General features: G+C 42.7%; 2 protein-coding genes across 3 annotated transcripts in view; both read right to left on the bottom strand.

Moving 5' to 3' along the window:
- LOC307019691 (chromodomain-helicase-DNA-binding protein 7-like) overlaps positions 1 to 1,594 on the bottom strand; it is a 105,793-nt gene extending 104,199 nt beyond the window's left edge. Inside the window, 1 exon segment of the mRNA XM_079650738.1 lies at positions 1,288 to 1,594. The gene's annotated coding sequence lies outside the window, so the exon portion shown is untranslated.
- Positions 1,595 to 27,783: 26,189 nt separating this feature from the next.
- On the bottom strand, positions 27,784 to 70,243 carry rab2a (RAB2A, member RAS oncogene family). 2 transcript variants are annotated; one of them, XM_079649134.1, is made up of 9 exons: positions 70,009 to 70,243; positions 48,078 to 48,149; positions 46,689 to 46,756; positions 44,094 to 44,176; positions 42,455 to 42,547; positions 40,933 to 41,044; positions 36,623 to 36,691; positions 30,274 to 30,352; positions 27,784 to 30,203 (listed from the first exon to the last, which is right to left on the bottom strand). In XM_079649134.1, the coding sequence occupies exons 1-8, from the start codon at positions 70,052 to 70,054 to the stop codon at positions 30,302 to 30,304; spliced, it is 594 nt and encodes a 197-aa protein (XP_079505260.1). In that variant the 5' UTR covers positions 70,055 to 70,243; the 3' UTR covers positions 27,784 to 30,203; positions 30,274 to 30,301. The 2 variants fall into 2 exon arrangements, with proteins under 2 accessions (XP_079505260.1, XP_079505259.1); XM_079649133.1 differs by lacking the exon at positions 30,274 to 30,352 and having other exon boundaries at positions 70,009 to 70,240.
- Between the last annotated feature and the right edge of the window lie 1,846 nt (positions 70,244 to 72,089).

Here is a 72,089-nt window from a genome sequence, read left to right as displayed (position 1 = left end):
AGCCAAAACGCGGAAAGCGTAGCGTTACTTTGTATTCTTTAAACCTCGACAAAAAGTGAAGCGAACGATGCGGAAAGTTAACATTTTCTTGCCCACGAGCCACACTTTGACTGATAACCGCCCCGAGCAGGTTTCTAGCTAGCTTGGGGGGCTAATAAGTGGTGTTCGCCCGTACACAATGGGGATGAGGGCTGGCTAGCAGAACTTCGGTGTCTTAGCGCTGAGCTAACCTACAGCTGCTAGCACGGCTAATTAGCCTATCAGCAGTATTTCGCACGTCGTTCCGGACCAGGGAAAGCTCCTCTCATCTCGGTTTTTATAGCAGTCAAACACTCTCCATTCTTTTTAAACGCTGTTCAATCGGACTCAAGTCTTTACCGTATGTGCACATTGTTTTTTGTAAGGTAAAACGTGGTAAAAACAACGTGAAAACACGGTTGTATGGAATGACCGCCTGGCCTCACTGCCCCCACCCCCCTCTCCTCCACTGCTCTGTCCCTTCCGTCCAATAAAACTAGCGACTACTACGGACACTTCTCGCTGTCCCCTATCAGTAAAAACATAGTCGTTCAGTTTAAATAAAAACACCAATTAAAGTTTGAAGTATAGAAACATGTTCATTTATGCATGGCGAAGCGTTCAGGCCGATATTTGCCAAGTATTCTCCGTAGGGAGTCTCACTCAGCTCCTCTAATTCAGGCGGCCAGTGACTCACCTCTACGCTCGAGCCACCTCGTGTCTCCTGAAAGCTTCAACACAATTAGCTAACAGGGCTAACACTTTAAAACTAAATTCAGTCAATTTTTCATTTTACCAAAAACAACAAGTTATCGTGGCACCAGACTACACACTGGAGAGGCTGTGGGTCTTGTATGGATGCTTTCCTTTCCACTTTTCAACTATCTATGGGACTGTTGTACGTGTGTGTGACCGATGCAGCGGGTGGCAAAGCTAAACTTGCTATTGTTAGCATGTCGGCATGGTAGCTCCATAGACCTTCAATGACTTTATGCTGAAAAGAGAATACAAAACAGAGGCTTAATGAAACAATAGCCCTGAACGTAAGATTTCCAATGAGTGAGCTTTGAATGAAATGCAAACCCAACTCGCACCGCACATTAAAGAGTGCGATATCGTTGGAAAAGTATGGAAAACTTACTAATACGACAGAATATAAACGCTAATGAATCAGTATCAGTGGATACAATCAAACACTCACACTCTAACTGAATTCTGCTCGACAAAAATTAAACTGCACTCATTCAAAAGGGTTACTTGTTAGCTTACCCAACAAGCTCGGTCACTTCGGGCTTTTTATCAAATCAACTCCTCGTTAGTAGAGTATCTCCGCTGGCTTGAAAAAAATCCACCGTGGTCTTTCTTCGTTCGAAATATAAATAAACAGAGGAAAAAAGTTCAAGTTTTGTTACTCATCAAATATTTCTCCGGCGTGTCTCGCATCCTCGACCTCGCCGACAAGTGTGCGTTGCTCTTCTCTCCTTTGTGTTAATTTCACTCAAATCGAGTTTAATCCGATCGATCCCTCGGCTGGTCGCGCTCCCGAGTCCTCCCCTCCAGACACTCGCTCACCTTCCTCGGCCAGGGGGTGCGCGCTCCCGAGAATCTCTCATATAGATAAACAGGCGGCGTGCGCGGTCACTGACCCCGCCGTGCCCGTGTGACGCTCTCAGTGTGGGGATGGTAAAGGAACATACATGCTGGTGAATTGGGCTATGATTTGGAGTTTGAGGCTGTTAGTTCAAATTACACGGTTTGGTTTAATTTAAAAACAAATATAGTTTTTTTTTACCATTAAAGAAGCAAATAGCTATTTGGAGTCAAGACATGTTGTCTAAAAATGTGGATGTAGGTGTGGATACAATATACGGCCAGTACATTTATATGTTTTTATACTCGTGTTACGAAAGGATCTTTTTTTTACAACCTATGACTTGTATAGGATTCGTCTGTCCCGTTACTGACTTAGGGTTAAGATATGTTATACTAAGACTGTTTCATTAGTTTAAACCTTATCAAATCCAAATATACAGTATCATCCGAGACGTCCAAGCATTCTTTCAATTGTGCGAAAACTTAACTTTGTGTCCCGTCTCCAACTTAGTCCACAACAAATGTCTCTCGAAGAAGATTTGTAAACCTCTTTCCAGTCTGTTACATGCAGGGGACCCAAACCAATTATGGAACATTAAATATTGCAGGTTTCTGGGTGTAGGCTACTTAATTGTTTGTATATTTATATTTCTTGAAAAATATGTATTTATTTATAATGGTGTAATAGTTTTTAAATAGTTTGTTACAATATTTCTATATTTGCTCCTGTTGCAACGTAGTTCCTCTAATTGTGTTAATGTATGCATGTGTAAACCCATTCAGACATGAACCTGTTTCTGATTCTGAATGATCGCAGGGATTCAATATGAATTATTTGTAGTTTTACACTTTTTTGGACTTTTTCATTTTTATGGAGGACTCCTTCAGCAACCCAGGGTGTCTTTACATAAAAGGAGACTGCATCTGAATGTCCTGAATATTACCAGTGGTGGAAAAAGTATTCAGATTATTTACTTGAGTAAAAGGACTACATTTCAAGTAAAAGTACTGCATCAAGTATCATACTTAAGATTCAAAGATTCAAAGGCTTTTATGTCATATGCACATAAGTTTTGGTGTAGAAATGGCAATACACATCTTATGTCCCGAGCTCCTCCAACCATGCAACATAGTTCAATAAGAGTAAGACATAAACAATAAAATAAATAAATAGTGCAAGAAGTCTATATACACGTTAATATAATGATATATAAAAGAAGAGAATGTATATTTCAATATTGTACAGTAAGATGAAATTAAATAATTACAGTGATAACTACTTAGATAAATAAGTAAACATATTTAAGTATGAAAAATACTACCTGAAGTATAAGATGTAAACATACTCATTGTGGGAAAAGCTAAAAAAGACATTACAATATTTTAAAAGCATTAGCTGCCAATCTTCACATTTAAGAGTATAGACTGTGAGATATTTTTGAATAGAAACTTCTTAGCATCATTTCTGCCAATTTTCTTTCTCTGAACACACTCATAGTTTTAGTCAGTTAAATATAATGCTGGATGGTTTCATCTATACCAAATAATCCTATTTTACGTTTTTCGTAGGTACTGTGTATCAAAAAACTGAATTTAGTAAGTAACTAGTTAATACATCTGTGATATAACAGTAGTCGATTAAAAACCACAATCACTCGTTTCCATCACTCGTTAGTACCAATGAGAATTCACGATCTGTAGTGGAAAATTAGTAGTGATAGTACTTTTACCTTTTATCTGAATATCATCATTGCACAGTTTAAAAAGACTCAACATGAGCTGCATGCAGGCTGCCGGAGGAGGAGGCCTGCTGCAGGAAAAGGAGACCTGCTGCAGCTGCAAGCAGGCTGCAGGAGGAGAAGGCCTGCTGCAGGAGGAGGAAGCCTGCTGCAGGAGAAGGAGACCTGCTGCAGCTGCAAGCAGGCTGCAGGAGGAGAAGGCCTGCTGCAGGAGGAGGAGGCCTGCTGCAGGAGGAGGAGGCCTGCTGCAGGAGGAGGAGACCTGCTGCAGCTGCAAGCAGGCTGCAGGAGGAGAAAGCCTGCTGCAGGAGGAGGAGGCCTGCTGCAGGAGGAGGAGGCCTGCTGCAGCTGTATGCTGGCTGCAGGAGAAGGAGGCCTGCTGCAGGAGGAGGAGGAGGCCTGCTGCAGCTGTATGCTGGCTGCAGGAGAAGGAGGAGGCCTGCTGCAGGAGGAGGAGGAGGCCTGCTGCAGGAAAAGGAGGCCTGCTGCAGGAGGAGGAGGAGGCCTGCTGCAGGAGGAGGAGGAGGCCTGCTGCAGGAGGAGGAGGAGACCTGCTGCAGCTGCAAGCAGGCTGCAGGAGGAGAAGGCCTGCTGCAGGAGAAGGAGGCCTGCTGCAGGAGGAGGAGGCCTGCTGCAGGAGGAGGAGGCCTGCTGCAGGAGGAGGAGGCCTGCTGCAGCTGTATGCTGGCTGCAGGAGAAGGAGGCCTGCTGCAGGAGGAGGAGGAGGCCTGCTGCGGCTGCATGTTGGCTGCAGGAAGAGGAGACCTGCTGCAGGAGGAGGAGGCCTGCTGCAGCTGCATGTTGGCTGCAGGAAGAGGAGGCCTGCAGGAGGAGGAGGAGGCCTGCTGCAGGAGAAGGATGCCTGCTGCAGGAGAAGGAGGCCTGCTGCAGGAGAAAGAGGCCTGCTGCAGGAGGAAAAGGCCTGCTGCAGGAGGAGGAGGCCTGCTGCAGCTGCATGTTGGCTGCAGGAGAAGGAGGCCTGTTGCAGGAGGAGGAGGCCTGCTGCAGCTGCATGCTGGCTGCAGGAAGAGGAGGCCTGCTGCAGGAGGAGCACTTGGAGTGGAGGGTTTTGTTGTTATGCCAACAAAAGTGAATGAAAGGACAGGGTGACCTTATTGTTTAAGGGTTGTCTTACAGGTGTGGAGTGAGAAACACCCTGATCTGTATAAATGAATTCAGTCTAGTTGCATTGTGGGCAGCTGTGTAAAGTAACTGTACATTTACCCAAGTACTGTACTTAAGTACAATTTTGAGGTACTTGTACTCTACATGAGTATCTCCATTCTATGCTACTTTGTAATTCTACTCCACTACAGTTCACAGGTACATGGTGTACTTCTACTCCACTACATGTATTTAATACCTTTAGTTACTTCACAGATGTGGATGAATGATGTGAAATCTAATCAAGTGTTAAATCAGACTTTATTTCCACCTGGAGTAAATTCACAAGCTACCCTGCAGTATACAAAGTCATTCAAACTAGCTGCACCTTTACCAGCTTTGAGAACGCTTTAATGATCAATCATTATAAAACATATCATATCTATTATTCTGAAATGGACCAATCTGCACAATGAATACTTTTACTGTGGCTACTTTCACTATATTTTGATGAGAATACTTTTCTACTTTTACTTGAGTAACATTTTGATTGCAGGACTTTTACTGTAACATATTCCTACACTCTGGTTCTTCGACTTTTATTCAAGTACAAGATATGTGTACTTTTCCCTCTGATTGTGGATAATATGGTTTCATCTAGTATAAGCCCTGCTTGAATTTGGTGATGAATTGTTCTTCAATCACTTTGGCCCTGAAAGAATGAAGGGAGGATGATGATTCATGAAACCAGCAGTTACTTGCTTATCATGACAATCTGGCCCATGTGCTGCAGACAACAACCTACATCTCACTTTGTCCGCTAGAAAAATAGTTTTCTTTTAAGTATTATTAGTTCTGCACAACCCTCCAAATATTTTGAGTCATAGAGAGTCATACACCTCTAAAAAAACAGAATACATTTTTTTTTAAATGATAAAAAAAGCTTAAAGATTACTGTTGTTATTTTTAAAAATACCGTAAATTCAAGATTCAAGGCGTTATTGTCATAAGCCGCGTTCACACCGCAGTACTTTTCCCACTTAAGTTCCGATATAGTTTCGAAATGTCGCGTTCACACCAAAAAGAGCCGGAACTCAAATTAGTTCATCAGAACTGTCAGGGTTTGAGTTTTGTTGTGTCTAGTTGTGGGGTTATCTTTGCTGTTCTGTTCTCCCTGTCATATGTTTTCCTCCTTGTGTATTGTCTGGTCCTTCTCCCTGTGTTTTCCTCCCTGTCGTTAGTTTCCCTGGTGTGTCTTATTGTCTGATTGTGTTCACCTGTTGCCCTTGTGTTTCTCCTCCCCTGCCCGGCTGTTTCTCGTCTCGTGATTACCCCTCCCTGTATTTAGTCTTGTCTCTTCCTGTGTTCGGTGTCGGTCCATTGTTTGTTTGTCTTTCCCTTCATGTCACGCTCCATGTTTGTCCTTGAAGATTTGATCCTGGATTATTTATTCATGCTCCCCTGTTTTGGTAATGCTAAATTTGTCTCTTGTTTTCTTTTGTGATTGACTTTTTTTGTAAATTAAAGCTGTTTTTTTGTTAATTCTGCATTTGGGTCCTACCTTTCACAAACCTTAACAAGAACCTTTTTTACCCCCTTTTCCGTCCCTGCTAGAGAGCCAACCCAGTCTCACGGCATTTCGTGTTATAGTCACAACATTTAATCTATTGATTCGTGTTCACCAACACGATTTCCCCCTTTTTTTCGTGTCACACAGAACGATTTTAAAAGCAATGTATTTATATTGGTAGTATGTTTCATGCCTGCAGCACGTCTTTTTGTCCGGTCGGGTCTGGAAGACCGGAAGCTGTGGGGTTGATAAAAACATCTCCTTACTCAATATCAAGCCACGATTATTGTTTTTATTTTAAATCGTAAAATGTCTGACTTTTTTTGTTGTCTGTGAGGAAAAGAAATGGGGCTCAGAGCCTCAGAATACTGAAATCTGTATTTTTTAAAAATCTTTTATTCCTTCTAATTTGTTATTCTTTTCTAAATAACACACAATTATCCTTGTTTTTATTTGTTTGATTCCATAATTTCTGGCTTTTTTGGGCGTCCGTCAGGAACTGAATTTCAAAATAAAAATAACCGGAAACAGACGTAGGCCTATAAGGGACATTTCGAGCATCATTGCGATACACAGCCACTGAACTGATTACCCAAGATTCTCAGCTATGGTTTAAGCTCGCTGATTGGATGTTTTAGCCGCAATGCACGTTGGGATATGGTGTTAATGTGATATGGAGTTTAGGATGGCCGAAGACACCATAATCCCCAGCTATCGTTTAGGACTACTGTCCCCATGATTAATCTTCAAACTCTGGGATTGGATGTTGGAGTGGCAGTGCGCCAAGGTTACGCCGAGCGTCAAACAGCTGTTTGAAATGGAACGAAACCACGGCAGACTATCCAAAACTGGACTCGAATCGAACGCCTTGGTGCTTGAGAAGACAAAACATTTATTTGTAATTGACATGAATGGAAACGAGTAATAAAGTATATTCATTACTCGTTATTCTCTACTAATAATTAATTAAAGACTGTATAATGGCTATTTTGCACATCCCATTCAAGATTTCAAGATTTCCTAAGGTTTATTGACATTGACAAGCTTGGGTCGCAGGTTCCTCAACAGTGCATTACAAGACATCTATCAATATGTGTGTATACCTCCACCATTAAACTGTCATATTCTGCACATTTCTTATACTATCTACATACATAAGAGTATAATTCATATGTATAATATCAGTTAAAATAAGTGTTTCAACATAGTTAACATTGCAGGAAAGCAATATATTAGACGTTAAGTACTTTGTCAGGCTTAATATTTATCTGTTGATACCCCCAATGCTTTTTTCTTATTTAAAAGAAGACCTTAATCTAAAGTATTATACAATGCTTGACTAAAGGTTAATTCCTTTTTCTGTTCTGCACCTCCTCCTATTAATATCTTTGTACATCCAGCACTAAACTGTTTTATTGTAGAGATCACTTACAGTATCTTCTTGATTTTTTATATTCTATATTTCTATCATTGACCTTCTACTTTCTCCCTATGAAAGTATGTACTCTTAATATGTTTTTCATCAAATATAACACATAAAAACAATAATTCAATAATGTGCTTTAATCACTAGGCAGTGCACACAAGGTACACACAGCTTTAATAACTTTGTATTATTAGTGTAGGACACTTATGTATGTATAACATCTGAAGATGTGTAGTTTTATTCATGCTTTCACATAATTTTACAGCATATTGCTATACTATTTCAGACTCAGTATTTACATTCTTATATTCAAAGAAAATCAGTCATATCTTTAAAAACTACAAGTCCTTTTATATCAGCTGTGCACCGTTATGTTGTAAATATAACCTATCTACGAATTAGATCAAATGTGAAGTCAGCCGAATTAGTGTTGATACTGCAAGGAGACGTATTGTGTGAAGAAAATTGAAGATGTTGTTGAATTGCTGATATATTTATGATCCACGTCAATTATTCAGTTTCGGCGGCATTTCTTCCAGTTTGTCCAAAAGTCTTCTCATCAGGGCTCTATAAATAAAGAACTACGGCAGATCTGTAATATGTAATGCAGCCGAACCGTGTATTACAATGCCGTTATGTGATGACTTTCAAAGAGAAAAGCAAGAACACTTGGAATATAGTATTATTTTCTTTTTCGGATTTCATATCGCATAAACACCATATCCCTACGTGCATTGCGGCTAAACAATCCAATCAGCGATCTTAAACCATAGCTGAGGATCTTGGGTAATCAGTGCAGTGGCTGTGTAACCTTTTTACCCCCTTTTCCGTCCCTGCCAGAGAGCAGGTACTTTCGTGGGAGAAAAGGTTCCTATGTCTAATTGGCTGGGCGGAATGCAAACCACGCCCCGTAAAACTCCCAAAACGTTTTGTGAGGCCGCCATTTTATTATCCTCGCATTAGCATGATTAGCATTAGCATTAGCCCAGCGTACAAACGCAGAGAGACTAACTTAAGGCAACACAAAATAAAACATGGGAGCGGTGGAGATGAGGAGGTATCGGCGTTCTGGCGATTTACTCGGAAGGCTTCAGTAGAAGCTGCTGGCAGTCCCAGTTCCTTTGTGGGAAAAGTGCTGCGGTGTGAATGTGCCTATTTGTACAAAACACCAAAATAGAAAGATATGGACACAAGATGTGTGCAAATGGTGCAAATGTATTTAGTTTCCTATCCATGTGGATATGATTTAAGTGGGGGGGGGGACCTAACCTCCTCTAGGGGGGTCTGGGGGGCATGCTCCCCCGGGAAGATTTTTTTTTAAATGTTGAAGTTAAAAGCATCAATCTGGTGCACTTTGAGAGCAACTTTAGGAGATCTATGGATACATCTCTCAACACCCATATGAAACAGAACTGTAAGCATATTTATTTTTCTTTATGGATATTTTACAAACCACTCCCCTTTCAAACTGTATTCTTGTTTATTAATAACAACTTTTTTTTACTGTCATATAGTATTTTATACCAGTTTACTTTATTCTTTTATAACTATAATTATCATATAAAGATGTGCCTTTACCTCACTGGTTGTAGAAAAAGCTTATTATATTCGTTAGCATAGCTAACTAACCAGATGCTAATAACAACAAAGTTATTGACTGTATGATCAGTATGACAGATCGCCACTGGGCTTACAACTAAAGACACAGCCACGCAAAAACAGCGGCATGTGTACGGCTCCTTATGGGTACTGCAATTTTTGGAAGTGCCGGAGCGACGTTCTGCTGCTCTCCCTCAGAACAGCACCCCTATCAGCCGAGACACATACCACGTGATGTCACGTTAGGCTCGTGTTGTGTTCAAGGACCCTGACCTTGGCTAGGAACAACAGGCACTCGCTTGTTTCATTTTTTTGCGGTCTAGATTTCTCTAATTTTTTTCTTTTTTGTGTGTGTTTATAAATTACTTCGAGGGCCGTACCAAATTGTCTCGCGGGCCATATACGGCCCGGGGGCCGGAGGTTCCCCTCCCCTGCTTTAGAGCGTTTACCGCGATCCATCTTTGGTGTTATGAAGTGACTGAGCATGTGAACAGACTACGGGAGGGAGGGGGGAGCCTCGCTGCGGGGCAACTGTGGATCTCTGTCGCCTGTCACATTGAACATGTGCTTTTATTAAATAAATACAAATATCCCAATGCCAACCCCCCAGGCAGCACCCCCCGAAAGCAGTAAACCTAGGGGAAACACTGCAAGTACAAGATTCTAATTATACTTGTGATTCTCTGTAAAAAATAGTCGTATTACAAGTTTTATTTAGCCGAGCCGGCTAAAATGATTGGTCGTGCTTTTTACAGTACTACGGCTTCCACAGATGACATTTTTACATGGATTTTTTGTCAAAGCACTTAAGATATTCATTGCTATCGGGATGTTAAGAGCATTCCATGGAATATAACAAAAAGTGTATCTCGAGCCGGTTTCTCAAACTTACATACCCCACCTTTAAGTGTTTCCTAATGTTAACAGTGTAGAAAATGTCACATCATAAAGGGATAGTTTTGGTGTTTAAAGTGGGGTTGTATAAGGTACTTATCCATAGTCAGTGTATTACCTAGAGTAGATGATGGCCGGTATGCCCCGAGCTTGGAGATGCAGACAGGAGCAACCACCTGGAAGCAAAGCAATGTAGGCTACTGCTCTGGACAGGGTCAGCAGAAAAACAGATTTTAGCCACCTCTTGATGATTTACATATCCTTTCACTGTTTGCATAGCAATACCCATGGGCGTAATTTCCACTGGGGACAGGGGGGACATGTCCCCCCCACTTTTCAAAATCCCATTTGTGTCCCCCCCACTTTTTAAATGTGTTTATTATTATTTTTTTACGCAAGCGGTCATCGTCACGGAGGAGCGTCTGTGTGTGTGTGGCACAAGCGTATCTTGTGAGAGAGAGATAGAAAGACAAAGAGACAGAGAGAGACATGGGCCCTTTTTCATTTCATCAAATCCCCCTCCTCGACTCCTCGGTCCTCCGGTAGTGACCCGGAAATGAATTTCAGCGCGCCATGTTGAAGGACATCTCATTTCTCTAAATGCACTTCGAGGACCGAGGATCGAGCGTCGAGGAGGCTCTCTGGAGGAGCTATAACCGAGGATACACTGATGGGTCCTCCACGGCTCCTTTGTGGATGCATTTCCGGGAACAGAGATGTTTCAAAGAGTCATGACGCACGGCCGGACTTATCTCAGCCAATGACAGCTCTGCATGCATCCCCTGGATATTATTTTATTAACTGCTCTCATCGCGACGCGATGTTTACAGTGAGAACAGCTGTGAGGTCCGTGCAGAAAGCAGAGCAGTGTGTAAAACATATATCACTCAGTATAAAAGGCATACTCTCTTTATTTGCTTTAGTTTAGTAGATATATACAAACAAGGAGTCGATATTTTAAAAAACCATTTAGTGCTTCACATAATAAAATACACAACGGCTGTAGCCTGATGATATGCTTTAGGAGCTGTAGGTGCGTGTGTGTGGTACAGTTTGTAGGTGTGTGTTGTGCAGTGTGTAGGTGTGTGTTGTACAGTGTGTAGGTGTGTGTGTTGTACAGTGTGTAGGTAGGTGTGTGTGTGTGTGTGTGTGTGTGTGTGTGCGTGCGTGCGTGTGTGTCTGTGTCTGTGTGTGTGTTGTACAGTGCGTAGATGCAGCGGACAGACAGGTCTCAGTTGGTTTGGTGTCCTCTGCTTACTTTTAATAGGCCTACTTGTAAATACAACTTTTGGCCTGTAATTTATTTTTCTCTTTGTAGCGACCAGAGAGGGGGGGGGGATATATCCAGTCTCTGATAGTGTTACGTTATTATGAGAGTGCTCTGTTTGATTCTGAAATTGTATATATTTATATAAATGTGTGTGGGTGTGTGTTCGCATCTGTAGCCTGTTATTGTCCCATTATACCGCACTGTGAATGAATCAAAGTAAATATATAAGTCGTCATGAACACATCTGTCCATCAGACAGAGGGCTGCTGTGCCTCATGTCATCATTAATGGACATCTCTTTAAAATGACCGCTCAGAGGAGAGTTCTCATTTCTCTAACCGCCTGCTGCTTCCCCTCCTCTCTCCTCGGCTCCCCTCCTCGGCTCCTCGGCTCGCATCTCCTGTGGGCAGGACTAGGTCTTGAGGATAGGAGTCGAGGAGGGGAGTTAGAGAAATGAGAAAGGGCCATAGAGAGTTACGGGGGTTGTTGTTAGCATTTGGTGCTAGCTCGGAGCTAACTGAGATTAGTAGCTGTTTCAACAATAAGGAGAGGGAGAGCTCTTTCCTGTCGTACTTCGAGAGACTGAGAGAGAGAGAGACAGTTACGGGGGTTGTTGTTAGCATTTGGTGCTAGCTCAGAGCTAACGGAGATTAGAAGCTGTTTCAACAATAAGGAGAGGGAGAGTCCTCTCCTGTCGGATTGAGAGAGGTAACGTCAGCTCAGGGAGGTAAAGGACTCAGAGTGATTAGATTGTAAACTTTAGTCTAAGTTATCTCAGTGGGTCTCAAACGGTTTTGTCATCTATGTAAACAAATATTTCCATCTATGAAATATTAGTTGTATATCAAATAAATTAAGAAATCCTTCCAATGTGTACTATAGGTCAGTACAAAAATTTAAAAAATACAGTTTGAAAGGGGAGTAAGTCAAATATGCATAAATAAAAAGAAAGAATGCAGACTATAGGCAAGATAAATATAGGAGAGAGGAGTGTATCAATGATTTGTTATTGGTTGAGCATATTCGAATGTTTTTTTGATTATTGAAATATATACAGTTCTGTTTCATATGAGTGTTGAGAACTGTATCCATAAATCTCTTAATGTTGCCCTCAAAGTGCACCAGATTGATGCATTCAACTTCAGTTTATAGAAAAAAATCTTCCTGGGGGTGCATGCCCCCGGACCCCCCTAGAGGATGTGAGGTCGTCACAAATAAAACAGGCTCACATGGAGAGGATACTAGATAAGTGTGAACACTCATTATATAAACTACACATTTTTCTTGGATTTGTTAATCCAAGAAAAATAGTATAGTAGTAGTACTAGTATATTTGTAGAAAGGAAGGAAATGGAATTCAATTGAGAAAATGTTTCATTGCGGAGGACCCCCTGTTTTGTGTCCCCCCCACTTCTCAAACCAAAGTTACACCCTTGGCAATACCACACATAAAACTTGTAATATGGCAATAAATCTTACTTGAGGATCTCTGGCTGCTGTTTATTCCTAGTAGCCAACATTGCAATTGCTGGTACTGCAGCTAACAGCTGAGGGAAAAAAAGACACAAATTTGAACATGCTTGGGTAAAAATAACTTAAATAACACAGCACCAGCTTTAAGTACAGTAATACCACTTTAACTGTGATTTTATACCAGGGATGCAAACACACGTATGGTGAAAAAAGAGAGAACTATTCGAAGCAGAAAAAAAACAGCGTAATATACCATCTGACAAAGGCCTGCGCTATAATGCTTCAATTAACTGGCTATTCTTTATAATATACTCTGATCAATAGGAGACAGAGATGTTAAGTTATAAATCAAGGGTTTTTATTATTATTTACAGCAGGGGTGGGGAACCTTTTTCCTTTCAATTTTTACAACATCCTCCGAGGGCCGTACCAATTATTGAACTGCTTAAAAAAACAAAAATCACAGCCCATTAATTTGGCCTTTCTTTCATGCTGTGCAAAGAAAAAGCAACCTCTTAATCCAGATATCTTGCCATGACTCGCGCATGCACGCACGCACGTGCATGGTTGTGGCAGAAAGATATGGACACAAGATGTGTGCAAATGTATTTAGTATCCTATCCATGTGAACATGATTTAAGTGGGGGGGACCTAACCTCCTCTAGTGGGGTCTCGGGAAGATTTTTTTTTAAATATTGAAGTTAAAAGCATCAATCTGGTGCACTTTGAGAGCAACATGAAGAGATCTATGGATACATCTCAACACCCATTTGAAACAGAACTGTAAGCAGATTTTTTTTTGGGGATATTTTACAAATCACTCCCCTTTTAAACTCTATTCTTGTTATTTTTAACAACTTTTTTGTTACTGTCATATTGCATTTTATACCTGTTTTTCATTTAGACTAATGTCTCATTAATAATTATAATGATCATATCAAGGTGTGCCTAACCTCACTGAGCTGAGGTTATTTGAGCCTCTCAGGAGAGAGCTCTTTTCCACCTGGTTGTAGAAAAGCTCTTTAAATTCGTTAGCATAGCTAGCTAACCAGATGCTAATAACAACAGATCGCCACTGTGCTTACAACTAAAGAAAGCCACGCAAACACCGCGGTGTGTACGGCTCCTTATGGGTACTGCAATATTTGAAGAGCTGGAGCGGCGTTCCGGTGCACTCCGTCAGCACTCTAGTCTACACTCCTTTCCGACGAGACGTATACCACGTGAAGACACGTTACGCTCGTGTTGTGTTCAAGGAACCTGCCCTTGGCCAGGAAAAACAGGCACTCGCTTGTTTAATTATTTTGCGGTCTAGATTTCTTCTTCTTTTTTGAAGTGAAAAGTTGTCCGTTAGTCGGACTGACGGACGGACGGACCCCCCCCCACCCCCAAAACGAAAACTCTTCGGTTCTCCGCGAATTACACAAGTCACCCAAATCAGCGTTAAAAAAGCGGGAGGCGCCGAAAAGCGACTAATTTGCATCACTGTTATACACACAGATTATCGGCTTTAAAATGAGGAATAACAGATGATTTTAGCAGTCAGAAGAATATCAATAAAAAGCACTAAAGAAGCAGTGGTAATAATAACAACATGAAAGAGTCACATCTAATATAAATATATTGACGCATTTATTTTAAATGTGAAAAAGTCAGTTTACAATTTTAGCAGCACTGTTGAGCATTTTGAAAATGTCCTTTCAAGCCTCTTTGCAAGGCTTTGTCTTTCTATCTTTATAGCCAGAGGTGTTTAGTAACTAAGCACATTTACTCAAGTACTGTACTTAGTTACACTTTTGAGGTACTTGTTGTAGAAGTTGTCGATACTTCTTAATACATGCATGTGTGTATGTACAAGGAATACACAATGCATAGGCAAGTGGTGGCTTTATTTATGACCACAGCATGAACAGTGAACATGTACGTTGCATGCCGACTAACAACTGAATGCCTATTATCTTAACACGTCACCGGGTGGCGCACCATCTACGGTGGCCTGCAAAGGACAAACTTAATCATATGAGAATGATCTACATCTCTTCTCTTTAGCTGATGTTTCTATCTGAAAGTAAATAACATTTAAGGCAGAGGATATTGAACATTCCTTTAGCATTTGGTGACACAAACAATAAACCATTACTAAATACCTTACCAGGTAACAGGAAAAGGAAATGACTAAACATATCACTTTTACAAGATTGTCCAACAGTGTTACTGCATATATATAGGGTTTCGTTTGCATGTGCGACCTGATCGTGTTATGTATGGTGTGTCACTGTTGTTGCAAGGGAAATGTGATGTGTGTCTTGGTAGTGAAGGGGAACTGTTCTGTGTCAGCCTGCTGTTTCTCTCAGGTGTTTGTGGTGTGTGGGGTACACAGTCCATCATAGAGGGGTCAGTGTTTTGAGGGTCGAAATCTTGAGGCTGCTGTTGCTGGAGCAACGGCTCGAGAACAGGAATGATGTGACGACGATTCCGTCTGTATGAAGTCCCGTTGGCTTGGATTATGTAAGAGCGTGGTTTCTCGCTCACGTCCTTGACAACGCCAAGCCGATCGTATCCTTTTGGGGTCTGCATCCTGATCACTTGTCCCTCTGCCAGGGGTTTTAGAGGAGAACTTGAGATGTCATAGTGGCGCTTTAAGATGAGCTGCTTGTTGAGGAGTTGTGTTCTGATTAGTTGTGCATCTTTTGGGTTTGGCTGTAACAGTTTGGTACTCACAGGGATGGTTGCACGTGTTTGTCGCGACATCAGGCGTTCAGCAGGAGAGCCTAACGTCAGATCACGGGGAATGTTTCTGAGATTTACCAGGTTGAGGAAGACATCTGTGCCATCTCTGTGTGAACGTTCCATCAGCTGCTTTGCACTGCGAACTGCTCTCTCTGCTAGTCCGTTTGACTGTGGGTATTCAGGACTGCTGGTGATGTGAACAAAGTCCCACTGTTTTGCAAAGTCCTTGAAATGCTGACTGGCGTACTGTCCAGCATTATCAGAGATGAGTGTGTGTGGTGTGCCGAAAACAGAGAAATGTCTCTTCAATTTAGTTATCACAGTTGATGAGGTCACATCCCGGAGAAGGTCGATTTCAAACCAGCCAGAGTATGAGTCAACCAGCACCTGATACCGTTTTCCATGCCACTCAAAGATGTCTGTTGCCACTGTGGACCATGGGAGATCTGGCACAGGATGAAGCTGGAGGGGCTCCTTTTGCTGATGGGATCTGGTGCTGTTGCACACCGCACATGAAAGCAACTCCTCAGTGATGTCTCTAGACATTTCTGGCCAAAAGATGATGCTTCTTGCTCTGCGTTTGGTTGCTTCAATGCCGGGGTGCCCTCTGTGCACTATTTTGATGTACTCTCTGTGCAGGGATTGAGGAATGACAGTTTTGTGGCCTTTCATGACAATTCCCTCTTCTACTGTCATTTCATCTCTGTAGGGAAAGAAGAGACGGACAGCAGGTTGGAGCTGATTCTGTCGGATGGGCCATCCTCTATTAATGACTGCACTGAGGGCTTGCAGATCTTCGTCCTCTGCTGTGTGCTTTCTGAGTTCTTCCAAGCGGGCTGTGGAGATGTAGCTCACAGACATAACTTCATAAGCATCATTTTCAGCAGGGCTTTGAGATGTTTGTGTGGTTGGGGCACGTGAAAGTGTGTCTGCTACATACATATACTTGCCCTTTTTGTACACCAAACTGATGTCGTTGCTCTGCAGCCGGAGCAACATTCTCTGCAGACGGGCAGGGGCTGTGTGGATGGGCTTCTTTAAGATAGTCACTAAAGGTTGGTGGTCAGTCTCCACCACTACAGGCTTTCCATACACATGGACTTTGAATTTTGTACAGGCAAACACAACAGCTAGCAGTTCTTTTTCAATTTGTGCATACCTTGTCTCTGTGTCAGTGAGGGTGCGTGATGCAAACGCTACTGGGCTGCCATCTTGCATGCAGGCTGCTCCAAGTCCATAGCATGGCGCATCACAGGTGAGCGTGACTGGTCTTCTGACATCATAGTATGACAGGACAGGTGGACTTGATAAGCATGATCTAAGAAGGTCAAATGCATCCTGATGCTGCTGGAACCAACACCATGCAGTGTCCTTGTGGATGAGTTTTCTCAGTGGTGCTGCGATGTCGCTGAAGTTCGGGATGAACTTGCAGAGGTAGTTAACCATACCGAGGAAACGCTGTAGTGAGACAACGTCTGTGGGGACTGGCATGTTAGTGATTGCATCTGTCTTAGAAGGGTCTGCCTTTAGGCCTTCACTTGTGAAAATGTGACCTACATATCCTACATGATCCAGGCAAAACTTGCACTTGGCTGGATTCAGCTTTAGGTTGACTTCTCTCACTCGTTCCAGCACCTTCTTGAGGTTGGCATCATGCTCAGCAACTCCGCGGCCACCAATGATGATGTCGTCAACGATGACAGAACATGGGTAACCTGCAAATAGCTGTTCCATCGAGCGTTGAAATACCTCACTAGCAGAGCTAATGCCGAAGGGCATCCTTAGGAATCTCTACCGCCCAAATGGAGTACTGAAGGTTGTCAACATGGAGGATTTCTTGTCGAGACGTATCTGCCAGAAGGAGCTTTTAGCATCTAGCACAGAAAACACTTTTGCTCCTGACATCTGTGCTGCAACTTCTTCTACTGTTCTCATAGGGTGATGTGGTCTTTTCAGCACTGTGTTGAGGTCTTGTGGATTGATACACAGTCTTATTTCCTGCTTGTCTTTTTTTGTGTGCTGCCACCATAGATGAGACCCAGTCTGTGGGCTCAGTAACTGGTATAATGACACCTATGTTTTGCATGCGGTTAAGTTCAGCTTTAACTCTGTCTTGCATTGCAATAGGAATGCGGTGGGCAGGTCTAACCACAGGTTGTACACTAGGATCAACTGTCATGGAGTAAGTGATTGTTAGTTCTCCAAGTTCATCATCAAACAGGTCTTTGTACTGCATGAGTGTCTGTGTGGTGAAATCCGTGTTGCTTTCCGTAGTGATCTGGTGGACATCTTTGCTCAATGTGACAATTCCCATGTCCACGCATGCCCGAAATCCCAGTAGTGGCTGCACATCTTTGTTCACTATGAAGAAAGGCAACGAATGGTGCTGCTCCTTTAAGCAGCAAGGCAGTGTGGCCAGGCCTTTGGTCTCAATCCTGCTTCCTCCATAAGCAACAAGGTTTATAGCAGTCTCTTGCTTCACAAGTTGCTCGCCATTGGTCACTTGTGTGAACGTTTCTTGAGACAACACATTGCATTTAGCTCCTGTGTCAACTTTTATTTCAGTTGGTATGCCATTAATGTGAATTGTAACAAATCCTTCTTCTTTGTCTTTAGCTTGAGGATTAACACTATCAACATGTCTTTCGATATCTACGCCATCCACGTAGAACGTGTCTTCTCTGTGTGTTGTGGGCTCTTCCACTGTTACTTCATGTACAGACTGGTTACAATTATTTCTATTTGAATGACTGTAGCTGCGTAGTTTAGACTTGCAGCATTTTTTGTAGTGATTCACTTTTTCACAGTTGTGGCACTTTTGCCCGAAAGCTGGACACTTTTCTCGCATAGCTGCATGGCTGCCTCCGCAATTATTACAGTTAGAGATGCTCTGGGAGTGAGCGAGTGACTGTGGCTTTGGCTGATATCTTCTGCTAGAAACAGGTCTCACTGCATCAACACTGGTAGCTTGAACGGCTAACGTCCTGCTGCTTTCCTGTGTCATTTCGTGTATACGGCAGACTGAAACAGCTTTAGCAAGTGTCAGTTCACTGTCTCTCAACAGAGTTTTTCTTAAAGAGTCATTGATTATGCCACATACTATTCTGTCACAGATTAGTTCCTCAGCTAAGTCTCCAAAATGGCAACTTTTAGCTTTTATCTTCAGATCACTGATGAATGACTCAATGCTCTCACCTTGCTTCTGATTTCTTGAATGAAACCTGTGCCTTTCCATTATTTTGTTATGTTGAGGGTTGCATATTTCTCTGAATTTCCGTATCAAACAGTCCGGGTCCTCCCTTGATTCAGCTGGGGAGATCACTGCACCGTCGGGGCCTGGCGCGCGCACTTCAGCTGCATACATAAAGGATCGTTCACGTTCAATGGCTTCTGGTCCAGCAAGATTGAGGAGGATGTAAGCCTTAGTCCTGGCAGCCTTGTCTGGGTGCGCTGCGGCGATGAAGATTTCATATTCCCTCTCAAAGATCCGCCAGCTCTCCACGACGTTTCCTTCAAACATAACAGGGTACGGACGGCGAAATCCATCCGCCATTGTAGCTGGGGCTAGCTTCAGCCAGCTAGTTAGCGTTAGCACGGTCCGTGGAAAAGAAATTCTCCAGACGAGGAGAGGCTCGTGCCGTCTTCTGACACCATGTAGAAGTTGTCGATACTTCTTAATACATACATGCATGTGTGTATGTACAAGGAATACACAATGCATAGGCAAGTGGTGGCTTTATTTATGACCACAGCGTGAACATGTACGTTGCATGCCGACTAACAACTGAATGCCTATTATCTTAACACGTCACCGGGTGGCGCACCATCTACGGTGGCCTGCAAAGGACAAACTTAATCATATGAGAATGATCTACACTTGTTCTGTACTTTACTTGAGTATTAATAATGTTTTTCAACTTAGTACTTCTGCACAATGACTACTTTTACTTTTGGTACTTTAACTATATGTTGATGATAAAACTTGTCTACTTTAACTTGAGTAACATTTAGAATGCAGGACTTTGACTTGCAAGTCAACATAGTATTCCTACACTCTGGTACTCCTACTAATACTCAAGTATAAGACCTGAGTACTTCTACTCTTATTCAAGTACAAGATCTGAGTACTTCTTCCACCTCTGTGTATAGCCTTAATATAGGAACTAAAATATATGGATAATGTGAAGGTGTGTAACATTATGCCCACGAACAAATCTATTATAAAGCTAAGGATTGAGCTAACATTAGGAGTTAGTGACAATGTATGCTAGTTAGCTAGCTAAACAATTTATTAAATAATATTGCGAAAAAGTAACTCTGAAACATTCACGCTCAGCCACTCGAGTACACATCTTGCGCACCATTTAAAAAAAAACACCCTGCACGTAATGATGGCATAGAACAGCTCACTTTCACAGCAAAAATGTAATTGAAATGCTGTTATTTTTACTGTCCCCCAAAAGCACGTCGGCAGCCTCCAGTAATGCTTCTTTCACAACTTCGCCGTCTTTGAAAGACTTCATGTGTTTCGCAAGAACGTGACTGACACGATAAGATGCTATGGTAGCAGCCTTGCTCTCAACGATCGACCGGTCGATCGTGATTGGCTGGTTGGGCACCCATGGCATAGACCAGGGGTACTCAAATACAAATGTTAAAGGTCCAAAAAAATGTTTTTAATAAGACAAAGGTCCGATGATTACGGTCATTCAACATTTTAAACAATTGCAACAAGATTCTTAACACGAGGTTGCAAAAACAAAAATAATCTGTATGCAGCAGTTTTCATTGTTATTACGTCTGTGCTTGATCCCTCAGAGTCGCAGAGCTGCACAGTTATGAATAAAGTCAGCCGCACCCTCTTTCATTCAGCATTCCCATTATTGCTTTATAAATGTCTTGCCCCCTTGTGTGTCCACTGAGGTTCGTCAGGCCCAACACATCTTCAACAAACTCCCCCTTTGCCTCATCATAAAAACTCACAAACACCAGCAACTGAGCATTGTCAGTGGTGCCAGTGGACTCATCCACAGCTAAGGAAATGCACTGTGCATTTTGTATTCCATCACAAAGCTGATTAATCAAATCACCAGCCAGTATGTATGTTCTTCTGGTTGCTGTGGAATCTGAGAGGGGGATTTGCTTTATTTGACCTGTCATTTCCTCTTTTTGTTTGCCTTCAAACATGGTCTCCATCACTTCAGTCATGCATTATTTTATACTTCAGTTATTATCCAGTGGAAAGTCCTTACCTACTGGCCTAGTGGTCACTTTTTTTTGACTGGGCAGTGTAGTTTTACACACCGTCTTATTTGACTTTCTCAGGACTTAGAACAGTTTTTTGGGGGCAGACCCCCACAAAGAAAAAACACGTAAGGTCATCATCTTAACAGTTTTGTATGCTCATCCCGTGAACAGAGCATCATGTCTATTACAGCTGAATGCGGCGATTACCATTTTGTTCAGCAAAACGCCTCACAAAATTAGTAAGATCCAAAGCTTTAGTGCGTTTTGATTCAATGCTGAGTACAGCCAAACTTGACAGTCTCTTCTCTGTCATTGTAGACCGCAAATAACTAATTCCTTCAGTACTTGGGTCCGAATCAGTCTATGGTCCGAATGCTTCTCGTTTTGCGCCGTACCGTTCAAATGAAATCGCCGCCAATCATATTTCAACGCTCGCGCCATGGGTTGACGTGCGTTACAAGACGTGTGTCTTGTGCTGCATTCACTTGCACTCGGACATTAGAGATGTTCTCTCATAAATGTCTGATGAGCCGCAACTTTTCTTTCAAAACAAAGCTGCCAACTGGGGTGGCAGCTGGGGTGGCAAGGCCTATTTTTAGGGTGGCAGTTGCCACGCCATGCCGCCCCGGGGTCCCAGGTAGGTGAAACTAGGCTGCTAGCTACAGTACAGATGCAACTAGATGAGCTGTTAACTCTCGCTCTGACTTATTTTTTTTTAAACACACATTTTTCCCACCCGCATTCCGTGAAGACCCGCCCTACTGTGCCTCTGATTCGCAGACTGTTGGTGGGGGGGGAAAAACGCTGATGGGATGCTGAATGTGATTGGACCAATGCGTTGACAGACACACACAGACACACACAGACAGACAGACAGATAGAGCGCTGTTTGTACACAACGGAGAATTTTGACTCGTTGCGTTGTCTCAAAAATAACACAGATAATACATATGAAAAGTATATTTTCGCTCAGAGTCCAGAGACAGTTGTCGTTCGGTCCGGATCCGGACCGGAGTCCGGACTTTGAGGATGCCTGGCATAGACAAATGTCTCCTATATAACCCACAGTCTATGGATGTTACTTGTGGGTTATAGCATCATTTTATATCTGTGTTGTGCTCTGGTAGGAATTTGCACCCAACATGTTAATAACAGTCAATTTTATTTTATTTACTCATATATTTTCTTGCAAATATAATATTTTTAAATGAGTATTAACAGTTTTTTTAATGTATTTGACAGTGATATATAGCCATAACAAAAGTTTTTTTTTTTAAATTACAGAAAATGCAGCTAATTTTGCCAACAGAAAATCATTTATTTTTACGGTTAGTTTTGTTGTTGTTGATTTCCTGTAATTATGATTTCCTGTAATTATGATGAACCTGGGGGCTGTGTTGTCTGGAACCTTGTGTTCCTGGTAGGGGCTTGCCACGGAGCCTGGCCGGGCACAGCCTGAAAAGAAGCTGGCTTTGGGGATGTGGAACGTCACCTCTCTGGGCTTACCAGTTGGATCTGGTTGGGCTCACCTCTACGCTCAGCGTCGGCTCTGGAATCTTACTTCTGGATAGGGGTTGGACTCTATTCTTCTCCGGAGTTGCCCAAGGTGTGAGGCGCCGGGCGGGTGTGGGGATACTCACAAGCCCCCGGTTGGGTGCTTGCGGGTTATGGGGGGGAAAACTCTGACTGTTGCGTGTGCTTATGCACCAAATGGCAGTTCAGAGTATACGGCCTTCTTGGAGACCCTGGAAAGAGTCCTGTATGGGGCTCCTGAAGGGGACTCTTTAATCTTGCTGGGAGACTTCAACGCACATGTGGGCAATGATGGAGACACTTGGAGGGATGTGATTGGGAGGAATGGCCCCCCCTGATCTGAACCGGAGTGGTGGTTTGTTACTGGACTTCTGTGCTAATCATGGATTGGCCATAACAAACACCATGTTCGAACATAAGGATGCTCATAAGTGTACGTGGTACCAGAGCACCCTAGGCAGAAGGTCCATGATCGATTTCGTTATCGTATCATCGGACCTGAGGCCGTATGTTTTGGACACTCGGGTAAAGAGAGGGGTGGAGTTGTCAACTGATCACCATCTGGTGGTGAGTTACATTCTGGATGAGCTGCAGAGGTCGGATGGCACATGCAGGTAGACCAGCCAGGAGGGAGTTGCAGTAGTCTTGGCGTGAGATGACGAGAGCCTGGGCCAGAACCTGCGTCATTTTTTGTGTCAGGAGGTGACGTATCCTCCTTATGTTGTAAAGCGTGTATCTGCAGCAGCAGGTTGTTGCAGCGATGTTTGCAGTGAAGGACAGTTTGTTATCTAGGGTCACACCCAGATTCCTTGCAGTCTGAGAAACAACAGAGGTGCCGATGTTGATTATTAGGTCAAGAGTGGGAAAATATTTTCCCGGAAGGAAAAGCAGTTCAGTCTTGTCAAGGTTGAGCTTGAGGTGGTGAGCAGACATCCACTGAGAGATGTCTGCTAGGCAAGCAGAGATGCGTGCGACGACCTGGGTCTTAAATGACTTTTTAACACATCTGTTTCAGAAATTATAATCATTGCCTATTTACTACTCCAACACTGTTGGGATCACATTTACAAAGAGTATTACTGTGTTTGAAACAGATTTTTTCAAAAAGTGTCAAAACCTTCCTCACAAGATTCCTTTTAATCATACTCAATAAATAATAATTAAAAAATTAAATACACATTTAGAGAGATAGAAACATTTCCCTTTGCTGTGGAGAGCCAGCAGCTGAGATCTGAAGCTGCTCTCTTCATACCTACAAAGCAGAAAGTGACAAATGAGTCATGTGTATTTTACCTGCGGTATAGGGAGGCATTAAATATGATGTACTCAGATGGTATTTTGGATAGTCATGACATAATGTAATTATAAAGGTGTGGTCTGTATTGTTTTCTTTCTGATCTGAGGTCTGCAGTCCTTTATGTTTCACAGTACTTTTATAGGGACAATTCTTAGTCACATGACCTTACCTTTGATCCCATTTTACCTGATGAGTCTTGGAAGAAAATATTCTGGCTGTTTATAGTTATTTTTACTTCATTTTTTGCACATTTTTATGAATAACACTATTCTAGTTGGCTTTACTACACTGAACAAAAATATAAATGCAACACTTTTGTTTTTGCTCCCATTTTTCATGAGATGAACTCAAAGATCTAAAACATTTTCTACATACACAAAATAACCATTTCTCTCAAATATTGTTCACAAATCTGAAAAAATCTGTGATAGTGAGCACTTCTCCTTTGCCGAGATAATCCATCCCACCTCACAGGTGTGGCATATCAAGATGCTGATTAGACAGCATGATTATTGCACAGGTGTGCCTTAGGCTGGCCACAATAAAAGGCCACTCTGAAACGTGCAGTTTTGCTTTATTGGTGGGGTCCGAAAACCCTAGGGTTAAACCCTAACCCTAACATGTCACCCATTGAGTATGTTTGGGATGCTCTGGATCGGCGTATACGACATCGTGTTCCAGTTCCTGCCAATATCCAGCAACTTCGCACAGCCTCAGGGTCTGGGGGGGTCCGAAAACCAGTCAGTATATGGTGTGACCACCATTTGCCTCACGCAGTGCAACACATCTCCTTCGCATAGAGTTGATCAGGTTGTTGATTGTGGCCTGTGGAATGTTGGTCCACTCCTCTTCAATGGCTGTGCGAAGTTGCTGGATATTGGCAGGAACTGGAACACGCTGTCGTATACGCCGATCCAGAGCATCCCAAACATGCTCAATGGGTGACATGTTAGGGTTAGGGTTTAACCCTAGGGTTTTCGGACCCCCCCAATAAAGCAAAACTGCACGTTTCAGAGTGGCCTTTTATTGTGGCCAGCCTAAGGCACACCTATGCAATAACCATGCTGTCTAATCAGCATCTTGATATGCCAAACCTCTGAGGTGGGATGGATTATTTCGGCAAAGGAGAAGTGCTCACTATCACAGATTTTTTCAGATTTGTGAACAATATTTGAGAGAAATGGTTATTTTGTGTATGTAGAAAATGTTTTAGATCTTTGAGTTCATCTCATGAAAAATGGGAGCAAAAACAAAAGTGTTGCATTTATATTTTTGTTCAGTGTAGTTTCAGGACCCTGCCACTTTGTACTGTAAACTGGCTTACTGGCACACTTAACTGTAACATCTTTAGAAGTGTAAATTAGCTGTGCTTCCTGCTATGACTAGTCAAAATGTCATGGTGAGATAACACTAGAGGAATGTGTGAAAATACATATTGAGTAATTTGGGTAAAATAACAATTTAACTCTAAAGGTACAGATGGCCTTCAGGTGACCGAGTTGGTCCTAAAATATTCACCTCCAAAATATCTATTAGTACCTGCAAACACTCATATCAGCCTCAGCTGTAATTAGCAAATGTTAGCATGCTCAAAGGCTGATCTAAATATGAACACCTGGTGAACATTAGCATGTTAGCAGTGTGATTGTGCAACCCAGTGTCACAGCATTTCGTGTTATAGTCACGACATTTAATCTATTGATTTGTGTTCACCAACACGATTTTCCCAATTTTTTCGTGTCACACAGAACGATTTTAAAAGCAATGTATTTTTATTGGTAGTATGTTTCGTGCTTGCACGTCTTTTTGTCCGGTCGGGTCTTGGAAGACCGGAAGCTGTGTGGTTCATAAAAACATGTTCTTATTACCATAGACAGTGGGTGTTTCTCAATGTCGAGGAAGGCTGCTCCAGAGCCACTATTTCAAGCATAGTACGTCATCGAGTGCCGCCGAAGGACTGTTCCAATGTCAAGCATACTTGGAATTCTACCGAGGCTGGCGTATTTCGTAGCGGGACATTTCGAGGCTCCACATGTGTAGACTCCGCGGTCTTAAAATCCCCACAATGCTTTGCGCACGGAACAATTTCCAAATCTTTGGCGGAAATCGCGCTCCATTCAAGGCGGGGCGTTGCATATGACGAACACCTGCACACCTGTTAGCCTGTTCCACGATTCTTCGTTTTCCGAGGCTTGGAAGGATTCTTGCCTCGCTTCTGAAGCAAGTGACTCGGAAGACATGTGCTACCAAGCAAGCTTCCTCGACATTGAGAAACACCCTGGGTGTTACAGGTGTGCGTCATATGCGAGGCCCCGCCTTAAATGTTGCACGATTTCCACCAAAGATTTGGAAATTGTTCCGTGCGTAGAGCATTGTGGGGATTTTAAGACCGCGGAGTCTACACATGTGCAGCCTCGAAATTTCTCGCTACGAAGTACGCCGGCCTCGGTAAAATTCCAAGTATGCTAGACATTGGAACAGTCCTTCGGCGGCACTCGATGACGTAGTATGCTTGAAATATTCGCTCTGGAGCAGCCTTCCTCGACATTGAGAAACACTGAGGTAGAAGTAAAACATGTGAAATAGTATAGCAATATCCTGTAGAATTATGTGAAAACATAAATAAAACTACACATCTTCAGATGTTATACATAAATAAGTGTCCTACACTAATGATACAAAGTTATTATGGCATTGTATGCTGTGTGTACCTTATTTGTAACATCTTCAGACCTTTCCAACTCCTGAACAGTTGACTGTTGCAGGTGTAGGTTTGAGTCCAGTTTTGGATAGTCTGCCGTGGTTTCATTCCATTTCAAAGTGCTGTCTGTATGGGGGTTATTCTATGGGTTATTCCCCATCTTTATTCAAGAGTGTGGTCTTTAAATTTGAGAGCATATTTTATTGATTTCACGTTCAGAATATGTATTTATTTCCCTCAAACCCTGTCCTCACACTCAAATAGTGCCTGCTTGCACTTAGATTTGCTCTGCTGTTGCTCAAACTGTACGCTTGCACTCAGATATATTGCTGCTTACAGATTTCCTGTGTTCCAGTTTAAAACCTTTTCCTCGCACTCGGGGTGTTTCTGTGCGCTCGTGAAATGTCTGCTCTCAGATGTCTTCTGTGCGCGCTCGAATCTTTTGTGCAACAACCCTCTCAAAATCCCTCGACCAATAGGAGGCCTGGTGTCCTTGCGGGTGCGTTTGGCAATGGTGCTCGAAATGTCCCATACAGGCCTACGTCTGTTTCCTGTTACTTTATTTTGAAATTCAGTTCCTGACAGACGGCCAAAAAGCCCGAGATTATAGAATTAAACAAATAAATAAAAACAAGGATAATTGTGTGTTATTGTTGAGTAAATAACAGTGTGTTATTTAGAAAATAATTACAAATTAGAAGGAATAAAAGATTACAAAAATACAGATTTCAGTATTCTGCCCCTTTAGAGCATCCACATGCAAGCAGTGAGCTCCTGCTTCTTTACACATATTATTCTCTCCAGTACAGTCAGCTCTGAGTGTTAGCGATGCTTGCTAATGTAAACACAGACCATATTACTTCCAATCGCGCATTGTTTCTGATAGGGCCGGGTGTGTAAAGCCAGCCCACATTTTAGTAATGTCATCATGACCACAGCAAATCTGGATCAGCTCCATTGTTAGAGATGTGGGTACGGAGGAAAGAGAGAGGATTTGTATTACAAGAGGATGGTAAACTCTTAAGTTATTAACCATTAAGTAAGCCAGCCATAAGTTTGGATTTATTAACCCCTTGTTAAGTTTGTCTAATAAGGAAAGGTAATACAAATGACCCTGTAGTTCACTGGCTCCAGCTCTCATGCTAGCATGATGTTACACCCACAGTAGCCTCCCAGCTAACACATTTAGATCTAGTGATGTCCCAAAAACATTGCATGTTCCTTCCAATGCATTTCATGTTGGGCAGTGATATGAAGCTCATGCACACACAGAGCATGAAACCGTCCATGACTACATATGAGTTAAAAAAATGTTTCATTCATTAAGTTAAGCAGGCTCTGGGTGGCTGACCTTCTTCAGGGAATACAATCTGCATGACTGCTGAAGGTCGAAATGGCATGGATCCAACAGCACACAAGTCCCCCCGCTCTCATTTTAATGGATAAATCAGATCCAGTAAAACAGCAAGTGGGCCCATTATGATAGATTCATTCATACACTGAACGCCAGCATGGGCAACAGAAAAGACAACACATTCAAATGATATATATATTTTTTTCCATCTCCACATAACCATCCAAATGACATGTTTAGAGTTTAGAATGTTTTATTATAGTTTGTTGTGATAGCATTTTCATTTTTTATTATTTTTAAGTTTTATTTTTCCAAAGAACAAACACAGCAAATAACGTTGAGTGGGGAGAGGCAGGAAGAGCGAGGAGCAGGGCCACATAGATAAGATAGCCAGATCAATCCATAGATAGATAGAGATAGATGCATCAGGTTTGGCTTGATCCTCCCCCTGTAACCCCTTGGGTCCACACACGCACACACACTACATTTTGCTTTACAAAGAATCATCAGAATAAGATTAATCACGGTCCGAATATATCTTGGAATAAAAAGAAAGGACACTGCTGAGGAAAACAGATCCACTCGCACTGCTGTGAAACCCAACAGTCCCTACAGTTATAGATAGCAAACAGCTAGGTGAGAGAAACAGAAATATATGTATGCATCGTCTGCGTATACATACATGCATATGCTTGATGCAGGCTGGGTGTGTGTGCGCATGGAGGCGATGGCAAGAAAATGTTAACACGTGGGTTTAGATTCATTTCAAATGCCCTAATTTAAACTAGGCCTGTTATATGAATTAACATATCTCTAAGTGTGCACCTTTGCATGTGTAATGCATCGTCAACTAGCTAGTTAGTGGTAAAAATGCAGAAAAAAGGTCAGTCGGATTTGTTTCTAGCAGCTGTCCAAATCTCTCAGGGGGTGGAGTTAAGGCAGGCAGCTGATTTCAGGACAGATTAGAGTGGCTTAGTTAATTCTTTCCCATTTTTTTTTACTGACAAACACAGGTAAACAATAATTTGGCATTTAAAATCGATACAGAGCTACCACACAGTCTGAGGAAGAGAGAGAAGAAGAGGTGGGGATGGGAGGATGAACATTAAGTAACTCAAGAAGTAAAATATGATCAGAATAATTAAATGGTGCCTATTATGTCGAGGATCTCGAAGCAAAAAAAACCATTGCAGCAGCCATCGACCAAGCTCTAAACAGTATACATGATATATCTACCAGCTAATTCATGGTGGAAATCTCTGCCTGCTTTAAAAGGAGACACATGACATTTTCAGTTGGAGTCTGTTCTCCACCAGGGACTGAATGCCTCTACAGGCCCGTTAACAGCCTCTTATCACTCACTTGTCATTCAAAAGAAAGGGCACCAGCAACCCTAACGTTTCAGGGCGGTGTGGCACCTTTGGGTTTAAATGAGAGTTGTTAAAGATGTTTAAAAAACTGCTTCAAGGTCTTTTTTTCCAGCCCTGGTAAAGAAACAACTAGACACAACGACACGCCAAGCTTCACCTCAAACAGCCAGAAAATCTACAGAAAACTAAAGAGCCATATATACACAATAATGTGCCCGATAAATATAGTTACCAAAAAAATTCCAATCTACTATCCTCTTTTACTTCATAACTTCATAATGGCGGCCGCTGCTTTCAGTGCCCCTTAACGTTTCTTTAACCTTTCTGCTTTCCTTTCCGTAGTTCCTACAAGGATCCATTGTCACACTCAACAGTTTGGTCTTTTATTCTCTCTCCAGACAAATTTAAACACTTTTTTAAGCCACAACCAGTTTGTAGTGTTCATTAAATACAAAGCAAGTCAACAAAATTGACAAAAAGACAGAAGAACCAGGAAAGGAAACACAAAATAAGATGATCATTTGCACTTTTATGGACAGAAGATACAGGGTGACTTCTCTTGAATGTCTCTTACAGCTCACATACTGGAGCACCTATATGGCCCCTACACACATCCTGCACAGCACCATCACTGACTAAGCATGTGCTAACATGTCCTGCTATCAACGTGCTGCGTCATCTTCAGAAAACATGTACAGATGTGTGTATAGACACAACATGGCGCTTTACTCCATACTGTCAGATGTTTTTATCTCTACCCTCAGCCTCATCGTTTCTGGAGATTTCTTTTAGCATTCTGAGGTGCTGTAATATCCCAACACCTTCCTCGCTAATCAAGAGGAGTGTGCAAATTAAACTGCTGGAACACAAGTCTTCACATTCCAGCATGTTCTTTTTTTAAATAAAAAGACACAAATCCGTTGTAACCCCACCAAAAACTGCAAACCTTTAGCATGTTTAGGCTAAACCTGCAGGAAGTCAGGCTGCACACAGACCCTTAGGTATGGTTGAGGGACAAAGGATGGCAGAGAGAGAAAGAGAGGGGGGGGGGGGTAAGATGAAGGAATGGAGCAATAGAGAGAGAGGTTAACAGACTGTTAAGTGAGCCTGGACAGTTCTGTAGAACCGCAAGGGAGAGTCAGAGCGGGCGAGGAGGGGGGTTTGAAGGAGGAGGAGGTGTGTTGGGGCTTCAGCAGCAGCCCCCCCCAGCCTGTTGGCCTCCCTGGTTACCGGACAGTGTGGAGTTGGTGGTGGGATGCTGGGGTCCGATCTTAATACCGTTAGCCTGTGGAGACAGAGAACATCAGACCAGGAGAACAAACTTTTTTTATATGGAAAAGCATCAGCGGACTTACAGTTTTTTTTGGCTTGTTATGTTTCTCTCTAGTGGGAACACAGACTTTGTAGACCATTTACAAACACCTTTAGAACACACTACAGGAGACGGGAACGGGAAAGCAGAAAAGGGCCTCTAAAACTCAAGAGTGCATTTATCAGAACATAACAGAGCAGAACATAACAGAGCAGAGCAGAGCAGAACAGAACAGAGCAGAACAGAACCGAGCAGAGCAGAACAAAACAGAAAAGAGCAGAACAGAGCAGACCAGAACAGAGCAGAACAGAACAGAGCAGAACAGAACAGAGCAGAACAGAGCAGAGCAGAACAGAGCAGACCAGAACAGAGCAGACCAGAACAGAGCAGAGCAGAGCAGAGCAGAACAGAGCAGAACAGAACAAATCAGAGCAGAGCAGAACAAAACCGAAAAGAGCAGAACAGAGCAGAGCAGACCAGAACAGAACAGAGCAGAACAGAACAGAGCAGAACAGAACAGAACAGAGCAGAGCAGAACAGAGCAGAGCAGAACAGAGCAGAGCAGAACAGAGCAGAACAGAACAGAACAGAGCAGAGCAGAACAAAACAGAAAAGAGCAGAACAGAACAGAGCAGAGCAGAACAGAGCAGAGCAGAACAGAGCAGAGCAGAACAGAGCAGAACAGAACAGAACAGAGCAGAGCAGAACAAAACAGAAAAGAGCAGAACAGAGCAGAGCAGACCAGAACAGAACAGAACAGAGCAGAACAGAGCAGAGCAGAGCAGAACAGAGCAGAACAGAGCAGAGCAGAGCAGAGCAGAACAGAGCAGAGCAGAACAGAACAGAGCAGAACAGAACAGAGCAGAGCAGAGCAGAGCAGAACAGAGCAGAACAGAGCAGAACAGAGCAGAACAGAGCAGAGCAGAACAGAGCAGAGCAGAGCAGAACAGAGCAGAGCAGAGCAGAGCAGAGCAGAACAGAACAGAACAGAGCAGAGCAGAACAGAACAGAGCAGAACCGAACAGAACAGAGCAGAGCAGAGCAGAGCAGAGCAGAACAGAGCAGAACAGAGCAGAGCAGAACAGAACAGAGCAGAACAGAACAGAGCAGAGCAGAGCAGAGCAGAGCAGAGCAGAACAGAGCAGAGCAGAACAGAGCAGAACAGAACAGAGCAGAACAGAGCAGAGCAGAACAGAACAGAACAGAACAGAGCAGAACCGAACAGAACAGAGCAGAGCAGACCAGAACAGAGCAGAACCGAACAGAGCAGAGCAGAACAGAACAACAGGTGCTCTGCAGGAATACCAGGAAAAAAGAAAACACTTATAAAGAAGAGGGGAGAGAGGGAGCCAGAGAGACAGCGCTCTTTCATCTCTCCCCCTTCAACTGGAGCTCCCTCCCTGCGTTTCATCTCTCTCCCTCTGTATATACTCATCTCCCTCCCTCTCACTGGAACCCCCCCTCCTCCACTCAGTAGCAGTAGTGCCTCTGGGAAACACTGTATGCCTTTAAATCACATTTATTGAGCTATGGCCGTGTGTGTGTATGAGCGTAAGTGTGTGTGAGTGTTTTCTCATAGTGGCTGCCAACATTTCTGGTGGGGCTTCCCTTTCTCAGTCAGCTGATGTGGTTTGGCCTGCTCCGTCTGACTGTTGCTAATAACACAAACACTGGCTGGCTGTGTGAAGGGCCATGTGCTCCAGAGCAGTGTTTAGATGGGGCACTAGCTCTGCATTCACACACACTGTGACAGGCTGCAGGTGGGCGCTGTGAGGCCAGAGTGCATGGGTGGTTCTGGGGGTGCAGTGTAAAAGCCACCCATAAACTCAGCTGACTCAACAAAACCTTAAAACAACATTCTGTCTTTAACAAAAGTGACAAACATGAACTGTACTGCTCTTCAGAACAGCTCAGAAGTATTCCTGCAGACAAATAGCTCTCTTTCTCCTGATCAAGAGTGGTGCAGGGATGGCATGGGCTGGTAGGCAATCCCGGAAGATAGCGCAAGAAGAGCTCCCTCGACAACATGCAATGGGATTTTCTACTGGATTTTGGAATATTGCAGGAAAGATGATCATGAGCAAACAACGTTAATGATACATTTTGTTCAGCAAGATAATCTCCACGTATTAACATTGCTTTTATAATATTTGAAGCATAAGTGCAATTGCCAAAACGATAAAGTTAACGTTAAGCTATAATGGAACTACATCACAAGAGAAACGGGAGTGCTAACATGCTGACTAATTTCCGGGTGTTAGGACTCTTTCCCGCACCATTCTATGAGGGCAAAAGGATCAAAAGAAACGGAGTACCATTATGAAAAAGTCAGGTAACGTGAACGAAGTGCAGGTAAAGCTGTCAACCCAGGCTGAATATCAGGCTTACATCGGCATGTCATTCAACAATATCGACTGTTTCAACATTATTATTGGTAAACGTACACAGCCACACACTCAATGTTTGGCCTGAGTCTAGAGGAACTGGAGGGATTTAGGCTTAGACTCAAACGGCAGATAGGAGACACACTTCATAATATATGGGGTGTCTGCGTATGGACGTGTTGCATGTGGACATGTTCACACTGACATGGGAACATGTTAAAATGGATGTCACCCTAACATTCATGGACACTCAAGTATCATTTTCCACTAGCTACGTTAAAACATCTTCTTTTTTAGTTGCTTCATAAAGGAAAATGTGTTTAATGAGAACAGATTCAACCAGATGTTATCTGATAAACAATACGACTAAGAAGACATTCAGCCTTTTTCTTATTGTTTCTGTATAGAAGGAGATCATAAGCACGGCTACAATCAGGTTTCCACTGTACAATGGAGACCTATATGCAATGAAAAAAAGAACACCACACCTTGTTAATTGTACATGGTGTTCTTTTTTATTTGATTGTATTTATCTCCTGGAAAGCACAGGAACAATTATCTTGTGAAGGGAAAACCAGTTTTTATAATGTGCATATAAATGCTTTGACTTTATGAAACTGACTTGAAAACACCAATGTGGATGCTCTAACGTTTAAACTGCTTTTTAGGAATTTGCTATTTGAATGCGGAACAAGTATGACTAACATTTGCTGGCAAGAGCATACTTGCTGAGAAGCTTGGTGTCTTGTCTCGATAACTGTTCCACTGAGAAGATAACCATCTGGGTGAATGGATACAAAGAGGAAGCTAGAAGCTAACTAGCTGGCTGGAGAGAAAGCTAACTGACTGTCTCAATAGAACGTTAACTAGCTGGCTGGATAAGAAACTGACTGACTGGCTGGAGAGGAAGCTAACTGACTGACTGTCTGGAGAGGAAGCTAACCGACTGACTGCGTGTTTCTCAATCTCGAGTACGCTTGCTTGGTAGCACATGTCTTCCGAGCGTCTTGCTTCAGAAGCGAGGCAAGAATACTTCCTGGCATTCGGAAAACGAAGAGTGGAACAGGCGAGCAAGTGTGCAGGTGTGCGTCATATGAGAGGCCCCACCTTACATTTTCCGCCAACATTTTTGGAAATTGGTCCGTGCGCAAAGCATTGTGGGGATTTTGAGACCGCGGAGTCTACACATGTGCAGCCTCGAAATTTCCCGCAACGAAGTACGCCGGGCTCGGTAGAATTCCAAAAATCCTGGGCCTTGGAACAGTACTTCGGCGGCACTCGATGACGTAGTATGCTTGAAATAGTGGCTCTGGAGCAGCTTTACTCGACATTGAGAAACACCCACTGACTGGCTGGAGAGGAAGCCAACTGACTGGCTGGCTGGAGAAGAAGCTGACTGACTGACTGGCTGGAGAGGAAGCTGACCGACTGACTGGCTGGAGAGGAAGCTGACCGACTGACTGGCTGGAGAGGAAGCTAACCGACTGACTGGCTGGAGAGGAAGCTAACCGACTGACTGGCTGGAGAGGAAGCTAACCGACTGACTGGCTGGAGAGGAAGCTAACCGACTGACTGGCTGGAGAGGAAGCTAACCGACTGACTGGCTGGAGAGGAAGCTGACTGACTGACTGGCTGGAGAGGAAGCTGACTGACTGACTGACTTGCTGGAGAGGAAGCTAACTGACTGACTGGCTGGAGAGGAAGCTAACTGACTGACTGGCTGGAGAGGAAGCTAACTGACTGACTGGCTGGCTGGAGAGGAAGCTAACCGACTGACTGACTGGCTGGAGAGGAAGCTAACCGACTGACTGGCTGGAGAGGAAGCTAACCGACTGACTGGCTGGAGAGGAAGCTAACCGACTGACTGGCTGGAGAGGAAGCTAACCGACTGACTGGCTGGAGAGGAAGCTAACCGACTGACTGGCTGGAGAGGAAGCTAACTGACTGACTGGCTGGAGAGGAAGCTGACCGACTGACTGACTGGCTGGAGAGGAAGCTGACTGACTGACTGGCTGGAGAGGAAGCTGACTGACTGACTGGCTGGAGAGGAAGCTGACCGACTGACTGGCTGGAGAGGAAGCTGACCGACTGACTGGCTGGAGAGGAAGCTGACTGACTAACTGACTGGCTGGAGAGGAAGCTGACCGACTGACTGGCTGGAGAGGAAGCTGACTGACTGACTGGCTGGAGAGGAAGCTGACTGACTAACCGACTGACTTGCTGGAGAGGAAGCTGACTGACTAACTGACTGACTGGCTGGAGAGGAAGCTGACTGGCTGGAGAGGAAGCTGACCGACTGACTGGCTGGAGAGGAAGCTGACCGACTGACTGGCTGGAGAGGAAGCTGACCGACTGACTGGCTGGAGAGGAAGCTGACCGACTGACTGGCTGGAGAGGAAGCTGACTGACTAACTGACTGGCTGGAGAGGAAGCTGACCGACTGACTGGCTGGAGAGGAAGCTGACTGACTGGAGAGGAAGCTGACTGACTGACTGGCTGGAGAGGAAGCTGACTGACTGACTGACTGACTGACTGGAGAGGAAGCTGACCAACTGACTGGCTGGAGAGGAAGCTGACCGACTGGAGAGGAAGCTGACTGACTAACTGACTGGCTGGAGAGGAAGCTGACCGACTGACTGACTTGCTGGAGAGGAAGCTAACCGACTGACTGGCTGGAGAGGAAGCTGACTGACTGGCTGGAGAGGAAGCTGACTGACTGACTGGCTGGAGAGGAAGCTAACCGACTGACTGGCTGGAGAGGAAGCTAACCGACTGACTGGCTGGAGAGGAAGCTGACTGACTGGCTGGAGAGGAAGCTGACTGACTGACTGGCTGGAGAGGAAGCTGACTGACTGACTGGCTGACTGGAGAGGAAGCTGACTGACTGACTGACTGACTGACTGACTGGCTGGAGAGGAAGCTGACCGACTGACTGGCTGGAGAGGAAGCTGACTGACTAACTGACTGGCTGGAGAGGAAGCTGACCGACTGACTGACTGACTGGCTGGAGAGGAAGCTGACTGGCTGGAGAGGAAGCTGACCGACTGACTGGCTGGAGAGGAAGCTGACCGACTGACTGGCTGGAGAGGAAGCTGACCGACTGACTGGCTGGAGAGGAAGCTGACTGACTAACTGACTGGCTGGAGAGGAAGCTGACCGACTGACTGGCTGGAGAGGAAGCTGACCGACTGACTGGCTGGCTGGAGAGGAAGCTGACTGACTGACTGGAGAGGAAGCTGACTGACTGACTGGCTGGAGAGGAAGCTGATTGACTGACTGACTGACTGACTGGCTGGAGAGGAAGCTGACCGACTGACTGGCTGGAGAGGAAGCTGACCGACTGGAGAGGAAGCTGACTGACTAACTGACTGGCTGGAGAGGAAGCTGACCGACTGACTGACTGGCTGGAGAGGAAGCTGACCGACTGACTGGCTGGAGAGGAAGCTGACCGACTGACTGACTGGAGAGGAAGCTGACTGACTGACTGGCTTTTTATTATTATTATTATTATGAATATTGATAAATACTGTATTCTAACAATATGGTATTCTGTTTTTCACATTTATTATTTGTTCTTTGAAATCTGTTCGAAATAAAGATGGAAATGAAATGAGAGGAAGCTAACCGACTGACTGGCTGGCTGTTTGTTTTCTAGCCGAATGACTGAGACCTTGTGAGATGTGAGGAATTTATGAGCTGGCAAGACGCCAGGAGAGAGAGAGAGAGAGCGAGAGAGAGAGAGAGAAAAGGGAAGAGTGAAGAAGATTGAGTGGAAGATAGAGCAGGGAGAGGAGGAACGCAGGGAGTTTTGCTTGGCTGGAGTCAAAGGAAGCAGAGCAGAGGGTTTTCCCCCCTCTTTTTTTAGGAGAGAGGGAGCGTGGCAAACCACACACACTGCTGGAAAACTACACTGAGGAGAAAGAGAGGAAAGAATAAAACAAAGACTGGAACAGAGGAAGAATGGAGAGGTTTGAGGCGGAAGGAAAAGCAGAGTGAAGTGTGTCTCACCTCATTGTTGATATCAAACACTCCCTCCTGGATCTTCTCATAGATCTCCTTGGCTGTGTTGATGAAAGCCTGATACAGAGACAGGATGTGAGCAAGACAGAGAGAGAAGACAAGTTAGTTCTAGTTAATTTGTGGATTTGGAATCAACTGAGATCTTATACAAATGTTTTTACTAGGATTAACACATATAGGCTTGGGTTGCTAAAGATTCTCTTAAAAACACTTTTATTTGCATTATTTTTCATCTGAAATGTTTAATAGATCACAGTTAACTATCATCCTCTTTCCGCAAATAGTTTGAATTGATTTGCTCAATATTCTATAGTGAGTGCAATGAGAAGAACGGTATGAATCTTATGTTAAAGCATCTAGTAAAGAGCTGTAGACTGACAGGATGTAGCTAGCTTAGCTTACCCAAGCTTAGTAAGACTGGAATCAGGTCGTAAATGCTAGCCTGGCCCAAGTGCAAAGTGTAACTTTGACAATGGGGTCTCTTATTAATGTCAAACCTAGTATGGTATATAACTATTCTGATATGACTGGCTGGTGAATCTGTCTAGCTCTAATTAGTGCATTTCATAAGATGTAGAGCAATACCCTTCATATTTGTTATGTTTTAAGGTAGACCTTTTAAACATGAAATGCAATTTTATATTTTGACAAGCCTGAAACAGAAATAAGTTATATCCACTTCTTAGAAATGTGACCTTCACATCTGTATGTTAACATTCTTTCAAATAACACCACTGCTGACTTTTGTATGGTCTGTACAAATCAGTACTCAAGATCAACAAGCTTCTGGAAAGAAAAATGCTTTGAAAATGCAGTATTGTCTGCACTTAAAGAGATGAAGATGTAGATTATTTGGAGAAATAAAACCCCTCAGTGAACTTTCAAAGCTTCACAGGACCTTGTTAGGAGGTGTAGAAACTCTTTAGAGCAGATTTGCTTCTTCTTGTCAGCAGCTGCTATAACCATTTGATCTGAGCGGAACACAAAAAGACTACATGCAATCTGTTTCCTTTCTACACACACCACTGACATCACTGCGAGGTGACTATGATAGAATAGTGGAATGAAGCTCCCCGAGTGACTATCCTACAGTATGAATGTCTCTAGGGACAGTCTGTTTGTCTCAAGAGACCACCCTGGAGAGAAGCTAGGAGACTCTGATGGAGGAACCCTGAAACCCCACTTCTAACTGTGTCAGGCGAAGAAGAAGTGTTTCTTACGCAGAGTAATTAAAGAACTGAAAATATATCTGAACTTCCATCTGACACCCAGTCTGAAAATAGACCACGGGTGCTCTCTGTCCTGCTCACTCCTTTGATCAGCTCATCACTGTGTTCCTTCACAGCACAAATCAGTCTAATGACACACACTAGGATTAAGTGTGCAAGTCAACTAAATAAATGACTCAATGACCATACCATGCAATATGGCTGATGCAACAAAAGGAAGGGACTAAAAATCTAAAATCTCGTTTTTTCAGTGTAAAAGAGTCGACTAAGTATTGTGGATTTATTGTCGAGTGTCATATCAAAACTAGAGCAGCATACAATGATCAGTCAGGATCAATTGTAGTTACTTTCTCATTAAAGTGAACAGAGGCAACACCGGTGCTGAAAATAAGTGGAAATAAATCAGACTAGATTGACTTATATTTTCAATATATTGTGATGACTAAAAGAGGATTTCATTGATTAAATACAAAAACAGGTGCTTTTTCTCTTTGAGATAAGTTTCAGACCTGAATGGCCAGGTGACAAAACCAGACTTAAGAACAACATCAAAATAGTAAGGATAGCAAAAGTTCAAAAGATGAAGGCTAATAAAAACAGAAGAGATAAAAAATATATGAGGAAATGGGAAGAGGGCTGAGGAAGAGTCTGAAGATGTGAGGAAAGAAGAAAGGATCGGGAGATAAAAAGATACCAACAGGAATCTCTCTCTAAAGGGCCACCCATCAACCCTGTGTCCACCCACAGACCCTGGCTGCTGGGTGTTGCTAAGGAGGAGGCGGGGTGGAGGTTATGAATATGTATTAACTATAACTGGTTGATATACTGCCGGAGAGAGGAACGGGAGATGATGGAGATGAGGGAGGAGGAGGAGGGGAGGAAGACATGTTGGAGGAGGGGGGAGGAGGAGGACATGGATGGAGAGTGGGAGGGGGAGGTGAGAGAGGATTGGAGGGAGGTAAAGAGCAAATGATGGACGTCGAGGGATGAGGAGGGATGGAGCGAGGAGAGATGAAGGGATGAGAGGAGAGGAGCGGTATCAGGAGGATTCAGAGGACACTAATGAGACAAATTAATCATACCACACACATACACACAAATGCACACACACCTCCCTCCCCCCTCATCTTAACCCCAGAGAGCTTTACTCAACAGTTTGGGTGTGTGTGTGTTTGCATGATATAGGCCAGGCAAGCGAGGGTAGAAAATAATCAATGTAAACAAACACACACACACTCTGTGCAGCGCCCCTGGCTGGCATGCTGTGCGGTGTAGGATGGGATTATTTATGTGATTGGATAAGTGAGAACGGGGTCCCAGAGGATAAAGGCGTGCATCCATTACACACAACAACACCCGGGGTGTGGCTCTGCGAGGGGCGGAGCTAGTTGAGCTTCATGATGCTAATATGAAGCTGGCTCCAGCACAGTGAACAAGCCCCCAGGAAGTGAGCTGGCCACTTTTTTTATTTAGAATGTTTTAGCTAGATCAACTAGCCATTACGAACACCTGAAGTTTAACCATCCTAATTTGACCCTTAAATGGGTTCTGTATACTGGAGGATACAGTCATTTAACAGGCTGTTTCCATGTGTAAAATAAGTGTAAATATGGAGTTATATGGGTGTGATAACAGAGTAATATGGGTTTAATTACCGAGTAATATGGGTTTAATTACCGAGTAATATGGGTTTAATTACTGAATAATATGGGTTTAATACCGGAGTAATACAGGTTTAATAACGAGGTAATGTGGATATCATGTAGAACATAGCAAACAATTATTTAGCCAAAATACTTATATGTGAATGCCCAGAGTTATTTTCCCTCTGCATTTGACGGCGCAGAGACAGGCTGTGACGCTACGGATTGGGAAAAGGCGAATGCGTATGCTCTATGGACCGAGATCCCCAGATGATCTGGGTATTTTTGTACAAAGTCAGGGCGTTTGGGCTTTATGTGCTACTGAGCAACTTTCATAGGAATGAACAGGGCCATGCCTCCAATGCTGTATCCAGTTCTTTTTATACAAACTACCTTGCTGAAATAGAGTCCAGAGCCTCTTTCAAGAAGAGATTGAAGGGCCATCTACTAATGACCATGCACCCTTGTGAGCTGTGAACCCTAATTTAATTGAATTTGATCGCATGTTGTTGATGATATTGGTGATGTTTTTAATGTTGTTTATGATGTCAGGACTTATGTCCTAAATGTTGCTGTATTATTGTTGTATTGTTTTAAGTGTCGGCTTGGTCGGACCCCAGGAAGAGTAGCTTTTGTCGAGAGCAAAAGCTAATGGGGATCCTTAATACACAAACAAACATAAACATACATCCATGACAGTGACACATGATTCTACAGGTATCACACAAGGAGAAGTGTGCTCCATGAGTGTATTCCATTCCCTCATTCATACAAAGCATTACTAAACTGAAGTAAGTAAAAGCTAACAAATAAGGTCATTCAAATCTGTTTGTATTGTTTAGTAAACTATGATAGAAAAATATAAATCATTCTGATAATACTCCTCTTCCTTTCACTAATTCTAATCACAACCAACAATGTACTCATTGACGAAACATCATTGTTGCCTAATAACAGCTTGATGATAGTGTAGAGATCTTGTGAATACAGAGAATAACGGATCATCAGTTAGGGTTGTGTCTGCTTGCATTGTGTTCCTAACAAATAGAGGACTAACTTTTAGCAGCACTAATATCTGTGAAATAGCAGATAATATGTGTGAAATTCTGCTGTGACCCTTCTTTCAAGGAGTGATTTATGTGTGAGGACAAAGCTGTTAGCATTGGATGACCTGCAAGGAGTAGTACATTGTAAGACAGGTGGAGTTTATAGGAGTTTGGAACTCAGGCAGGTTCAGGTAAGCTTTCAATTATATTTCACTTGCCATTCTATATGTCCATTTAACACCGAACAACCTGTCCATTTCCAAATATATCTTGAACGAAGGTATATGTGTGCACAGGTATATCTGTGTGTGTGTGTGTGTGTGTGTGTGTGTGTGTGTGTGTGTGTGTGTGTGTGTGTGTGTGTGTGTGTGAATTATTACCTCCTCTACATTAGAGGCAGTCTTGGCTGAAGTCTCCATGAATATGAGGCCATGTTCTCTTGCAAATGCTTCACCTTCCTCTTTTTTCACCTCTCTCCTCGACTCCAGGTCACTAAACACAAACACAAAAACATGAATACTATGTATTTTCCATGGTCATCCAAAGGTAGAAGATAGTAAAGCATCTTTGGGTTCAAGAAAAGCGCTATAGAAATACAATTTATTATTATTATTATTATTATTATTATTAAAGTAGTATATTAGTACACCTCATGAACAGTGATGCATTTCCTTTACTGTGAAGGAAGCTAGGATCACTTTCATTGTGTGATATCAATGACCACTTTTCTCTAATGAAATGAACCGTCATTTGAACTCCTGTTCATGATGACTCGTTGCTGATAAGAGCAGGTAAAGATGAGTCAGGCTTTGTTGTTCTGACTGAAAATAATACGTTGTCATTGAGCTATGCACTGGGCTACAGGGTAGCTAACAGCTCTGTGTAACATCAGTGCCAATACCTGCATTCTACCATTCTACCTCCTCTGTTAAACCTTAAAACTGATAAGTGTATGACTCGGTAAGGCAGGTTTAGTAGACAGTTGTCAAAAAGAGTTTCAGGTTGTTCGTAATCAACAAAAGGACATTTGTAAACTCATAATTTTTACATAACAGTTATGTAACATTGAGTACATGAGCCTGAGTTGAACTTTGTTGTAGAGGTGAACCTCCTCGAATCGATTTAACAGAATTAATTCATCATCATATATATATTTTTTAAATATTTTATGTATGCACCATGACATCAAGTCAAATTCCTCGTACGTGTGAACCTACCGGGCAATAAATCCATTTCTGATTCTGATCATCATAATTAGCTTCAAGGTGCAGTTCTATCTAGCAGCTGTTTGTTGGGTCGATTTAGACATTGTAGAGGAAGCTGGGTCAGATATTACACTAAGGACACGGCCAGGCACAATGTTAACAAACAATTTGGATAATAATAATAATGAATGTTAACGCTCGAGTGGCAGCCTGTTACAGCAGCTCCTACTCACCGCTGAGTTTTCTATATATTTCTTTAATTAACGTACTTTACTATAATTTATTGTACTTACATTTAAATCTTGTATTTACATTTTGTTTTGATCTTATAGTGTTTTATTTTGTTTTTCTCCATCTTCCCTTTTGCTGTAACAATGTAAATGTTTCCTCTGTGGGCAAAAAAAGGTATTCTGATATTTATTTGAGTGCTTTTCCGATAGCTCAAAGCATTACATTAGTTTACATACATTAGACATTCCATACTGTGGACAATCCCCACAGGAGCAGTTTGGGGTGAGGTGTCTTGCCCAAGGACACAACGGCATGCTGACTGCAGTGGGGGTCAAGGTGGGATTGAACCTGTTCAGAGGATCAGCGCACTTATCCACTGCGCCACATCCGCCCTCAAAAATAAAAAAAACACAATGCTCATAAGCCTGCGTGGTTGCAGTACAGTGTCATATGTTCAGGATATTACCTCTTGTTGCCAATGAGCATGATGACCATGTTGGAGTTGGAATGTTGGCGAGCGTCCTCTAACCAGGTCGTCAAGTGGTTGAAGGTGTCCCTTCTGTTAAACAGGAACAGAATCTGGCTTTAATCTACTTTTACATTGATAACACAGCTGTTACGCTATCAGATCTTATAAAGTCCTTGTCCCTTACTCTTGCAGCGTTTCCAACCATTCAATCTTACAAGAAGACTTCATCCCAGCTGTTCCTGTTCCCGATGCATGCCCTATGACTATCTGAAAAGAACACTGGTATTTGCTCTAGTTTACTGTCCTCAAGGTGAACCATAATGTCTTAAGTCCCTCTAGTGGCCCCTACAGGTTGTAATGTTCACTGTAACCAACTATATTCAAATAAACTCCATACCAGCAACTCAACTAACTAGGTCAGTGGTAGGAAACCCAAGGTTTCCACATCTGGGGAGCATGAAGGCTGATTTATTTTAGACTTTAACCCCCTTTCATACACATGTGCCAGCTCAGCTTGGCACTGTGCTCGAGCTAAGCACAGCAGGGATTTGCATCTCCATTCCAAAAGAGCTAAAAGTGTGTCTCCATCTAACATCTCTCTCTTCTACTTTTCATCCTTTCAGTATTAGTAGAGGTCTCAGTTAGGCCGCACTCTGTAAGATGCCACTGTAACTCCATTGGAGGCGGGTTGGATGCAATTTGGCCCAACTCCGGAGACGGCCCATCATCACAATTTGGCTTTACTGTAAGTATATTGGTTTTAGGCAGTTGTGATTGACAGACCATTGATTTTTGAGAAAGAGGCAGGTAAAATAAAACTTTCTCCTCTTCTTTCCATCAAGTGCTACAAAAAAAAAAGCTTAAGTGTACACGAGTGGAATAAACTAATACAAAATTAAATACTATATCTTATAGGAAATGCAGATCAACTTCTGCTTCTCGGATACATTGTTTGACTTGACCAAAAGTGGGAATGGAAAAACCCAGGTAGAGAAAGATGGTGGGGGGGGGGGGATTTTGACCCCATGTTAGAGCTGCACAAAAGGTTACGGGGTCATGACAAATCATTGGGAATCAACCTCTGGGGAGTATAAAGATCAATAACAGATTTCATGTCAATCTTGCCAGTAGTCGTCAATATATTTTGCTCTGCACCATAGTGTGGAATTGATGGGAAGACTGACGTGCTGCTCACGCTTGAGAAGAGCTAACACCCAATTTACTCTTGGTCACTTCATGTTTCTTAGGCGGATCTGAGGGCTTTCCCATCTCAAAACACTGTAAATGTTCCTGAGACCCAATCAGGAGGTGGCATTTCCTTGTGCCATCAGCATGTCTAAATTTCACATATCTTGCAAACATTTCAAAATGCCCTAAATGGATTACACAAAGATGTTTCAGACATTCAGAGTTCCAAGAGGATTAACCCTTAGGACTTTGGTGATATTAGAACCTTACCTAGAAGCAGTATTTTAATCTGTTTTTGATTTATTATAAACTCACGCTAATCTGCAGTCCTTTCAAAAATATATGCACAACTTGCTACCACGATGAGGAAATGCAAACAACTTCGAAGTGTTTCCGACCACAGCTTTGCTACAGATTATGTTTGGGTCTGTGTGATTGGTTGTGTTACCTTGTGATGTCATAGACTAGCAGAGCTCCTGCTGCTCCTCTGTAGTAAGACCTGGTGATGGAGCGGAATGACTCCTGACCAGCCTGGAGAAACACATACATATATTAATAAACAGAAATTGAAATGTGAATAATTGAAACGGCCACAGACAAGTGCTGATCCTTTGGTTTTCTAACAGCCCTGATCCTGCTGGGGTCTGACTGACCTCATCTTTCAATCCTACAGGTCACAGTTAAACCAGTCCAGCTTATCTGCAAGTCTTGTTTCTATGTGGTCTAGGGCCACTAATGCTCTGCACCAGCCCAGATTCTCTAGCAGGCTCCGGCTCCAGGTTCCAGCTGGCAGAGGAACGGACAGAGCCGAGCCTGTCATTGGATACAATAACATTCTTTTTTCTGTCTCCATCTATCTGTCAACATCCCTTTCTTTCTCCAGTGTGTATAACCTCCTATTTATGAACAACAATTTCATATCAACAGTGCCCACCTCGTTTGAAACTCCCCCTTCCATTATTACCCCTCATTGTCTCGACTCCACTGTCTGTTCCTTGCATCACTCATCTTTTCATTCTTTCCCCATAAACCCCTGGGCCTCCATTATTTCCACCACTATTCTCACTGTGTATCACTCTTACCCCCCCTCCCTCTCATGTCTATTCAGGCTCTGTCCCTATCCCATATACATTAACAATGTTGTCTGTGTTTCGACCGGGCAGGAGTAGAAAACAAAACAGCACTATCCTAGCAGCTGCGGCTCTGACTTCATGTGAAAAACTAGATAGCCAGTAAGAAACACAAGCAGTCAGTGAATCATGGAGCAACTCAGAGGAGCAGTTTGTCACCCAGCAACACCAGCTCCCGGGCAGTGAAGAGTCAGAGAACTAGAGTTTCAGTCAGTGAGCAGGTTATCTAGACGGCTAGTTAGCTACCCTGACTGCTCCTCCAGCTAACAGCCAGCAGTCAGTCAGGAAGCGGTCAGTCAGTCAATAATGCTATTAGGGCATAAATGATAAATAAGGGTGAAAGCGAGGGAACGCTGCATCTGTCTGCCATCTGGTCATGTGCGGAGGAACACACATACATGCACAAACACTTTATTCATATGGCATGTGCAGCCTACACACTGGTTTCTCTAGACATTTGGTGGTGGTGGGAGTTCTGTACCAGTCAGTATCAGTGGGCCCTTCTGGTTTGTTTTTGACCCTCTCATCTGGGACTATACGACACCTTTTAAACCAGGGGAGCCAAATCGCTACCTGATAGGACAGACAGTAGTGTGAGAAGCAGGGCTGACATCATGCCTAGTTCAGACCCTCAAGCTTGGGGAGGTGCCTGCCTTTCCATGGAGCTCTATCTCCCCCTGCTGGTCAAACGCCTAACTGCATGGGCAGGAAACCATAGTGGAAGTGACACAATGTTTGGACAGTGATGGAAGAATTACTTAGAACTTAAACTGAAGAAAAAGTAGCAATACCACAGTGTGAGAATACTCACTTACAAGTAAAAGTGCTTCATTTAAAATTGTACTTAAATAAAAGCATAAAAAAGTATAAGCTTCAAAATATACTTCAAGTACAAAAGTGAAAGTACTCATTCTGCAGTATGGCCAATTTCAAAATCATATATATATTACGTTATAATTATGGAGCAATAATTATTGCTCCATTAATGTCAATATTGCACTTGTTTTAATTTTGTATTATTTGTATATAATGTTGGGTAGCTTAACATATACTAAACAAGTAGGTCTGATTTATATGTTGTATTAACAATCTAAATCTGCAAACTAACTTGTTACTAAAGTTGTACAATACATGTAGTCGAGTAAAAAGTAAAATAATTGCCTACAAAATGTAGTGGAGTAAAAAAGTGAAAATACTCAAGTTAAGTAAAAATACCTAAAAATGGTACTTTATTACAGTAATGAAGGTACTTAAGTAAATGTATTTAGTTACATTCCACCTGTGTGTGGAACATCACATCCTTTATTTGATAGTCTGGAGCAAAGGTTTTGATGAAAGTTGGTAACAACTTGAATTTGGTCTGAACTACCACTTGTCTGCACTGTATACATAGGTGCTTCTCGATGAAATATTTTCTTAATGTTCTCTCTTCAACTGTGTCTCCTTTAGTTTTCATTCCTTTTGAGGAATTTCTCTCTCATTGGAATGTCTCTGATAAGTCAGGGAGACAACATGAAAGATGTTGCCACAATGAGAACAACATTTATGAGCCTTCTTGTCATTCAAAACAACTAAATGCATATCTTGTTGATTTGTTTATCTCTGTCATTCTTTTTCAGATACATTATTTATCAAATCATGTAATAATACATGAATTATGTATAAGATACAGTATTCAAACCAAAATGTTCTTTCTGAAGACTTTTTTTCAGATTCATACTTACACCAACATCTATTACTATTTAGGAAATGTGTCATTACAGAAATAGCAGTCAACTCAAGTTTAACGTCTGCATTCCAGAGACATCCATATATTTATAGGCTTGCTTTTATGTCATTCATTCAATATGTTATCAGGTGTTTTTAGAGTCTTTAATACGCCGTCAAAATAAATGAAAAGCTAGATATATTACCGTATCCCAGATCTGCAGTTTGATCTGTTTGCCATCTATAGTGATCATCCTCGCTCCGAACTCCACACCTGGACACAAGAATGTGGATATGGTAGACTAGGTGCCGACTCAATAGTCACATTGTTACTTGTTGGCTGTGCTTTAACATTGGCTCTTCCATCTGTTTGACTGCTTCTATACTGCCCCATCAGGACGACCCCCCCCCCCCCCACTCATACTGTATGTATAAGAGGGTGGGCTCTTCCTGAAGAGGTGGCTCTACAATGTTTTACAGCTACTTCTTTCACTGCACAGATCGAGACGAGTAGGCAGACAAAGATAGTGATGTGTGCTAAGTGACCAACAGCATGTCTTTCATTATCTGTAGGAATATTGGAAATACTATACACAGCAATTTAAAGCAAGCTTGTAATGAAACTTAAGTTCATAATGTTCAGTTTTCTCATTATCCCCCAGCTAAATGATTGCCTTGAATACAAATATAGATAAAGGCAGCAGGGGAAGAAGAAGAGAACAGAATGGGCTTTCAGGCAACAGGTACTAAGCATCACTTATCAGTAAAGAAGGGATGCTAAGTACCGTTAGCCACGTTTCTTATGATAGTCAATATTAATAATCCTTTTTTTGCCTGACTGTAACGATGTTAACATGGGATTTGTCTCTTTAGGTTTAATACAATGTAGGGTTATTTCTAATTTCCAGGAGCAGTCTTCCAACTTGAATTTGATCTGTCTGAATGTTAGGACCAATATAAGGTGACTTTTATTTTTGCCTGGATAAAACAACATTATCTCTTTCTGAGATAAAGGTTCATGAAAGGAGTACCTTAAGGCTAAAACATAAACAAGCCAACTTCACATGTTTAACCCAGCCCAGATAGCACCAGCTTCACTGATTGCAATATGGACAAATACAGTGATTCTTGGACCTAGAGTTGGTCTGGGTTTAACCTAGAGAAATCTAGACCGTCTTTGACCTGCCCAGTGCAATCCCAGAGCAGACGCGTTCTCTTCCGGTTGAAAAGTGTCAAATACAGCATACACACTGTTTTTCATAGGATCTGTATTGAACAAATATGTTCCTTTAGGTTTCTACAATACTTTTTGTAGGACTGGAATTCTCTGCAGCTCCACAATATTTCATTATAAATACTATTTTCACATATCAAGTGTGGAAGAAATATTACACATCCTGTGATTTGAACATTGCACATGACCATATTGCGATTTTGATAACATATGAATCAATTGTGGAGTCCTATTGTTGATGCTGAAACAACATATGGTGCAGCCCTAGTAGCACAGGATTCACAGCTAAATGAAATGATGCATTAATGAATGTATTTCTAGTGCTGGTGTTGCTGCAGAGCTGAATGTGTAGAGGACTTACCGATAGTGAGATCGTGAACTGGCTGAAACCTCTTGTCGGTGAACTGTAGTAATAGACATGACTTCCCCACACCTGCAAAACAAAGACACAGCACATTAGAGGGAACACTGATTATAGAGTCACACATATAAGCATGAACACCCTTCACATTCATTTCCAAAGGTGTCTCAGCAAAATACCACACATCATTATAAAATCAATGACTGAACTCCCACACAGTGCAGAGAATCTGGCTGTTTCCAGTTGACAACACTGCAGGAAGCTACAGATATACAATGATAATGAACATTTTATACATAGAATTCACTCAAACTAAACATATTGGAGCATCAGCGTCTTCAAACCAGCCCGACACGCTTACACACCGTTTCTCCAGCTAGCTTCAGTGAGCTCAGTTAGCCTGAGCCAACGCACCAGCTGGCAGGCTGTGTGTGTGAAGCTACTCTGGTCATCATTAACAACTGCTCTACATATGACTTGTAAATGTGGCAGACTGCCTCACATCCACACAAACAAGGACGGACTAACAGCGCAGTTTTATTATTATTTAAATGTATTCTGTATAAGGTCTCGATACTTTAATCAGTGATGCAAACACAGGTATGGTGAAAAAAGAGAAAACTATTCGAAGCAGAAAAAAACAGTGTAATACACCGTCTGACAAAGGCCTGTGCTATAAAGCTTCAATTAACTGGCTATTCTTTATAATATACTCAGATCAGTAGGAGAAAGAGAAGTTAAGTTATAAATCAAGGGTTTTTATTATTATTTACAGCAGGGGTGGGGAACCTTTTTCCTTTCAATTTTTACAACATCGTCCGAGGGCCGTACAAATTATTGAACTCAACCTCTGCTTAAAAAAATAAAATCACAGCCCATTCATTTGGCCTTTCTTTCATGCTGTGCAAAGAAAAAGCAACCTCTTAATCCAGATATCTCACCATGACTCGCGCTGTCGCGCATGCATGCACGGTTGTGGCATGACCACCAAAACAGAAAGATATGGACAAAAGATGTGTGTAAATTTATTTAGTACCCTAACCATGTAAACATGATTTAAGTGTGGGGGGGAGATTTTTTTTTTTAAATATTGAAGTTAAAAGCATCAATCTGGTGCACTTTGAGAGCAACATTAGGAGATCTATGGATACATCTCAACACCCATTTGAAACAGAACTGTAAGCAGATTTTTCTTTTTGGATATTTTACAAATCACTCCCCTTTTAAACTGTATTTTTGTTTGTTGTTAATAACAACAACAACTTTGTTTTACTGTGATATAGTATTTTATACCTGTTTTTCATTTAGTCTCTAATGTCTCAATAATAACTATAATGATGATCATATCAAGGTGTGCCTTAACCTCACTGAGCTGAGGTTATTTGAGCCTCTCAGGAGAGAGCTCTCTTCCACCTGGTTGTAGAAAAGCTCTCTAAATTCGTTAGCATAGCTAGCTAACCAGATGCTAATAACGACAGTTCGCCACTGTGCTTACAACTAAAGACACAGCCACGCAAACACTGTGGCATGTGTACGGCTCCTTATGGGTACTGTAATATTTGAAACGCTGGAGCAGCGTTCTGGTGCTCTCCGTCAGCACTCCTTTCAGACGAGACATATACCACGTGAAGACACGTTACGCTCGTGTTTTGTTCAAGGAACCTGTCCTCGGCCAGGCAAAACAGTCACTCACTTGTTTAATTATTTTGCGATCTAGATTTCTTCTTCTTTTTTGAAGTGAGAAGTTGTCCGTCAGTCGGATGGATGGACGGACTGACTGACACGGACACCCCCCCCCCCCCCAAAACGGAAACTCTTCGCGGGAGGCGCCGAAAAGCGACAATTTGCATCACTGTTTAATAATTATTTTAAACTGCTGCTACTCATTCTCTAGCCATGGTTGTGTACTTATTTATCTTATTTATTTTATTATTAATGTCTACCATTATTTTTAATTATTGCTTGCCTTTTGACCTGCTATGCCACTTTTACTGTAACACAGTACATCAGTGGTCACCAACCTTTGAGACTGAGAGCTACCTGAGGATAAGGAACTCCATGGAGGGCTACTTGTTTGATAACATCTGTCAGAAGAATAGTTTCCCTATTTGTTAGCAACACCTGTAGACACAGGAGTTACAGTCAGGCTACAGACTATTGTGGTTGGAACCATTACATGTGGCGGCATACCTGTAAACTGACATGTCAAATGTATTTATCAACCAATGGTTCTGATTGCCCTGTATTTATCACTGAGGTTAATGCACAGTACTGAGATTGATTAAGAAATAATGTTTAAAGAGAGACAAGATGTATTTTTTGTTTGTATAAAGTTAAGTGACTCATCTTCAACTCAACAGGGTCTTTTCTAAGAAAGAGTGTAAAATAAAGAACATTGCAGTTGAATGCTTGTTGCAGGTGTAGGTTTATGTTAGGATGAGCATCAGAGGTTTGAGGTTAAGAGGCAAATTAAATGAACAAGAGATGGTTGGGAGGAGGGGGGATGGAGAAGAGAGGAGAAGGATGCTAATGAGAAGGCCTGGGAGAGAAGCTGACACAGAGGGACGTGGTCTTCCTCTTTCGTGGTTTCCAAGGGTTACCATTGCCAGGCAGCGGCGTTGCTAAGCAAGATCATTGAGTGATGATGAAGATAAAAGATGTAGGAAAGGACGGAGGGATGAGGATGGGAGTTATATAGGAGGAGTCACAATCTTGTTATTAAACGTGTATATGCAGTCAACACACACCTGCTCACTCTTCGGATACCAACGGCCGATGACTATCACAGAAGACACTTTAACATATGTAGCTGCTGTTTGCTACATTTTTCAAAGTGGCTAAATGAGTTACATTACAATCAACACATTGTTTTACCATAGAAAATGTCCTAAATCTGGATATAGGGAATGTGACGTCACCAACGGCAACTCGTCCATCTCTGGAGGATACGACTGCAACCTGTTAACTAAACCTGTATAGCAAGATAACCGTTTCACTTTAAATGTTTTAAACATGGTCAGTAGGCTCTGTAAACAGACACTCCTATGACCAATGAGCAAAACTAAAAAGAACTACGGGATTCTACTCTATTCTTTTCAAACAGAGAGACGAGGGAGACGTAGCGAGCATCAGCAAGAGACGCTGAATGTGTTGAACTCCAGGAACACAAACCACTAAGCTGGGAATATGACTTAAAACAAGAAATATCACAGTATACGTACATATACTGGGACATGAATTATACATGATATGACAGTGTTTTGTTAGCATTCAGTTAGCATTGCATTAGCTGTCTTACATCTGTCCGGATGATTCGATAGTTGTCATCAAACCTATAGATCTGCAGGATCTGTGGTGGCTGTCCATTTCCAGCCGCCTCCTTGGGGATGTTTTCCCTTTGCCTGTTGTGTGGGCGTGGTGGCTGTCACTCTGGCTCCCGGCTCACCTGCTGCAATCAGCTGTTCACCCTCACACCTGATTCTCATCAGCCATCTACAACGGCATATCAGCAGAGGCTCCACAACCTGTCGGCGCCAGATCGTTGTTAAACCACAGTGGTAAACCTCCAGGCTACTCAGCATTATCAGCTACCTTATTTCTGGATGTTCTGACGCTAACGTGTTTTCTTCCTGTGCTCCAGGATCATTCTCTGACCGCCGTGTTGTCGTCACCAGCCTCCACTTCCTCGCCACTCCTGCCGGATTATCCTTCCCGCACCTTTTGTTCACTAATAAACCCTTTTTGAACACTCTGCCGTGTCCTGCGTTTGGGTCCTCTCAGAGGTCGTAACAGAACGATCTGGCCAGCATGGACCCAGCGGACACAGGCCACCAGTCCAAGACTGCGGACGAACTCAGCCAAGCCCTGGCCAGTCAAGGCGCTCTCGTGGGGCATCACACTGTGGTTCTCCGTGAGGTAGTGGAGACTCTCCGGAACCTCTCCGCTAACGTGCAAAGGATCGGCACGCAAGTAGAACTGCTCACCACACAGTATTCTCCTCCGCAGCCCGCTGCACAGCCGGCAGCCCCTCCTCCCGCTCCTGCCGCACCTCTCTATCAGCTACGAGAGGCCGTCATTCCCACACCGGAGCGATACGCTGGAAATTTGGGGATTTGTAGAGCCTTTTTGTTCCAGTGTACGTTAGTTTTTGAGCAGCAGCCCAGTACTTATCATACAGATGGGGCTAGGGTAGCATACGTAATGAGTCTGTTGAAGGGGAGTGCTTTAGATTGGGCTACAGCTGTTAGGGAGAGCCAGCCACACATTTGCTTATCATTTGATACTTTCATTTCCGAAATGAAAAAAGTTTTTGATCACCCGGTACGAGGGAGGGACGCTTCCAGGCGCCTTCTTTCTCTCCGGCAGGGCTCCCGTAGTGTAGCCGAATTTTCAGTTGAGTTTAGAACAGTTGCTGCAGACTCAGGCTGGAATAACGAGTCATTGCAGGATATTTTTCTTCAGGGGCTGAACGAAGCAATTAAAGACGAGCTAGCTGCTAGGGATGATCCAGTTAGCTTGGATAATTTAATTGCCACAGCTATCAAGATTGATAATCGCCTCAGAGAGAGACGTAGGGATAGGAATAGCCGTCACCCCAATCCCAGCTACTCCTCACCTGATCCCCAAATTGGGACTGCCACTGCCCCAATCTCCAGATCCTTCCCGATTCCTTACACGGCCTCACCCCCAGAAGACGAGCCCATGCAAGTGGGAAGGGCCCGCCTCTCACCATCTGAGCGTGCTAGAAGGATCCAGGCTGGGGAATGTGTTTATTGCAGCCAAACCAGCCATCTCGTTTCCTCCTGTCCTAAATCTGCCAAGAGGTCAGGCTCGTCAGTAGGTGTTGGGATTCTGGCGAGCCCTTCCTCCTCTCTCAACCCCCGACCCAGAACGCAGCTAGAAGCCGTGCTTTGCTGCAACCAACAGTTCCTACCTCTGCTCGCTTTAGTGGACTCGGGGGCGGACGAGAATTTTTTATTTATTTTTTATTACATTAATATTGCAGTTCAGGCAGGAATTCCCTCCGAAGTGTTAGATTCACCTCTTAATGCTAATGCTCTTAATGGTAAATTCCTGGCCCAAGTCACTCACCGCACCTTGCCAGTAAACCTCATTCTGTCTGGAAACCATCGTGAGGTTATTCAGTTTCACCTAATTTCCTCACCTCATGCCCCCATAGTGTTGGGCCATCCCTGGTTAAGAACACACAACCCCCAGATTAATTGGGTAACTGGCAAAATCCTTAGTTGGAGTTGTTTTTGTCTATCCTCATGCCTGCAGTCTGCCCTACCGCCTGCAGAGACCGCCACTCCACCACCCAAGATCGAGCCGCCTGACATGTCATCTGTCCCCACTGAATATCATGACCTGGGAGAAGTGTTCAGTAAACAGCGAGCTCTTTCTCTTCCCCCTCATCGACCCTACGACTGTCCCATTGACCTTCTTCCCGGGGCCCCTCTGCCTTCCTCCCGTCTGTTCAACCTGTCTCGCCCTGAGAGGAAATCCATGGAGAGTTACATCCATGACTCCCTGGCTGGCGGTGTCATCCGCCCATCCTCCTCCCCGGTTGGAGCTGGTTTTTTCTTCGTGTCCAAGAAGGACCGCTCACTGCGGCCCTGCATTGATTACAGGGGTCTTAATACCATCACTGTAAAAAACAGATATCCATTACCCCTCATCAACTCTGCCTTTGAACCCCTCCAGGAAGCCACAATTTTTTCCAAACTGGATCTCCGCAATGCCTACCACCTCGTCAGAATCCGAGAAGGGGACGAGTGGAAGACGGCCTTTAACACACCACTCGGTCACTTCGAGTATCTGGTAATGCCTTTTGGACTGATGAATGCCCCAGCAGTTTTCCAGTCGATGGTTAACGATGTGCTCCGTGACCTCCTCAACCGATCAGTTTTCGTCTACTTGGATGACATCCTTATATTCTCTCGTAACCAGGAGGAACACATTATCCATGTCAGACAGGTGCTGCAGAGACTCCTGGAAAACAGACTCTTTGTGAAGGCGGAGAAATGCGCATTCCATGTCAACACAGTCTCATTCCTGGGCTACATCGTTGAGGGAGGAAAGATTAGGGCCGACCCTGAGAAGATCCAAGCAGTGGCAGGGTGGCCAAAACCAACCTCAGTGAAACAGCTTCAACAGTTTCTTGGTTTCGCCAATTTCTATCGGCGCTTCATCAGAGACTACAGCAGAGTGGCGGGCCCTTTAACCAGACTCACTTCCCCTACAACTGGCTTTTCCTGGACCCCAGAGTGCGATGCAGCCTTCTCGGAGCTAAAGAGACTCTTCACCACTGCCCCTGTGCTCATCCACCCTGATTCCTCTCGCCAGTTCGTTGTGGAGGTTGATGCCTCCAACACCGGGGTAGGCGCAGTTCTTTCCCAGCGCTCGGAAAGAGACCAAAAATTACACCCTTGTGCATTTTTCTCCCGCCGCCTCACTCCAGCTGAGAAAAACTATGACGTGGGTAACAGAGAGCTGCTGGCTGTCAAACTTGCCCTAGAGGAGTGGAGACACTGGCTGGAGGGAGCTGAGCTCCCTTTTATTGTATGGACAGACCACAAAAACTTGGCTTACATCCAAACTGCCAAGCGCCTTAACTCCCGTCAGGCTCGATGGGCTCTGTATTTCGGTCGCTTCTCATTCACCCTTACCTACCGCCCAGGGTCACGGAACCTCAAGCCGGACGCTCTCTCTCGCCAGTTTGCTTCCGAAGAACCAGCTGCCGGTCCAGACACCATCCTGCCTGCCTCCTGCGTGGTAGCGGCTGTTACTTGGGAGATTGAGTCACTTGTTAAGGAGGCTCAGCGGGCGCAGCCTAACCCAGGTAACTGCCCAGCTAATAATCTCTTTGTGCCTATCTCTGTCCGCTCCAAGGTCCTGCAGTGGGCACACGCCTCCCGTCTCTCGTGTCATCCTGGTGTCCATCGCACACTGTTTATCCTCAGACAGCGGTTCTGGTGGCCTTCCATGGCTCAAGACACCAGGGTCTTTGTTGCTGCCTGTACAGTATGTGCCCGCGCCAAGTCCTCCCACCAACCTCCCTCTGGTCTGCTTCGCCCGCTGCCAGTACCTAGTCGCCCTTGGTCGCATGTGGCCTTGGATTTTGTTACTGGACTTCCACTCTCACAAGGTAATACCATCATCCTAACTATTGTGGACAGATTTTCCAAGATGGTACACTTTGTTGCTCTCCCCAAGCTTCCCACAGCCCGAGAGACTGCAGATCTTCTGGTCAACCACGTTGTTCGACTACATGGAATCCCCACCGACATCGTTTCTGACCGGGGTCCCCAGTTCATTTCCCACGTTTGGAAAGTCTTCTGTCGGGCTCTGGGAGCATCGGTGAGCCTGTCGTCGGGTTATTATCCTCAAACAAACGGGCAAACGGAACGGGCCAACCAGGACCTGGGAGCGGCTCTCCGCTGTGTGGCTTTCAGGAACCCCTCTTCATGGTGCCCACATCTGCCATGGATCGAATATGCCCACAACTCCCTGTCAAATGCAGCCACAGGTATTTCACCTTTTCATTGTGCCATGGGTTTTCAACCAGCCCTGTTTCCAGCACAGGAAGAGGAAGTTGCTGTTCCTTCCATTCAGACCCACCTTCGACGCTGTCGTAAGGTGTGGAAGGACACCCGAGCCGCCCTGCTCCGTTCCGCTGCCCGCAACCGCCTCATCGCAGACCGTCACAGGACCCCGGCCCCCAACTACTTACCAGGTCAGAGTGTTTGGCTTTCCTCCAAAGACCTCCCACTCAAGACAGAGTCTAAAAAACTCACGCCACGTTATGTCGGCCCCTTCATCATCGACTCTGTTGTTAACCCATCTGCAGTCAAGCTCAAGCTTCCCCCACACATGAAGGTTCACCCTACTTTTCATGTTTCTCTGCTAAAACCTGTTGCCAACAGCCCCTTGTCTCCTCCAGTGACTCTTCCCCCACCCCCCCGCATCATCGATGGTCACCCAACCTACACCGTCAGGCGATTGTTGGACGTTCGTCGCCGTGGAAGGGGATTCCAATATCTCGTGGATTGGGAGGGCTATGGCCTGGAGGAGAGGTCTTGGGTTCCCCGGCGAAACATCGACGACGCGTCCCTGGTACGGGACTTCCACCGGGATAACCCTGGTAGACCTGGTAGACCAGGTAGGCCGCCTGGAGGCGTCCCTTAAGGGGGGGGTACTGTGGTGGCTGTCCATTTCCAGCCGCCTCCTTGGGGATGTTTTCCCTTTGCCTGTTGTGTGGGCGTGGTGGCTGTCACTCTGGCTCCCGGCTCACCTGCTGCAATCAGCTGTTCACCCTCACACCTGATTCTCATCAGCCATCTACAACGGCATATCAGCAGAGGCTCCACAACCTGTCGGCGCCAGATCGTTGTTAAACCACAGTGGTAAACCTCCAGGCTACTCAGCATTATCAGCTACCTTATTTCTGGATGTTCTGACGCTAACGTGTTTTCTTCCTGTGCTCCAGGATCATTCTCTGACCGCCGTGTTGTCGTCACCAGCCTCCACTTCCTCGCCACTCCTGCCGGATTATCCTTCCCGCACCTTTTGTTCACTAATAAACCCTTTTTGAACACTCTGCCGTGTCCTGCGTTTGGGTCGTCTCAGAGGTCGTAACAGGACCTAGTTAACTTGACATGGGAGATCTGTCAGGATTAGTGGAGAACTGAGCAATATGTTACAGTGCAGGGATTATTCATGCAGCTTCTGGTTGAGCTGATATCACGTCACCATAGCAGAACCTGTAATCAGAGGTAATTTCAAATTTGGAAAAAGCAGAGCAAATCAAATGTATAATCGGTGACTAAGGGTGTCGCTGGAGAACAGTGGATGATTGACAGAATGAATGAAAGGTGGAGTCATTTGTAGGCCCTGGCTAAGCAATCATCAGTCTGATTCAATAGAACTGGAGCCATGAAATAAGAGGTCATCATTCTCCTTTCCTCCAACTCTACTGTATGTTAAAAATGTTAATGCTAACTATGAGAAAGCTTTCACAAAGTATTCATTATCAGCCATGATATATAGTAGAGATGTAACGATATACCGAATATCGCGGTAAATAAACGTCCCAATACCGTTGTGAGACTGACAAATACTGCGATTTTTTTTTAGATCATCGATCTCTTTTTCAAGAGAGACCTGTCCAACATGGCAGCAAGTAGGTTACAACATGAACATAAAACAACAGATAACACAACAAAAAAACATATTTACAGGGCTACATTTACACACCTAGAGACATTGACAAGTAACAACAATATATTTATATCTCGCCCTGTCAATAAGCCTCACCTTCTTGGCAAAAACTGTATTGTTTTTGAAGTGGTGGAGAGACAATGCACAGTTTGACCCACTGCTGTCACCCATGGCCAAAGCATATCTCTCCGTCCCACTGAGATGGCCTTAGACTTTTTCGCTGTCCGTCATTTTAACAGATAGGATCGTAAAATATCCGTCATAATCCCTTATTACCCGTCGGATCTGAACAGTTCACGAGAGAGCACGCTCGTGAACTGTCAACGGGGGGGGGGGGGGGCGGTGTTATGCCGTGTGTGCATGCACCTCGCGGGAGCGCGCACAGCGTAAAGCAAAACCTCCCTGACATGTATTGATCTGTATGGCAAAGTACGGTTTGGAAACTATATCATTTCCTTGTGGAGGGCATGCATAACACGGCATAACCCCAGAGCCTCGCTGCGCGGAAACGTTGGCGCTGTTCCGAGTTTGTTCCAATCTGTCAAAATGACAGACTGCTTTCAGATTTTTCCGTCATTGTTAAATAACATATTCGGTTAACGCGACCACTGCTGTCCCAGCAACATCAGTACCAAGCGAGAGAGTTTTTTCCAGAGCAGGGGATATTGTAAATGCCCAAACATCCCAGCTTATAAATACCTGGAAATGTGGACATTCTCATATTCCTAAAAACCTGTCTGATGATGCTGAGTGAGTGACTAGTGAGTTTGAGTTGAGTTACTTGAAAAACTAAAGTGAAACTTGATTTATTTTATTGCAGGGTCTGATTACTAAATGTCCTTGTTTATTTGTGAGATGAAGTGGCACAAAGAAAATGCCTACTTTGTTTGGTAGTACTAGTAGGTACAAAAACACTGGTTTTCTTGTTCCAGCCTGTTACTGTCCCTTTGTTTTTGACACTTTAAAATACTGCTATCCTACTAAAATGCTTTACAAATCAGATTTATTATGTAATAAAGAAACATTTTCCGAGTAAAACAATTTTTTATTGGAAAAAAAAAGTGAATTTTTTTATTTTTCCCTTTATTATTCAATATCGCGATAAATACCGTACCGTGGACTTGTTATCGTACCTTGAGTTTTTGGTATTGTTACATCCCTAATATATAGCAATAGCACATTATCCTTTTAAAAAGGTTTGGTTTGATAAAAACAACAACTAGAGATGTCCTGATCCGATCACGTGATTTTCAAAAGATCCGAATCGGGAGAAAAAGATCGGGGATTGGGATTTTCTTCTTTTTTTAAAAATTATAAAATATTTGTATTATTTTATTTAATGTTACAAAACAAAAATGACCATGTTCACATCTTAAAGTCATCCAGAGGCCTTAGTTTTGGTTGAAAATTACACATCATGTATGTGTTGCTTCTTTTGGGCTTGTTTTCAAAGACCTGGTTGCTTATTTCTCTCAAATCTGGCAACAGAGTGGGCAGGGCGCAGTGTCTAATAGTAGCAGTAAGCTAACAAGAGGCTACGTTCAGCTGGTGACTCGGGAGTCGGGACAGAGAAAATGTGAGGAGTTTGGAAGTATTATAACATTGAAAGCAAAGGCAGTGTAACAGCCAGATGCAATGTTTGCAAGGCGGAGGTTCCGCGTGGTGGAAAGAACAGAGCTACGTTCAACACGACCAATCTAATACGCCACCTGAGAAACAAACACCAACAACAACACAACGAGTACACAGCGGCCACTAAGGTAACGGCACTTAAACAACCGACACTTTCAGAGACTTTTAAAAGGAAAGAGAAACTGCCCCAGAAAAGTGAAAAGGCCAAAAGAATAACAGCCAAGATAGCTGAATTCATCACGTTGGATGACCAGCCGTTATCTGTGGTGGAGAACGTGGGGTTTTTCCGTCTCATGGAGCACTTGGAGCCACGTTATGAGTTGCCTTCTCGTCACTACTTTACAGAGAAAGCTCTGCCTGCCCTTCACAACAAGCTTCGTGGCCACCTGCAAGCCCTGTTAACAGACGTGCCTGCTTTCGGATTTACCACGGACATATGGAGTTCTTCTGTGTGTCCAATGTCACTCCTTAGCTTCACTGCACAGTGGATCAACTCCCAGTTTAATTTACAACATGCGACCTTGCAAGCTCAGAACTTTCGCGGATCTCACACAGCAGATCGTGTGAGAGAGGCGATCGAGGGGATGCTTAACAGTTGGGGAATAGATAAGCAACGGGTCCATGTCATTTTGCGGGACAACGCGCGAAATATGGTGAAAGCCATGGATGTTATGGAAGTATAATACTTTGTTTATTCATGTTATGTTAAGCTGCTGTTGTTCATTGCATTAATACTAGACTAGTTAGTTTTAAGGCTAGAATTCTGCACTAAACCAAATTTAAAATTGTATTATTTGTGACTGAATGTGAACTTGTGAAGCTAGTCAAGCTACCTCTTTCCAGTAGAGTTATTTTTGTTTTGTTACTGTACTATATGCACTCAATTTGTTTACATGGTTATTTTGTGGTGGACCACTGATAAGCTTTATTTTGTTTTGATCCAATGCTGCACAACTGAACTGATCCAATGCTGCTGTGAAAAAAAGAAGCTATATCCATGTTGGATAGAATGGGTAGTTGGGTACTGTCATTTAAATTAAAAAAAAATAACCTTAAAGGTGGGGTAGGTAAGTTTCAGAAACCGGCTCGAGATACACTTTGTTATATTCCATGGAATGCTCTTAACATCCCGATAGCAATGAATATCTTAAGTGCTTTGACAAAAAATCCATTAAAAAAAATGGCATCTGTGGAACCCGTAATACTGTAAAAACTACAACCAATCCGTTTAGCGATTGCCGCCCTGTCTGTCAGCCTTCCATCTCGTGCACGCACAAATGTATCTCGTGCCCTCATTGGGCGTGCCGTCATTGGGCGTGCATTGCAGCAGTACTTCAATGACTCGCCAGCAACAGGCGGCCACTTTCACCATGGCAGAGTTAGCGTCTACTGGTCGCAAAAGAAAAAATGTTATGGAGCAAATTAAGAACAAAAAGAAAGTGGAAACTAGGAGAAGTCAAACCAGAGTCAATATCGGAGTTGCTTTGGCTGTGTAGTATTGCTAACCTAGATGTGTTTAGCTTTGCCTGATATGTAACGTTACTGCAGCCTGCTCTCGCGGAGGAGGTGCTCTGTAAGGAAGTCTGAAGGAAGGGGCGGATTCTTTTTGGCTGTGTACTTTCCAATTTTAGTGCACTCGAGCCGGTTTCTGAAACTTACCTACCCCACCTGTAAGGGACAACTTGAATGCTTTTTTCCTTCTTTTTTTTCATAAAGATCGGAAAAAATCGGTATCGGCAGATTGTCAAAATCAAATGATCGGAATCGGATCGGGAGCAAAAAGAGATGATCGGGACATCCCTAACAACAACTTAGAAAGATATTGTGGACAAACAGTGCATACATAAAGAGGACATGGCAACAAGAGACTAATCAAACAAGCTGCGATCTTTATACAAGGATAACTGGTAAATGTGATGGTGATATAATAATACTGGAACCTGGATTTGTCAGGTGTGGAAAGATAGAAAGTCCTTAATTCCAACCGGGTAAAAAGCAGGCTAGTCAATCAGATATCAATTTATCATTGCTGTTGTAATTTCTGTTTGCAGAAAAGATCATATAGACTGTGGGAATTTCCATATGCTATGTTCGAAGAGCTTCTATATGGGGTGTGTCTACTCTTGTCTTTAAACACAGTGGTGATATCAGTCAAAGCACTTTTTGACAGAAAAAGAAAAAGAAGACTATTCCCTGTTCTGTACTATTCAGGTGAGGTTTTCTGGCTACACAGTCAATGATGACAATCTTGCCTCTCCTATTAATAAAATAAGGATAATGTTGGCAGTGTTCCAAGTGATTGTATTCAGAGTGTCATGACACTAGTGAGATACTGCTCTGCTCACTCACAGAAGTTACCCAAAGTTAAGCAAGGTCAGCATATCACACTGCAATCCCTGCTGAGGAATCTAACAGGAAGTCTGCCCAGATGAACTGTCCTGATATACTTGCTGCCTCAGACATGGCAATTGATCTCTATCCAATAGACTGGACCAGTCACTGTGGCCGACAGTTGGGACTGGAGACTTGAAGTACTTTAACTTCCAGTCTTAACCACAGGGCTACCTGTTCTGAAAAGTTGGCAACAACCTATGTTGCATCTCTTGCCCCCTCCAGATCTGAAGCCACCTGCCATGTTTAAATGCACAGTAAGACACTCTGGACCCTCAAACAATTAGTTATCAGAGAAGTCAGATATAGTCTTGGATAGCCAGATCTATCACTATAGCACTGATTTTCCTGCTGAACAAACATAATATCATAAACATGTCTTTGCCACAGAACTCCTTTTCTGCAATATTCCATAATCCAATGGAAAAAAATCCCATTAAGACTGTACTACCAGGTCAGCCTTCAAAAATATGTCAATACTGTGCCACATTCTTGTAAAATCTGTTTAACATATGTTACATCCTGTGGGTCTGACTAGTCAGGATACCATTTTGTCTAAGAGGCAGCCAGCATGGTTGTTCTGATTAAGGCAGGTCATATGACAGATACTGACCCCCAGATTAGATTCCTGTTGATTATTACTAGTGAAGCACGCTCAGCTAAACACATATACTACAAGAGAACTGATTAGAACACATAGCTAGACCGTAATGCAATAATAATTTAACATAAGTGATGCCTTACTATCATGTCGAAAGTTTTGACTATTTGAGCATGTCTAAATAGACACTTCAGTCAAACAAAGTGTCTAAGATGATAGACATTGATGTTAACCTTAACAGAGGTTCTAACGTGTGAGTGTTCAGTGTAACACTATGTAGGAGCCAGAGATCAATGTGTAACTGTTTATTAGTACAGTAGTACTGTCTGTAGGGGTCAGGGGATGAACGAAGCACTTGCAATCAACCTTTACTTGTTTACTAAAAAGTTCCTAATTAACTGTAGTTCCCATAAAGTAATGAATACACTCGTGTTTTTCACAATAACCCGCAATGCACCTCAAAACTCTGAAAATATTGCCAAACCTCTTTAAAATATCTGGAAATGTGCAGAACAATTGGCAGTTTTCCATAGAACAGTCTATTTCTGGAGGTTTAAACTTCAACAGAGGGACTTTAGTTTGCTTTCAGAGTAAGTGTCTCTCTGCCAAGTTCCAACCAGATCTTTGGACACGCTGGCTGGAGTCCACTGGCTAAAAGAAAGATAATTCTACCTCAAATAAATGGCACATATTTACTATTGACCAGTGGCCTATACTACGAAGCAGGATTTGCTGTTAGCGAGGTAACTTCAGGGTTAGCTCTGGGTTTCCGGTCCTATGACGCTGGTTCACTTCTTACCGGGGTAGATCTCCACGGTCGCTTATGCTGAACGGCTAACCTGCTCCGGGGCAGGTTATGTTCCAGATAAGGGATCAACTCCGTGAAAGCACCGCCTGCTGGCCAATTAGAGCTCAGTGTGCAGAGTTTAACGATATCAAGTCATATTACAGGAGAAAGGAAATACAGTTTAAACTGCCGTCGCAGGAAAGACGGCCAGCAAAAATCACCGACTGTGTGAACATGAAGTGCTAAAGTGCTAGTGCTTTATGCTTTCACACATTCTGCTTCCACATTGGAAAAGAGCAGCGCAAAATGCTCGTTATTTGGAAACAATATTGAAGAGAAGGCTCCGTAACACATTACTCTAAAGCAGGGGTCTGCAACCTTTTTGACCAAAAGAGCCATTTTGCTCCTTTTTCCAAAACATTTTTTTGTCTGGAGCCCCAAAACATATTTCATAGCTTGATAGCTAATACATTTGTATTTATTGTTAGGCCTATATCAGACAAAAACTACGCTTTTTTTTGCATGTATTAGGCTATTTATTACATTATATAAAACTGTTAGCCTCTAATAAGAAACAAATAACTCCTATAAGGAGAATTAAAAATAATACACAGGCCTACTTTAAAATAAATTAAACACAGCACTTGGGGAGTCCTCTGCACATTTGAAGGAAAAAAATATATTATTAAAATGGGCCCACTTCGAAATAAATAAAACATATAGCTGCACCCTAAAAAGAGTTAAAGGTAGGGTAGGTAAGAATGGCGAAACCAGCTAGAGTGCGCTAGAATTTGAAAATACACAACCGGAAAAAATATGCCTCTTCCTTCAGACTTTCTTACAGAGTCCCTCCTCCAACACATACGAACGCGCATCATCAATGAGGCCACGAGATAAATTTGTGCCAGATGGAAGGCTGACAGGCAGGTAGGCCATCCAATCATTTTAGCCGGGCCGGCTAAAATGCCGTGCTTTTTACAGCGCTACGGCTTCCAGAGATTAATTTTTGTATGTATTTATTTTCAAAGCATTTAATATATTCATTGCTATCGGGACGTTAAGAGCATTCCATGGAATATAACAAAAAGTGTTTTCTGAAATAAATTACATACCCCATTGAATTATGACTAAAGATTGTCAGCTGTCTTCCTCTCCCTTCTTGTTCCTCGATAGGTAAAGGCTGCAGCACCGTTGACAACTTCTCTTTACACATCAAACATACCGGTAAACCAGCATCGTTTGCTGTGAAAGCTTATAACTCTGTCCACACAGAATGAAATCCTGTGTTCCTCCGGTACTTTTCTTTGATTTATCCATAGTTCGCTCATCGAGCCGGGGGTCAGGTTATTCACCCGCAGGAAAAGGCGCTCGCGCGGGACCGTAGCAGGATGTGACGCATATTTTAGTTGACCTAATTAAAACCGTTTTGTTTTTTATTTATGTATCACAGTATCACCTCAAAATACAAGATACGAAACATTTTCAACCATGCAACAAAATATAAATAGTCCTACAAATACTTTTATTTTATTTCCTTCTTATTTTTGTCTAAGCTCAAGGGAGCCAGAGGGGGGGGCTTAAAAGGGCCGCGGGTTGCCGACCCCTGCTCTAAAGGATCGAGTTCAGATATGGCTGTCTTGAACACTATCATCAGAGTAACGTGATCTAATCAATAAATAAAGATTCAGCCTAACACGAAAGCACATGGCTACTTAACATGCAGAATGACATTTTGCATGCTAAGTAGCCATGTGCTTTCTGGGGCTTAATCTTTATCATTAAACCGATTTAACGTAAAAGTTCCTTCAAAATAAGAGTCCCGATCTTATTAGTATCAAAATAAAAGTGGAAAACGAAAACTTTACCATAGGAAAATATTGGCATACAAATATAACTTCTCTAAAAGGTAACTCATTTTAAATATAGTTAGACATTAAAAGGTAATTTACAATAATAATAATATTCATATTAGTAATAAGCTTTATATTTGTATAGCACCTATTACAAGAATAGTGGCCAAACTCGCTTCACAGCAGTTCAATAGACAGATTAATATAACATGACAGGATAAAAGCAATGCAGAGGAGCAGCTACATTTCAACACATATATCCACGAAGATTAATACATGAAGACTTGTGACTCGGACTTGACTTGGACTCTTCTTATGTGACTGACTCGAACACAGGTAATGATGACTTGGACTCAACTCGGACACTCCTTGGGTGACTCGAACTTGGACTCGAATAGTGGTGACTCGAGAGTGACTTGGACTCGTGAATTGGACTTGTGAATTGACTACAACACTGTGATAAAGCATCTGTTGCCATACAGCAGGAACAGCATGAGGGGGACCAGAAGCTTTAATGCAGTGGTTCTCAAACTTTTTCTGTCATTCCCCACTTTGAACAGGTGGGCCTTTTCAAGCCCCACCTGTTCCTCATCGCTCCAATAAAATGGTAGGCCAAGTTTAAAATGGTCAAATGTATCGTTCTTTAACAGGGGTCTCCAACCTTTTTTAGGATGAGGGCTACTTTCAAAAAATAAAACATGTCGTGAGCTACTTTTACTCCTCTTTTTTTGTTTTTTTGCACTGTATATATTTAGCACTTTGAACATTATTATATGCTTACCTTTAACTTTTGTGTGCTGTTTGGGTCTGTGGGACCCGTTCCGTTTTCAGTGTTTACTAAAAGAAAATGTTTGCAATTTAATTATTTTAACCTGCTTTATTTGGGGGTGGACCTCACCTCCTCTAGGGGGTTCCGGGGGCATGCACCCCCGGGAAGATTTTTTTTTTAATGTTGAAGTTAAATGCCTCAATCTGGTGCACTTTGAGCAAAAAAGGAATTTATGGAAACAGCTCTCAACACACTGAAAGGGAGCTGTATACTTTTCAATAATCCAAACATCGCCAAACAGTCGCTTTGGATAAAAGCGTCAGCTAAATGCAATGTAATGTAATCTTTAGAATATGATCAAAACCAATAACAAATCATTTAAACTTGTTTATTCCTATCTTATGTTACCTAGTTAGCATTTTTTCTTTTTATTTATGCATATTTTACTAATCACTCCCCTTTTATTTATTTTTTTACTGTCCTATACACATTGGAATGATTTCTTACTTTATTTTTGTACACCTAGGCTATATTAAATAGATAAATGTGTGCTCTCTCTCTGTCTCGCTCGCTCACAGAGGCTGTGTGCTCCTCCGTGGCGATGACGGCTTACGTTAAAAAATTATAATAAACATAGGCCTAATTGTAAAGTTGGGGGACACAAACGGGATTTTGAAAAGTGTCACGGTTAAACTCCTTGTGAAGTGGTGAGGTGCCGCTCCACATTGCTTTTCTTCCCGACTGCAACGCTGTAAATGATTTTGGTTTCAGTTGTGTGTGTGTGAGCAGGCTCGGATTTGGCCATCGGGAGATTCGGGACTTTTCCCTGTGGGCCGCTGCCTTTGGTTGGCCGCTGGCTCTGACATAGGTGGGCAGTGGAATTTCACAGCGCCGCTGCGCCGGTACCGCACCCGCCGCCGTTGCGAGGCTCCGGCGCTGTGAAAGTCCACCGCCGTTGCGAGTCTCCGGCTGTCACAGTCCACTAACGCCCGCAAGGACCCAGGTTCAATTCTGGCCTGAGGTCCCAAAAATTAATTTAACTTTTTTTTTTTTTTTTTTTTAAACTCGCGTTCATCGCGTCCATTCGCGACCCACCTATCACATCTTTGCGCCCCACAAGTGAGGATGCAGACACTTTGAAAAACGCTGAATTTAATGGAAGCAGCTGCTGGTCTTGTAAATGTAGGACATACTGTTATTTGTTTTGGTATATCAGGACTCAACATTGCAGTTACTAGGGTAAAAACCAAGCGGCAAACTCTGGGGAAGAGCCGGGACGCCAATGCGGAAGTGCCTCAAACTGCAGTTCATCTAGTGGCCAGTAAGAGCATTCTGCAGAAGGGAGCAATTTCCATAGACCCCCATGTTAAAATGCCCAACTTTAGAGCAGAATTAAACATGTTTACATCGTGGTTCAAAAAAACATATTCTCTGTATAGTTAGATCCCCCCTTCATGAATATGGATTGGGGGGGTGAATTTTTTCTCAAGTCATCTGTTTAATTAATATTAAGCCTTAAAGCTTTTGCATAAATTAGGGCGTGGTCACTTTGATGGACACGTACATGCCTCACTGTCAGCAACTTGTCCACTCTGCTAGGCTACAACCATAGAGGCTACAACATTAGTTAGTTGTAGTTACTGTACTTGACCCTTTAGCTTTAGCCGTGTTCGTGGTGATTGTGCCTTTTAGGGAATATTGTTACAAATACCAGACAATTCAAATGTTGTGCTGTGCGCTTGAATGTACTAACAGAACTTCCAAGAAGTCTAAAATTATAATATTATACATGTCCCGTTCGCAGGTGTTTGTGTGCTTGGTAGCTTAGCTTGTTACTTATTAGCCAGCTAAGGACGTAACCCTTTATACTATATACATTTTAGTTTATGATTCAGCCTTGGGTAAGACTTTTATAGTCTATGGCTATGACGCCCATAATGCTAAACGGGAGCAAATGTTAATAGGGGACCCAATTATCCCAGTGGTGGCCGCCGGAGCTAACGGAGCCGCAGAGGGCTAGCTCCAGCCGGCGTCCCGGAGCTAGCCCACTGCGGCTCCGTTAGGTCCGGGGCCGGGCGGTGGAGTCCGTCTTTTCTTAACGTGTGAATGACAAGCATTAAGAATAACAAAACATAGCTAATTCTCTTGCAGATTGTCTCATTTGATTATGAATGTAACGTTTATATAGGGGAACTACACTGTTAGCAGTAACTTGGTTTGGACGTATTTCATGTTAGCTTAGCTTCTTAGCCTGAGCTAGCTCTGTTTACTTCCAGTTCGGAGGCAGCACGGGAACACTACGTCCATTTATATATACAGTCTATGGTAAAAACTGACACACCTAACTGACAGGTCAAACTACTGTGGACCAGGACTAGCTTCAGATAATGAATAACACAGATAACACAACAGGTACATCTCCATTCAGATAAAGACCTGACAGATAATATTATAATGTACATGTGCAAAATTAGAGTAAAAATAGTATAAAAACAGACAAAATAAAAATAATCAATAAAAAATAGTCATAAAAAAAAACTTCAATGGCTTGTCTATCCTGATGGAATAATCAACTCACTTTACCCTCAATAAATGAAATAATTAGTTTAACAGAACCTGACTGACTGCTTTCACAAGCTTAAATTACCCTGAGTAAACAATTAGACAGATCTCTATCCTTAAAAACACATTCATCATCAAAATGAGCTCATTTGTAATGTATCTAAGCTTTAACTATATCTCAGTGAGTGTATCTATCGACGTGTCTCTTTGTCCAATGTGGGGGATGATATGGCAAACGTTTATCTGAGATATATAGTCACATCTAAGGCAATCACAAGCATATCAATCAAGAAACTCAGTTAAATCAATGTGTGAATGCATGTAGTCAGTGTATAGCTTGAAAAATGTATTTGTTTTCTATATATTTACTTGAAACTAGTATGTTAATCTTGCCCAAAAAAACCTTCATCAAATGAGAAAATACATATACAATATATATTAAATCATATCTGTTTATGGTATAATCCCCAAATGAAACCTTATAAATCTGATATACTTTGGGACCAATGAGTGAGCTAATTGGTTTTGGGTAAAAAAAACTAAACGTGTTTTGAAGCATGCAAGGTTTCTGACAATTTCCCCAATACTCCCTACCCAAATGATGATATCACACAGCAAGAATATTGAATTATATGTCAAGAATGTATCTGTTTTGAAGGACCTGAACTTTAGGCTTCATCCTCTTCCCAGGACATCAAACTTGAGCTCCACTGTACTGTTTCAGTAGTGTTTTGCCATCAACATGTTTGTGAAAGCCAATCGTTGATGGTCCACAAAAAATGAAGTCTTTCCTTTTTTTGTCTTACTTTCTAATCACAGAAGTCAACAGGTGTTAAAATGTCAAAATATATACACATATCAGATACTTTACATAAAGTGGCTATGAATGACAAAAACATACAAACTGGAGGTCTTCATATTCAACAATGTCTACGATTAACCAGGCATTGCTATGATCATCTGTATCCTCTTATTTCGTTGAGGATACTTTAAAACCCTTGTAAAGCCTAAATCAAATGAGAATAACAAACCCTGCTTTAGATAGACTGCAGGGTATTTCTGATGAAGACACACATGTAATCTAGCTGGGAGCTTGGCAGCATCTCTGCCCTTCTAGAGATAAACAGCAGCAGGCATGAGATGTTTCGCAACAACACTGTAGTTAACTTGCATCCCACCAAATTGATCATCTCAAATTAATTAACACAAACACACGTTATGAATCTCTCGAAAATATGTTCCATTAGACTAAACTATAATAACAATCTTGGTTTCGACTTCTATACAGTGTTTGCAAGAAGAAGAAAACAACGTATATTTCATAACACTTGTTTGTTTACTTGAACCAAGTCTTTGGTTTTCTCTATAGAATCATCCCAATACATTTCTCACCCAAACTGAGATGACTGCTGTTAAACTGTGTGTTTTTAAACTGTGTGCTACATCTTTATATTAAGCGGTAATACATATGCACCTGCTGCCATACTGCAAGCTAACTCAGCATAGCGCTCATTTGTCAGTCAGCTAACGTTTACATTTAGTCAGAAATAATAAGTGCTCTACGCCATTTTAGGCAATATTAGAGGCTTTAGCTTCACGTTTTGGCCTTCGATGACAAGAGGCTAAGCTCATGTAAATTGTATCATTTGATGATGCAATCATAACAGAAATAAAAGCATATTAAAACATATACATTCCACATCACAAGCCTGAAATGAGCTGTTAATATGGTGCTCTGACGGCTATTTGCTAAATATTTTGTGAAAAAAGCTAATGTTAGCTAGGCAGTTAGCTGGGCTAGCAATCTGTGGCTAACACCCCAACCCTCGACGCAAACGGACAATAGGCCCAACTGTGTCAACACCTGCTACACCAAAGTAGTATGGCAAATGTTGTGCTAGGGTATGTGTGTATAATTGTATGATAGTGTCAAGGTGTTGAATATGTTGTCCAAATATGTTAACGTTTTAGAATCGGAGCTGTCATCCCACCCTTTGCGTCTCTGCTTAAACCACGTCATTGGACTATCCAACACTGCGGAAATACACCGCTAGCTAAGAGCTAGCTAAGAGTTAGCTGAATGCTAACTGGCTGTCTAGCTGGCACTTAGAGCAGCTTACCCGTGTCTCCGATGATGATGTATTTGAAGAGGTACGCGTACGCCATGGCCCCTGGTTTCTGCAGTCAGCTGTCTCGACCGTTACACCTTCGTTAAACCCACAGTGAGCAGTGTGAAAAGCAAGCTGACAGCTTGTTAGCCTGTTTTTCTCTGTCGGTGTTGAGGAAGGAACAATAAACAGCCAGAGCCTCGGCTCTACGTCACACGGTCCGCCCTCGCCACGCTACAGTATGATGTCTTCAGGGACTCCTCGGAGAATGCATGATGCGTTTGAATACTCCGCTCTATTAAAAAAAATCTAAAGAAGTCTTTTGGCGTAGCGCTTTTTTACGGGTGAACCTACCAGCTTAGCCAAACTCCGACAGTACAGTGTGTAAGGGACAATACACTTAAAAAATACATTGTTAATACATTATTGTGAAACTGTTACAAGACAAGTGTAAAGTAACTTTGGTGGCCCCGCTGTTATGCTCATCGTCGCATTCAACAAGTCAAATTTGATGGACAGAGCAGAGGGTGAATTGTTACACATTTTATATGCAAAAAAGCGTTTTTATGTACATTAATAAAGCAAGCCTACAGGTATATGCACAGACAAGGTACATTTCTACCTATAGAGTTATTTCCTTAAGACATGTCATTTACATGTCTTAAGGGAAAATACACCAAATATCATCTGAAATTCAGGGATGATATTAAAGATTAAAGAAACACACACAAAACAGGAAGATTAAATGTGGAATCTTAACTAAGACCTCTAGCATCTAAAGCAATATTGGTAAATGATTTAACATCAGATTATAATATTGATATAGGCTGTCTCACTGAAACTTGGTTCAGACATGAAGAATATGTCAGCATAAATGAGGCCACTCCACCCAGCCATATCAATACTCATATTCCTCGAGGCACAGGCCGAGGAGGTGGAGTTGCAGCCATCTTTGACTCAAGTTTACTTATCAATACTAAACCAAAATTAAATTATACCTCCTTTGAAAGCCTTGTTTTTAGTCATACGCATCCGACCTGGAAAACTTTGCAGCCAATCTTATTTGTTACATTGTAGGCTAACGTGCACCAGGTCCTTATAGTGGGAATGCTGATACATCATTCCAACTACTTGCTACGCACGAAATTCTTTATTATTCTGCTGGATTATTTTGCACCTCTTCTTCTCCCATAGTCCACATCGCAGAGACTCGTTCAAACATCAAAACGTTCAGCTCGGTCGGGAATCGATGGCTATTACTTTTATCATTCATAACTTTCATAATTCCAGAGATATATCCCATAATTCATCAATCTTTTAACATGGAAGTCAATGGAGAAACTCTTCAGACTTGAAAAATCTTCATGCAACTTCAACTGCTAACTGTTCCTTCATACTTTCACTCAGAAACCTCATTCCAACTTTAAAATGTTACACATCTTTCTGACATTATTCATGTAACACAACTTTTAAATCGGATTCATACTTTTAGAGATATTAAACATTGTTCAGACCTTGGTACAGATGCCTGATAGAGTGCGTGATGTCACAGCTGGAGGACAGATTTAATTTTGCCTTCATATTTTCTTTTAAACCTGCCATAATTCCCAAACCCTACATTGAGACATAATTTTTCATGAGAAACGTAGGAAAACATCCCGTGGCTTGAAAAAAAAAGAAGAATTTAGCCGTGAAGACATCTTTTGACAGTTTTAAGATTTCTTCAAATGCCGTTGCCTTGGCAACACAATGAAACACAATTTTCTCAGAACTTCAGTTCAAATGTTCGAAATGGCCCAAAACTTCACAAGTTTGGTAACGATGCAGCCATCAACACATCTAATTATCTATTATGTGGTGTCATCAAATGCCGTTGCCAATGGCGACAGATCATTTGTCATCAAGTTAGTTTGGAGGTCAAATATTCTGCTCCAAGCCTTTTTACTTTCTTCTCTTATCACACATTCAAGCCCCCAGTGTTCATATATAATTTCAATCTAAATTCTTCACTTTCTTCTTACACATTACATTTCAGCATAGCAGTTTAGCGTCAGCTTTTCAGCATAAAGCATTCCCACTAGCAATTTCTTCAG

Source organism: Notothenia rossii (assembly GCF_949606895.1).
Source record: "Notothenia rossii genome assembly, chromosome: 9".
Taxonomy (NCBI): domain Eukaryota; kingdom Metazoa; phylum Chordata; class Actinopteri; order Perciformes; family Nototheniidae; genus Notothenia; species Notothenia rossii.
This window is presented reverse-complemented; position numbering and strand designations above follow the sequence as displayed.

What these genes read in the sequence shown, in the direction of transcription:
- rab2a (XM_079649133.1), bottom strand. Translation starts at nt 70,054, where the DNA reads ATGGCGTACGCGTACCTCTTCAAATACATCATCATCGGAGACACGG. An exon ending in AACTGCAGATCTGGGATACG is followed by an intron (nt 44,177 to 46,688) that starts GTAATATATCTA and finishes GTGTTTCTCCAG; the next exon opens with GCTGGTCAGGAGTCATTCCG. An exon ending in TGTTTGATATCAACAATGAG is followed by an intron (nt 30,204 to 36,622) that starts GTGAGACACACT and finishes CTGTCTCCACAG; the next exon opens with GCTAACGGTATTAAGATCGG.